Source organism: Phyllobates terribilis, unplaced genomic scaffold (assembly GCF_046119375.1).
Source record: "Phyllobates terribilis strain yellow unplaced genomic scaffold, ASM4611937v1 Scaffold_5__5_contigs__length_657084704, whole genome shotgun sequence".
Taxonomy (NCBI): Eukaryota; Metazoa; Chordata; class Amphibia; order Anura; family Dendrobatidae; genus Phyllobates; species Phyllobates terribilis.
The window spans coordinates 534,569,290-534,641,378 of NW_027362765.1; the positions used below are offsets into that span (position 1 = coordinate 534,569,290).

At 46.2% G+C, this 72,089-nt stretch overlaps 1 protein-coding gene across 1 annotated transcript; it reads right to left on the reverse strand.

Moving 5' to 3' along the window:
• Window positions 1-1,216: 1,216 nt before the first annotated feature.
• Window positions 1,217-53,501, reverse strand: MYOZ1 (myozenin 1). The gene is made up of 6 exons (XM_073685787.1): window positions 53,286-53,501; window positions 24,820-24,922; window positions 18,033-18,223; window positions 4,613-4,880; window positions 3,030-3,213; window positions 1,217-1,890 (listed from the first exon to the last, which is right to left on the reverse strand). The coding sequence occupies exons 2-6, from the start codon at window positions 24,887-24,889 to the stop codon at window positions 1,659-1,661; spliced, it is 945 nt and encodes a 314-aa protein (XP_073541888.1). The 5' UTR covers window positions 24,890-24,922; window positions 53,286-53,501; the 3' UTR covers window positions 1,217-1,658.
• Window positions 53,502-72,089: the final 18,588 nt, after the last annotated feature.

Genomic DNA, 72,089 nt, shown 5'->3' on the forward strand with positions numbered 1-72,089 from the left:
CAGCGGGCAGAAGCAGGGCAGGACAGGACTGCCGGAGCAGTGAGCAAAAGGGTAAGAGCGGAGCAAGGCTGCCGGAGCAGTGAGCAAGGAGTCAGAGCAGGACGGACAGGGCTCTGTTCACACGGAACAGACAGGAAGGGAAAGGCAGAGCCAGATACCCACAGGGTACTTGCAGCGAAGTAGCGAGGGGACCACAAACTCACAAACGGGAGTACAGAGACAACAAGCAGGAGTTAGGTACGAGTTCAGACTCTGCAGAAAAAGGAAAGGAACGGACATAGAGGCAAAACAGGTAAAGGATAGGAGAGAGTTCAGACTGGAACTGAGTGTACGGAAGAGACCGACACTGCAGCGGGATACAGGAGCGGGTCTGGGAATACGGCCCCCAGAGAGGCGGGACGAACAGGCAAGGAGCGTGTTCAGACAGGACAGACAAGATACAGGAACGGATCTAGGTAATCGGCCCCTAGAAGGCGGGAGGAACAGGCTAGGAGCGTGTTCAGACAGGCCTGGAAATACAGCCTCCAGGAAAGGCAGCAGGCAAGAGTACACAGACAGGACTCAGTTCAGACACGGGAACTGATACCGCAAGGCAGGAGACATAGACAGGACTCAGTTCAGACAGGAACAGATACCGCAAGGCAGGGACACAAACAGGACTCTGTTCAGACGGGAACAGATACCGCAAGGCACAGACAGGCAGATCTAGGAATACGGCCCCTAGAAGGCGAAAGAACAGGCAAGAAGCGTGTTCACAAGAACAGACCACAGTTCAGACACAGAACTGGAAAACAGGCAGGAAAACAGGATAGGACCTGGCATGTCAGAGACAAAAAGCCGACTGACAGGACACAATGCTCAGGCGCCATCTTGAGGAAGAAGGTGGTATAAATACCCAAAGATGGACAGCAATAGGCTGAAGGTGCAACAGGGGCGTGTCCGCAGAAGGTACAAGAAACAGGAAGTTCAGCGGGCGTCGCCCTATGCAGCCAAAACAGACAAACAGACAGCAAGGAGGGAAGCCAGAGAGACATTCTGGACTGGAGATCAAGTGCGCGCTCTTGCACAGTGGGAGATGGACCACCATGCAAGGACGCCGCCAGGTATGTTACAATATCCAGTATATAATGCAGGGACATGCCATTGATCCTACACAGCAAGGCCCATTTCTGTGCCCCATGAGGACCCTTAAAGCAAAGACTCCATAATTCTGTAGATACTGTATGTGTTTATTGAGTCACACTAATGGAAAATTGTAAATCAAGAGAATGGATTGTGAATAGATAGGATACATTTTACAGGCTGTCCTTTCTGCCACAGTGCATATAACATTAAGCATTCATTGTTCATTGCCTTCTGTCTTTTTACATTTTCTAAACCCTCTTACTGACTTCTTTAAACTTTTCTTATTTTCCATTAAACAAAACCATCGCAAAAAGCTATAGTTTACATCAACATACATAGGGAAGCCTGGCTGCTTTGAAGAGAGCTCACATTAGGATGTGGCATCGATGTGACCTGTGCCATTGGCTGATAAGCAGTCACTTCTCATTGCACATTTCCTAATGAGGTTTGGTGGCCACTGGGACAGGTCATATCTCTAAATTGTCATACCTACAGGCTACAGATTTTTTTTTTCATTTTGGAAATCCAAAACTTTACAGTTCTTCTGTTTCAGCATCAGCAGGTACATTTATTTCAATGTTGAACTGGGCACCATCACCAGATCCCAACCATCCGATTGGTGTCCTGTTGAAGGATGGTCTGTTGATGACATTAGGGTTGAAGGCAGGTTCAGGCTCTGGTTCCACGGGGCCAGCATCAAATTCAGGCATTTGAAACGTCATCAGTTTTGATGCTTTCTCATACCCTCCGAAGGGCATTGCTGTCCTGCAAAGGGTGATAACCATAATTGGTGAGATGAGACGTAGTAAATTATTTTTTCTTACCTATAATTTTATTCATGATGGTTTTCAGAAGATAAGTATTGGATGCATTCTGCTCTTATTTAAAGGTATAATTATACTCTCAATTCTGCTCTTATTTAAAGGTACAATTATGCTTTTATTAAAGTCTTTAATTTAAAGGAACTTATCAGAAGTTTTAGGTTCACAATATTGATTACTTTGATGATTAAGGTACTTACAGACTATCTCAAACATACCTTCCAATATACTAAATTTAATAAATTAGAAAGTGGATTTGGCATAAGATTCAGCCTCCTTTAGATCCCTCTTCATGGTATTTTGTGTTATAATTGGAAATTCTGTTCAAATGAACAAATAAAATAGATCAATGTGCCTACAAGATTGCGGAAAAAACACTGGCTGAGATACTCAAAGTGCCCTATGGATTTTATTTTGCTTTTTTTTTAAATAAAATCCAGGATATTTACTTTTTAGTACTGTTTTTGAAATGCTGATTGTCTATAATAGTGCTAAGTAATGGCTAGAATATATCCAGGCTCTGCTTATGAAAACTGCACTTGTTCATGTATTATTCTATTAACCCATTTGAAATATTTTTGGGAGATGGGAGGAAACCAGGTATCTGGAGAAAATTAACAAATAAATGGGGAGAACTTACAAACTTTACATAGATGTTAACACTGGTTGGATTTGAACCCAGGATCTTAGTGCTTTGAGGACTCATGTTTTAATGTTTAATTACACATCTTTCGCTATGCCAGTGATTGCATTGATCACAGAATAATACAGGCATTGCAGGACCTTAGGTATCCATGATTACATCCACTAGAAACTAGCTAACTAACTGTCACTATGTAAGTGATCGTAACAATCGATACCTGCAATGCCTGCACATGAGGAAAGAAACATAGAGAATCAGAAAAACTATACAACATTTCTAATTGGAGGTATTTGCTAATATTATTATTACACCTACTACATATTGAGATAGGATTTGGAGATGGGAATACACCTTTAACTTTGATAGTTTCAATGGCTAAGATCCAATGGCTCTTGAGCTGTTCTGGAAAAAAGCAGAAAGGTTGATGGTTAGCTACTTACCTGTTGAACGATTTGTAACCGCAAAGTTCGGCCTTGCTACCAAAATCCAATAGATTAATGCTTAGTTTTGTTGCTTGCTGCGGGTCCACTCCCAAAGCTTTGTCCCAGGGAGAGAGGTAAGTCTTAATGACAGTGATCTGCTTTACACCTTCACCTCCAGGTTGACTAGACTGAGCATCTGAAACTGTGTATTAAGTGAAACAAGACATAAAATTTTTCAGCCAGAAATTTTTGTGTAAGTAAAAAAATATTAATGACACCCTATTTCACAGATATATTCATATATAGGTATAATTGACACATAAAATTAAGTAACTTTGTGAATGCAAGCGTTTCTTATATTGTATTAGATACATCAGCCTATACAGTGAAAAGATATGTTCAAAGTTCGGCTACTGGAAACTAACAGTTTCTCTATAACAGTTAGCTCTTATAGTGAAGTTCTACTGGTGCTCGACCTATTTCATAAGACTGTATAAAACATGGTGTGAAGAATGCATCTCCTATAATACAAATCATCTAAACATGCTCTATGCAGTCAATGAATCTGTAAAGTATACTGGTTAATGATGAGCATATCAATTCAATGCCAAGCAAATTCATTTCAAATTATTAGAAACTTGCTAAACTCAGCAAATTTGAACAATTTACGATTTGCTTCACGTGCAAGGCATCATAAATTGCCACAGGTTCTCTCCATAAGGTATCCTCAATCATGACCCGTTGAAAAGTTGAGAATCACATGGCATACCCAATCAGGAGGGACTGTCATAGCCTGTATGAAAGCAGAAGTAGGGAATGCAGCACCCATTTTAGAGTGAATATAGTTAATGAGAGGATGTCACAACTCATACCTTAGCCATAGAGAAATGGAGAGAAACCAAGAATAAAGCAGAAGAAACTATACAAATAGTGTGTATGACAGTACAGCAATGAAGAAGATTAGTGTCTGAAGATCAGGCTGTTTATTACCACTGGTCACCATCCTTTTATTAATAGCCATATATGTTGTGATCACTTTGATATTATTACATTTATATTATATACAGGCATTCAGGATCTACACAAGGTGACTAATATTATGGCGCTTTTTAATTATTCTCATTGATTTTATACAGTATGTGACATAAAATATTTTGTTAAACTTCCGCTTGATAGAAATATGTCTGATGAAAATGACAATGCTTTATTTGATAAATGACTATTTCTTCTCAGTATGTGTTCTTATATTTCTACTTAGTAATAGCTACATTTATAAGTTCGGCAAAGGAAAATGTTATACCAAACTCCTCGATTCTTGCCTTCATGCCACAAAGCCTGATCTTTTTCATAACGGTATGTATGTATGATAAACTTTTATACTAAATGTCATGCAGATTTATTCTGAGAAATTAGTTAGCTGAGAGGATAATTTAGATGTCCTTATACTTTCCCTTTTTTTCAGAACTGGATTTCTCAGTTCTATTATTAAGTTAAAAGGCTGAGTAGGTTAGATTGAACTTATAAAATGATTTTATTTTTTTCAAAATAAAAAAAAGGTCAAATGTTTTCCCGTAGAGTACATTTACTTTTGAAACAATTACCTTGTCCTCCTGCACCATCAACGCCCACAGTGCCCCCTTGTCCTCCACTGCCACCGATGCCTTGCTGACCTCCTGCAACACATTTGCTCCCTGGTTTTGGTGGAGGAACAGGTGGGTGTTGACCTCCAGGCCCATGTTGTCCTCCAGACAGACTAGACACAAATTGTCCGCTGCCTTGTATTAATCCATAGCCACCTCCTCCAACACCTGCTTGTCCGCCGACACCTAACTGTCCTCCAACAGATGGTATAAACTTCTGGAAGTGGTCCTACAGAAGACAGAAAAATAACCATTGACTGTTCACTCTTTAAACCATGCTTAACACCAATCTGTCATAGATCTATTTTCACCCCAGTACTTATAGAGGTATTAGCTCTTATTGAGTGTCGGTATATCACGTTTTAACAAACTAAGTACAATTATCTCACTTTTATAAATGAAGACCTTTAAGCTCTGCATTACATAATGGTCACTGCAATATGTATTCATTCTGTAATCACCGAAGTTTAATCTCAGATTTAGTTATAGCTATTAGCAGTGTGTCACCCCCTTTCCTCCATTGGTGTTACCGTACCAGGCATTATTTGTACTTTTCCATAAGACTGCAACCTAATGTATTATCGAATTAATTTAATTTCTCATAAAGTGCCACTGCCAACATATTTTGTGACGTTCTGCTGCGGTGTTGTCCTGCTGTACAGATGTTACTGGTAGACTGGTAGTAATGTCGTGTGAGAGTAGATTCTGTTTATTTAACCCTTTCATGACATGTGCCGTACATGTACAGCGCATTGTGTGTCTCTCCCTTTGGCGTGGGCTCCGGCGATGAGCCCGCACCTTTCCAGGGACATGACAGCTGGCTGTCATATGCCTCTAACAGCCGCAGGTGGAATCGCGATCCACCCATGGCAATTAACATGTTAAATGCCGCTGTCAATCTCTGACAGTGGCATTTAACATATCCGTGGCAGAAGGACATCACTAGTCCCACCCATCGGGTCTGCAGGAGACCCCTGCGGTTGTCTTTGTGGTCAGCCTCATAGCAAGTGAGCATTTCTGTATCTGATGATCGCAGCTTCTAGTCTCCCATGGAGACTATCGAAACCAGTGTAAAGTAAAAAAAAATGTTTTTAAAAATCAAAATTTTTTTTTGCAAAATAAAAGTTTAAATCACCCCCTTTTTTCCCCATTCAATATAATACAATAAACAAAAAATCAAATATACACATATTTGGTATCACAGCTTTCAGAATCGCCAGATCTATCAATATATAGAAAGAATTAATCCGATCGGTAAACGGCGTAACAAAAAAAAAAAATATCAAAACGCCAGAATTAAGTTTGTTTGGTTGCCGCAACATTGCAATAAAATGCAATAACGGGTGATCTAAACATCGCATCTACCCCAAAATGGAATTAATAAAAATGCTTGCCGTGCAAAAAATAAGCCCTCACCCAGCCCCAGATCCTCAAAAATGTAGACACTACGGATCTCAGAAAATAGTGACTTTTTTTTTTTAAAACAAACTTTTGATTTTTTTTTTCACCACTTAAATAAAAAAGAACCTATACATGTTTGGTATCTACAAACTCATAATGACCTGGAGAATAATAATGGCAGGTCAGTTTTACCATATAGTGAACGTGGTAAAAAAACAAAACAAAAAAACAATTGTGAAATTGCGCTGTTTTTGCAATTTCACCACGCTTGGATTTTTTCCCCGTTTTCCAGTAGACAATATGGTAAAACCAATGGTGTCGTTCAAAAGTACAACTCATCTCGCAAAAAACAAGCCCTTACACGGCCATATTGAAGGAAAAATAAAAAATTTATGGCTTTGGGAAGAAGAGGAGCAAAAAACGAAAGCGCAAAAATGGAAAAGGGCCTCGGCGCGAAGGGGTTAAAGGTATTATCCTCAAGATACAAATATTTTAAAAAGAGCTCAGTCTCATATCAAAAAGAAAATAATTGATACTTGCCCTGACCGATCCCCTGCAGCCCCCACCCATTGATGCTTACCCAGTCCCTGCTGATCTTAGTTTGCTGGTTTCATCTCGAAATACTTGAAATGTCAGTTAATGCCAGCTCTGCCAATCACTGGCCGAAGGGGTGACACAACTCAGTCAGTAAATGGCAAAGCGGGCATTTCATTAATAATGTAGAGCTGCCTAAAGTCACACCCCAAAGAATCTTGCGAGTGACGCCCCCTTGGTAAAATCCATAAAAATTAGCACTATATAAAAAGACCCATATCTCAGAAACCGTATGACATTAAAAGAAGAATACTCAGGGGAGCAAGAATAAAACATAAGCAAAAACTGAGAAATCCTCTTTAGGCCCCATTAACAAATTTTTTTTATGTATTGGACAACTAATGTATAGATATGTAAGATAGCACTTTTCCTGTGCTCTTTCATACTTTTCCTTACTGTTTCCTTGCTTGTATCTATCTATGCTGTATTTTGTACATTAATGGGGTTTACAAAATGCATTTCAATGTGGTTAGATTATTGCTTTATGTGTAAGTGACCCATAAACTAGTATTTTGTCACAGACAGTGTAAGTGCATGCTCTGCAGAGAAAATCTGTAAACCAGCTCCTTACAACAGCTGTTCCAAAAGCTAAATATAGACAAAAATGTAAGAAGTAAAAACCAGGAGACTCACTGGGATTATATAACCCCATGTGCTTGGAGGCTTAAACAGCAGAACAGACCTTACCCTCGAGATAAGGAAAAGGTTCACTGGACATATAACCTGCACGTAGCAACGGCAATGCTGTGAACATTCTGCTTACACTGAGCGTTCTTTATTCTTTAATATTCTGAATATTAATATAATGTGATATTAGTGTGAAAAAAAAAGAAAGAAAGTGAAATAGAATAGTTGCCAGTATTTCAAATAATTCTTACTGGTGGCATTTTAATGCCAGTATTAAGATGTTAGTGCCATTGGGCAACAAAGCCAGAATGTTTTAATGACGATTATTGACCACATGCATATGGCAGAGCGGAGTAGGAACGCTGTGTGCCATTATATCATGCTCCAGCGGATGCTGTATAAGCGGAATATTCTCCGGTAGAAGCAATTCCTCTATAAATGACATCTGGTAGAGAATGCCACATTTTTTTCCTGTAGGGTTCACAGGGAAAAAACTCTGTATGCTCCATATGAAATCAGACTTATACAGATGTCCAGTCTTTCTATGCACTTCTATGATGCCCTGTTATGGCTTTGTACAAAGCAGATCCAATGTATGATTATGGCCATGTGCGTAAGGCCTGATGCCGGTTTCAGGTATCTGTGTATCATAGTCCGAGTATAAACTGCAATTTACAGACCAGCCGTAGGTTTTCTCACCTTAACTATGAGGTTGCTGAGTTCGAGTCAAGACAGAGACCCACTGCCAGTCCATAAATCGCGGTACATATGACTAACCCAGGGGATGGGGGATGACTCGGTACCCGGGCCTTTAGCCAGGCCTTTAGGGATGTAGCGGTGGTCAGCTCCCGGGCCCGTACCCTGGGCCTCTCCTTTAAAAAGGGTTTAGTGATTTGTTAAGTTTATAAAAGAGTTTGTGACGCCACCTGTGGCTTCTGGTGATGATCACCAGCGCTGCGCAGTCCACTGAGGCCGGTGATAAGGCAGCTGGATGGTATAGCTCCCCACAGGTGGAGCTAGGCCTCAGGGCAGTGTATGAATGGGGAAAGCAGGACGAAGAGACCCCGCCGGGTCAGAGCAAGAACAGGGACAGACAAGATAGTCACTTCAGTACCTTTTACTGATGGAAATTCAGGCACTCCCCAGAGCACTGTAGGGTGAAGGGTGTATGTCCGGATCCTCCCCAATAAGCGGTTTTTGGGCCTCCTGTTTCTTGCCTCTGCGTAGTAAGTTTCTGACCTGCCTGGAGCTAGGCCTAACTTTGTCTCTGTCCTGCGCTGACTGACCTTGTGGTAGGGCCTTCTCTTGGAGTGCACGCTCCCAACTTACAGGGCCTATGTGTCTCCTGGCTCTGGTACGTATCAGCACTTTAGCGATCCTGGGACTTGTAGTTCTCCAGGGATTCCGGTTTATCTTACTGGGTCATGGAGATCCCGGTAGGCTTCGGACCCGGTGTCCGGTAACTGCTTCTTTGGGGTGAGCTAGTTAAGCTCCTCTGCCCCCTATGAACTAACTCTCTCTACTCGCCTTAGGCCTACTCGAGCCCTCAGTAGGCTATTCACACTAACGGCAGCTTGCCGTGCTTCACCGATCTTATGGCGCCAGCACACCTGAAGCTCACTTCCCTGAGCTACACCGAGTCTTGATCTGGAAGCTCCACTGCAGGATAGCAATTGCAGGAGCTGGAACAGGCTTTTGTCCTCTGAGGTAACTCTTCTCAGACTGCACTGGACTCACTGCTAAACCAGACTGAACTAGACTCTGACTTAGACTCTCACTTAGACTAACTGCTGCCTGGCTCCACCTTCCCTTTTATATCTCCCTAACGGGCTCCCTCTGTTGGTCTGAGGTGGAAGGTGGAGATGTGTGAATGGTTATGGGGGCCTCTTGTGGAGGAATCCATCGATACACCCTTCTAGGATTTGTGATACCAAGCACAGCTGGGCGTCACACATACATCGACTGTCATACATGGATGTGTAAAACCGGTGTAAAGCTGAGACTGAGTTGAGACTGATAAGGGACGGTGCATCAGTTCCACATATTAAATTGAGCAGTCAAACATAATTGTTCCCTACATTTAACAAATATTTTAGCTTTTTTCAGATCTCAGAAATTGTTGTTTTTCTGAAAACATGTTATATTTCACGAAAAATAGTGCAATTTAATCTATAACATCTGCCAGCACTACTCATGCCCTCTGTTCTGCAACTGATCTAAGAGTAACATTCCCCATAATCCGAACCTCGCACCTTCATCTCCAAGATTTCTCTCGTGCTGCACCAGTGTTCTGGAATGAACTACCCCAAATGATCCGACTAATATGTAGTCTCCATGATTTTAGGTGTGCGTTAAAAACACATCTCTTTAGACAGGGCTATCACTTCAGCTCACTAATCTAGCTGTTCCCTGTTCCCTCTTTCTATATTTTCCTCAGAATCTGGTCCCTCTTATTCATCTGTCTCCACATACTCCATGCACCCAATAGCCCACGGTAACTGCACTTAGACAGATACTGGCTGATGACCGAATCACGCAGCTTTATAGGAAAACCCTTATTTATTATGATGATGGCTGGACCATACATAACAGCATGTTCTACCTATTGTGTCCCTCCTATCGCCTTATAGATTGTAAGCTTGCAAGCAGGGCCCTCACTCCTCCTGTAACTGTTGAACTGTGTTACTTTGTATTGTTTTTATTGTCTGTACATGTCCCAGCTTAATTGTAAAGTGCTGTGGAATATGTTGGCGCTATAGAAATAAAATTATTATATGTTAAGTAAATGCTTACGAAATAACAATTCTGGTTCAATTCTTCTTAGAACTCTGTATTGTGTTGTTCCTCTCTTATTCCTCTCGAATATTTGTAAATATTAACACTGAACGTTACCATTCTCTTTGTCAAAGGGGTGTGTCACTCTCTTTACAGATTGGATAGTGTCAAAGTGTGTAGGAACACCTCTCCACTAGTAACACCTAGTTGTAATTTAAGAAAAAAAAATGTATAAGAGGAATACCAGAGGAATGGCACACATTCTAAGAAAGGAAGCTATAGAATTGGTATTTCAATACAAGTATTTAATAAGTCAGGTGGAGCTGTCCACTCCATTTTAAATAGATCTATACTGTTGTAAACTGTTTAATTTTTTTAAGCTTGGGATGATTGAGGAGGCCGTATGTGTTTCTATTTCCACCATGCTGTTGAACTGTCTCCTAAAGCATTGCAGAGCCTCTTCTAAATGTTACTGTCTCTCAGCAACAGATGCCAGTAAAGTTAGACAACTTTCAAGTAGGACCTTGTGGTCATGAACCAAAACTTAGTCTCTACGCAATACACATAAGTCAATACCTTTCAAAACAAAATGCCATTGCCTAATATGATTTGTGAGTACTGTCACTATTGCCGCATCTCAGTCTCATCAATTATTGCCAACCATGGCTTTTTCCTCAGACATGGTGTCACGCTCATAGGTGGCGTACATGGCTCGTGGACCCACTGTGCCATGGGGCTGGACTTACCTAGGAGGGGTGTAGTTAAGCGGCTACCTGGTTTTCACTGGAGTTCCTGATGGTGGAGTCAGGTATGAGCTACAGATAGCCATCGGGTAACACTCCTAGGCAGTCCCCGGTACTGCAGCTGCTGACCCCAAAGGTGCAGGTACACTGACACTGACTGTACTTGGAGTCATGGACAAAGCTGGATTCGGAACCTGTTCTGACAGGTGTGGCTACAGGGTTCGGATATCGCCAGTGCGGCTTCTGGGTTCAAGGACTGCCGGTGGGGCTACAGAGTTCAGGTACCACCAGAGCAGCTTCAAGGTTCAGGAACCGCCGGTGTGGCTCCAGGATAATGTACACACTATGCAGGAATACAGGGACAGGATCAGGATAGCAAACTATCTTAACTAGATAGGACGAGGGACCTGGCAACATACAGTTGCACTCCCACAATCTAGGGAAACTACACTGATTGATCAGGCACCTCTCTACTGGGAAAGATGCCTTTTATTGGCTGGGGCATCTTTCAAGGTGATCGTGCTGCCCCTTTAAGAATGGGAGCGTGCACTAAGCGCCTGTGCACAGCAAGCAGGAGACAGGAGACAGAGAGGACATCACATGGCCGGGGCTGTTAGTATGTTGGCATCCTTGCATGGAAGGGGAACCATGCAGGGGAGCCAGCATTGGAGTAACAGTAGCCCCCCTTTATGCCCCCTTTTCTTCAAGCCCGTGACGACTCCCTGTCAAAGAAGTTGAACATGATTCTTCTCCTTTGATTCCCATGACTTCTCTTCGGGGCCCTGTTCTCTCCAGGCCACTGGAAGAAAGGTTCTTCTTGGTTAGGATGTTTTTCATCATCAAGACATCTCCGGCGCAGACTGAAGCGGGTGTGGAAACAGGATCCTTGAGTTGTTGAGTCTCACTCAGCCCCACAAGACCAGCTACAACCTTGCAAGAATCGGACACAAACTGGAGTTTGTTCCTCAAATCAATTCATCTAGAGTGATAGGGATGTCATGACTAGCCAATTCGTCCTTGATCCTTCTGGATAATTTTTCCCAGAAGGCGGCTACCAACGCTTCATCATTCCAACCTAGTTTGAAAGGCAGGATGTGGTACTGGACGGCATATTGGCTTATGGAAAGATCTCCCTGAAGCAGTCTGAGAAGGGAAGATGTAGTAGAAGATACATGGCCAGGCTTATCGAAGGCCACCAGGAAGGCATGCAGATCCAAGGTCACAGGGTCCTTTCTCTCCCACAAGGGGTTGAGCCACGCTGGGGCCTCTCCTGCAAGATGGGACATCAAGAATCCCACTTTAGCCCGATCAGAGGGAAACTAATTGGCAATTAGTTTATAGTGAAAGGTGCAGTGGTTCTGTAATCCATGGCGCTGCTTAGGGTCTCCGTTAAATCGTGGTGGAGCCAATAAACAAAGATTAACTCCAGGAGCATAGGTTGCAGGCAGAGTAGACTCAGCCGCAGCTGCTGAAACTTTGGCTGGAGCAAATGAAGCATCCGTGGTCAGGGCATCCAACCGGGTATGCACAGTTCGCAGATAGGACAAAATTTTTTTTTCCTGATCTCGCTGACAGATTAACGGCTCCGATGCCTGAGGGTTGTCAGGATCAGCGGGGTCAATGGCTTGAGCAAACTGTCATGCTTGCAGGTGGCGCACGTGGTTCTTGGACCTACTGTGTTACATGGCCGGGTTTACCAAGGAGGTGCGTAGCTAAGCGGCTACTTCGTCTTCACTGGAGCTCCTGATGGTGGAGTCAGGTTTGAGCTGCAGGCAGCCACCAGGTACTACCGCTAGGCATTCCCCGATACAGCAGCTGCTGATCCCAAAGGGGCAGATTTGCTGATATGGACTGGACTCGGAGTCACAGACAAAACTGGATTCAGAACCTGTTCAGACAGGTGCGGCTACGGGGTTCGGATATCGCTGATGCAGCTTCTGGCTTCAAGGACCGCCGGTGGGGCTATAGAGTTCAGGTACTGCCGGAGCGGCTTCAGGGTAACGTACACACTATATGGGAATACAGGGACAGGATCAGGATAATTAACTAACTTAACTAGATAAGAGAAGGGACCTTGCAACATACAGTTGCACATACACAATGTAGGTAAACTACAGGGGTTACTTAGGCATCTCCCTACTGGGGAGGATGCCTTTTATACACGATGCCTTCTAGCTATTGGATGGGGGCATCTTTCAAGGTTCACGTGGTGGCCCTTTAAGAACAGGGGAGCGTGCATTAGGCGTGCCTCCGGGAAGCCTATGTGGCATGTACAGAGAACAGGAGACAGAGAGGACACAGCTCAGCAGGGGTGGTGTGTATGGTGGGGGAAGGTTAACCGTGCAGGGGCGCTGGCATTGTTGTAACACATGGGTCTAGGAATTATTTTAAAATGTGGTTTGAAGAGGTCAAAAATAAAGATAAGTCCAACAATATCTTTAGATAGCCAATCCAGTCCTCTGTCACTGAGAAATGAGTGTTTGAATTGAAAATGATATGTAAATGAGGCTGTAGATCTGAAGTCTCTGACACGCCGACTCTATTACCCGCCCAACACTGCCTTCTCCTGTTTGACTGACAGTCCCTATGCTGCATGACTTCAGGCAAAGGAGCCATCAGTCAAGTAGAAGGAGGCTACAGTAGGCAGCAATTGGAGTGTGGAATATTTTTGCGCACGGTGCCCGCGGCATGAATTCAGGTATGTTATATACTATTTGATGCAGAGCCTCATGAACTATTAGTCATCTCTGCACTATGCCACTCTAGGCCTGTTCCTTCATGTGCACAGCACTTTACATGTCTTGATATACCTATTTGTGACAGAGTGTTCTTTCATGTAGGAAAGGGATCCTGTTGAAATAACAATTCTCATTAGCGCCATGCTACTTTACATTTGGCCGTTCACCCATCTTTATTGCTCTAAATATACCAGTGGCAATACACCCCTTTTTTATGGATTTTCTATTTTTTTTAACTGGTTATTTCTATAGCACTAACTCACTTTAGTGGTAGCTTTTTACGTGCACTTGCACTTTATATTGATACTCACCTATGACAACATGCTTCCCTTAATGGGTTTGAGACACATAGTGTATTTTTTGATTTGGTGTATTCTGCTTTATGTGATTTTCAGATTTTGACTTCCATGTGCATTGCTGCTTTTTTAGCTTTTTTAGCTCTGGCCCAGATGTCACCTCTCTGCTGTCCAGAATCCCAGTATGTCTAGCAGCCATATCCTCCTTCTTCTCCTCCCGCTACCTCAAGCTCAATGTGGACAAAACTGAACTTTCCCCCATCTCGCATATCTTTCCCACCTGATCTTTCTATCACAATAAATGACATTACTCTTTCCCCTGTACCGACAATCCACTGCCTCGGAGTAACCCTTGACTCTGCCCTGTCCTTCAAACCCCACATCCAAGCTCTCGCCACCTCCTGTCGCCTCCAGCTCAAAAATATTTCCAGAATCCGTTCTTTCCTCAACCCTCAATCAACTAAACTGCTTGTGCATGCCCTCATCATATCCCGCCTCGACTATTGCAACATCCTCCTCTGTGGCCTACATGCTAACACTCTCGCACCCCTCCAGTCCATCCTCAACTCTGCTGCACGACTCGTTCATCTCTCGCCTCGATACTCCTCTGCTACTCCCCTTTGCAAATCCCTTCATAGGCTCCCATTCCCCCAGTGTATCCAATTCAAACTACTAACACTGACCTACAAAGCCATCCATAACCTCTCTCCTCCGTACATCTCTGAACTAATCTCCTGATATATTCCCTCACGTAACCTCTGTTCCTCCCAAGACCTCCTTCTCTTCTCCACACTTATTCGTTCCTCATGCAATCGCCTCCAAGATTTCTCCCGAATATCCCCCGTCCTATGGAATTCTGTGCCTCAACACATCCGATTATCCACCACACCTGGATCCTTCAGACGGAACCTGAAAACCCATCTCTTCAAACAAGCTTACAGCCTGCCATGACCTTGCTTGCTGCCACCTCAACCAACAACACCGGAGCTACTGCAACCCCTCAACCTACTGTCTCCGCCCCGTTCCTGTAGAATGTAAGCCCGCAAGGGTAGGGTCCTCTTCCCTCTGTACCATTCTATCATTGTTAGTTTGTTTACTGTAAGTGATATCTGTATTTGGTATGTAACCCCTCCTTATGTACAGCACCATGGAATCAATGGCGTTATATAAATTAATAATAATGATAATAATAATAATAATAATAGCGTGCATTCATTATGGTTAGTTGCCTTATACATCCAATTTCCATGCTGCATACACCGTGTTGCTTATTATTTTAATTGTTTTGTTTCTATATTTCTGTGTATATTTTTATCTTTTTGTCTTTGGTGTCTTGATTAATTAATAAAATTTTAGAATTTTCAGTAAATGATTTGATCGTATTTGTCTGAGCAGTAGTTAAGTTTATAGTTTATTCCTTTTTTGCTTGGACTATGCCATTAATGGCATTATATACCATATGAGATGATGGTTTAGGATTGCAATCCGTCTGTATTTTTGGTAATAGTATGCAGCAATAGAGCTGGAGTGACAGAGGCTTGAGATCTACCATAGTCCTTCAGCCTAGTTTGCATATAATTTGAAATGCTGATTTCTCAGTAATGAAGGAATGAACTGTAAAAGGTATTCCTGGACTTGTCTTTGAAAGAGCTACCTGCACATATAAATAGTTTTGGTTTTAAAATCCAGGTCGCAGATTCCCTTTAATACAACAAAGTAACCACAAAAATATTTGGAAAGCAGTGTCTCCTGAATAGGCATCATGGAGCAGGTTGTTCTGGAATTTCTTTCCTGGATATAGTGACAGTCTGTTTAAAAAAGTCTTACTTTGTAGAAATGCTTTCAGGGTCAACAGCCTATGAACTAAGAGCTCTTTGTTCGTAATGAGAGAGTACCGTAATATTTGTAATCGTTCTACTCGTAACGAGTACTTTGTAATAATCGCGCGTTCGTTCCGAATAACGAGTACAATGTAAGTCAATGGGAAATGCGAGTAATTTTCTGCTGGACCCTACAAAAGGTGTCTGCGGGCCCGAGGAAAAGGCTGAAATGGATGGGAAAGTGATGAAACAGAATGGGAAGAGCTTGGAGAATATGTCTGCATGCATTTCTGACTCACATTTGGTTTCTGGGAATAAGTTTGTTGCAGTATTACGCCACTTTTACAGACACACAAGAACAACTACCAAACCTAACCTAAATTGTATTTAACAGGCCAAAAAGGTTAAGAAACAGTTTTTTCCTGCACAATCACTTGTATATAAGGCAAAATAAACCAGAGAAACCAAAAAAATATCCCTTTTAGCCTTTGTTCACACATACTGTTGTGGCTTTTTTTTGCCTTTTAAAATTGGGAGGGCCTTGACTTAAACATTTTGTAGGTTCCTCTATCATACATCATTTTCAGTTTGCTATTCCCCAGCACTTTACAAGCACAGCTAGAACGTACCAGTAGGTATGTTGATCTTTGACCTGAGAAGCCTCATGTGGCTCTGTAACATGCGTTTTGGAGGGACAGCTGTTACTTAGACATTTGGGCGGTCCCTCCATCAGTGACACTCAGATAGTGGAATACATATTCCATATCAGTTTACAATATGCCCATTGTTTCGTTTGGCTTGACCCTCCTCCTCCTCCTCCTCCTCCTTCTCCTCCACCACCATGTGATACTGCAGCCCTAAATTCAAATGTTCAGAGGCCCTGCAGTAGGCAGGAAAGCTGAGTTTTGTGAGAGCCCTCGTGTGGCCCTGTAACATACATTTTGAAGTGCCCTCCTCTAGAAATTAAAGGAGCTAGTGAGCGGCTCCTTTAAACACTGAACTAGTATACACTGCGGGCAGCCCTTAAATGGGCTTTTGTTTTATCAAGAGGCCTAAACACTCTCCCTAGCAGCTCAGCGATCTCTCCCTATGCTTATAGAATGCAGTCTCCGGACGCAATGTGCACAAAATGGCGGCGGCAGGGTTTAAATAGACCCTATTTCACTGGACGGCCAGCCAATCACAGTAATGCCAGAACCAAGATGTCTGCGGCATTACTGTTATTGGTTAAAAAGCCCAGCATGTTTAGTGGCTGCAAAGGAGGCGCCAAAACTACAGGGCGGTACATCCGAATATAGCGAGGCGAGTACACAAATACTCGCAGAATAACGAGTAACCTGAATACAGTATTATCCGTGCGAATAGCGAATAGTAACAAATACACTCGTTCATCACTACTCTTTGTACAATCAATAACATGTCCCTTTAAGGTGCCATGTCAGCAAACTAATTACAGCAAGATAGAACGTGAAGAAGAGTAGCATCTCTGTGGGTTATGTGGATGCTGTGCCCTTACCTTTCATCGACCTCAAACTTTCTCACAGCTGCAAATTTGCAACCTGCCCATCTAGTGACTTCTAAGTTGCCACCTAAGAGTGGTTCCAGGCACAACTGTGCAAACACATTTCTCCTCTGTCTTTGCTATTTCATTTTTCCTGGCTACAAGAACATCACAGCTAGCAGTTCTTTCTCTTTGCCCATGTTGTCAAAGCCACTTTCATCCCTCTTTTTTTTGCACCACCAGTCTACTCCTTACGGCAGTACTATACCATTATCTCCATCACCAAACCATCAGGTTCTGCACAGGACTATGCTGATGCCCAGCTACTCCCAATCAGAAGCCAGAAAACTATGTTTCTGGTAACAAGGTAGACATTAGATAGCTGGTGAGTCCTGATTACTCTGCCAGGTTTATCCATCTTATATCTGAAGAGTATGAGCACCTCAATTATCATCTGAACTTCCATAATGCACTGCTCCTTGGTTTAAGGAAACCATTACAACTTTGAATTTTGTGCAGAATAAATGGTAATATAATTATGAAGCTGTTTAAGAAAAGTAAAGCAAAGAATTTTCAAATATATTCAACATTTTATATAAATGTAAACTTTTGAATTCAGTAAAGTTGTGTGAAGGTGGTTTCCCTTTCAATTTAGTGCATTTGTGCTTTGGAAATAATACAGTTAACAATTCCAAACCCCGTTATCACTGATATTCCATGTATATTTGCTGGATCTACAACTTTACCAGTGCATTTTGCAGCATCTTTTTAATGTATTCCTTATGTCCAAATGGAAATGATCAAATCTGGGACTACGTTAACACCGTGAGATGATAACAAGCCTGTCTGTTTATAGTAACTATAACATATCACTTCATCAACTTACCAATGAGTTGTCAGAGAACACGTCAGGATTGTTCTCATAGATGAATTTTTCCACTCTCTTTTGACGCAGTTTAAACATCTTGGAGCCTTTATTGCTTAATAAAGATAGCTCCTCCAGCATGATATCCCTGGGAACACTGATCTTCTTCCCTAAATTTAGCCTGGAGACCTCCTGTTCCCCTTCTCCTGATGCTAAAACGATAACAGTAATATGTTAAACAGTTTTGACCTCTTAGAAGTTTAAGCTTTTATAAAGTTTTTATACAATTAATGGACTCAGGACCATGTAGAGTTGAGTTGTGCCCTGTGCAGTAATTTCTATTAATGCCATTGCCTTAGGATGTGACATAAATGCTCAAATAGTAGATCATACAGTGACGTAAATAATAGCATCCTCTCAAAAACCTAGGGAATGTCGCAGCATTCTGTGTAGCAACCTTTTTAAATAAGTATCTGAAGATTTGCAGAGGGTGCACGCTCATATTGTCCTCCAGAGACTATTAGGATCCTCTGTTCAAGAGTGACAGATGAAGAGCTGAGTGAAACTGCTTAGATCATGGTCCTGCCCAAAAATGAACTATTAATGGTGGATTTATTTAGTTTAGGAAACAAACCACTATAGGCACCCCTCAGCAGGTCTACAGACAAAGAAATTTAGATGGACCAACAGATAGATGTATGCTTTGTAGATTACCATAATGTCTTGGATACAATTATAGTGGTATCATACAGAACCCTATTTTCATTAAATGTAGATGTCCGAAATTAGCCATCACTCACTGTAATAAGTTCTCAACCAAAATCTGTCATGGGTGAAAGCTGAACGGTGTTACAGATATGCTTGATCCTAGAAAGCCACATGTCTGCAGAATTCTGCATGGGAAGCAGCTATCTGCCAGACAGCAAGCTACATATATAGAGAGAGTTGGTATGAATCAACTTGTTTGTCCTATTACATCGGCCTTGGCGGTGGTCTGTGATGCTGGAAGGGAGAGGAGTTACTGTCTTTTACCTGCCAGTTTCTACAGCACTTATTTTGATTAGCCGGCCTAGCTAATCAAAAGAAGAGCTGCAAACGTAGGTAAGAGGCAGCACCCCCTCTCCCTTCCTGCGGCCACAGACTACTGCCACGGCCAATTTAATGGGATATATAATATATAGTATACAGTGGGTACGGAAAGTATTCAGACCCCTTTAAATTTTTCACTCTTTGTTTCATTGCAGCCATTTGGTAAATTCTAAAAAGTTTATTTTTTTTAAATTAAAGTACACTCTGCACCCCATCTTGACTGAAAAAAACAGAAATGTAGAAATTTTTGCAAATTTATTAAAAAAGAAAAACTGAAATATCACATGGTCATAAGTATTTAGACCCTTTGCTCAGACACTCATATTTAAGTCACATGCTGTCCATTTCCTTGTGATCCTCCTTGAGATGGTTCTGCTCCTTCATTGGAGTCCAGCTGTTTTTAATTAAACTGATAAGACTGGATTTGGAAAGGCACACACCTGTCTATATAAGACCTCACAGCTCACAGTGCATGTCAGACCAAATGAGAATCATGAGCTCAAAGGAACTGCCCAAGGAGCTCAGAGACTTGTGGCAAGGCACAGATTTGGCTAAGTGGTACGCACACGCCGGACTGATTGGCGTGAGCTTGGTTAGTGATCCCACTGGACCATGAACCGAGGAGTGCCTGGAGGGGCGTGACTAAGTATCAACTCGGTCCGACCAAGGTCGCATGGCGGCTCAGTCGACTCTGTGAACCAGGGAGGAACCGAGCAGAGGGACCAGGTGCTACTCCAGGTCAGACCCCGGTCACAACTGTTGACCCACACCGGGGAATGCAGGAACAGGCAGGTTAGGCTGGCATACAGACAGGTGGGTACTGGCAGGCACGGCTGGTATGCAGACAGGTGGGTATTGGCAGGCACGGCTGGTATGCAGACAGGTGGGTACAGGCAGGCACGGCTGGTGTGCAGACAGGTGGGTACTGGCAGGTAGGAATGCAGGCAGGATAGGGACTAGTACAGACTGGGATACAGGAACAGAGCCGCAAGTGCGGTACACAAGCAGAGCAGAGCAAAACCTGCAGGTGAGGTAGACAAGCAGAGCAGAGCAAAACCCGTAGGTGCGGTAGACAAGTAGAGCAGAGCAAGACCCGCAGGTGCGGTAGACAAGCAGAGCAGAGCGAAACTCGCAGGTGCAGTAGACAAGCAGAGCAGAGCAAAACCCGCAGATGTGGTAGACAAGCAGAGCAGAGCGAAACCCGCAGGTGCGGTAGACAAGCAGAGCAGAGGGAAACTCGCAGGTGCAGTAGACAAGCAGAGCAGAGCAAAACCCGCAGGTGCGGTAGACAAGCAGAGCAGAGCAAAACCCGCAGGTGCGGTAGACAAGCAGAGCAGAGCAAAACCAGCAGGTGCGGTAGACAAGCAGAGCAGAGCAAAACCAGCAGGTGCGGTAGACAAGCAGAGCAGAGCAAAACCCGCAGGTGCAGTAGACAAGCAGAGCAAAGCAAAACCCGCAGGTGCGGTAGACAAGCAGAGCAGAGCAAAACCCGCAGGTACGGTAGACAAGCAGAGCAGAGCAAAACACGCAGGTGCGGTAGACAAGCAGAGCAGAGCAAAACCCGCAGGTGCGGTAGATAAGCAGAGCAGAGCAAAACCCGCAGGTGCGGTAGACAAGCAGAGCAGAGCAAAACCCGCAGGTGTGGTAAACAAGCAGAGCAGAGCAAAACCCGCAGGTGCGGTAGACAAGCAAAGCAGAGCAAAACCCACAGGTACGGTAGACAAGCAGAGCAGAGCAAAACCCACAGGTGCGGTAAACAAGCAGAGCAGAGCAAAACCCGCAGGTGCGGTAGACAAGCAGAGCAGAGCAAAACCCGCAGGTGCTGTAAACAAGCAGAGTAGAGCAAATACACACAAGGTACTTACAATAAAGTAGCGAGTGGACACTAAACTCACAAACAGAAGTACAGAGACAACGAGTTGGAGTTAGATGCAGGTTTAGACACTGCAGGAAAAAGGAAGATATGAACATAGAGACAAACAAGTAACGGGCTAGGACACTGTTCAGACAGGAACTGAACCAGGAACAAGATACAGGAACGAGCCTGGGAACTCAGCCCCCAGGGTGGCGGAAACAGACTAGAAGCACAGATACAGGCAACGGGCCTGGGTATACAGCCCAGAGTGTTGGCGGAACAGACTAGAAGTCACAGATACAGGTAACATGCCTGGGTATACAGCCCCCGGAGTGGCGGAAAAAGACAAGATATAGGACAGGACCTGGCAACTCAGTTGCACAGAACACACTGAAAGAAAGTGTTGCTCAGGCACCTCCTACTGGGTGGAGGGGGTTTAAGTATCCAGTGACTCACAGCAATAGGCTGGGGACGCATTAGGACTGTGCACACAGTAACTATAAGAAACAGTCAGTAACCGCGCCGCCGCCCTAAGCAATCAGACAAGAGACATGCACACAGCAGGTACTGGAGCAAAGTGTGCAGCCTGGACTGATAGGTAAGATGGCGGTCTTGCATGGTGGGAGGTGGTAAGCCATGCCAGCACGCCGCCAGGGATGTTACACCAAGGTTACAAAAGAATTTCTGCATTACTCAAGGTTCCTAAGAGCACAGTTGCCTCCATAATCCTTAAATTGAAGAAGTTTTGGACCACCAGAAGTCTTCCTAGACCTGGCCATCCAGCCAAACTGAGCAATCGTGGGAGAAGAGCCTTGTTGAGAGAGGTAAAGAAGAATCCCAAGATCACTTTGGCTGAGCTCCAGAGATGCAGTAGGTAGATGGGAGAAAGGTCCACAAAGTCATCTATTACTGCAGCCCTCCACCAATTGGGCCTTTATGGCAGAGTGGCCCGACGGAAGCCTCTCCTTAGTGCAAGACATATGAAAGCCCGCATAAAGTTTGCTCAAAAACACATGAAGATTCTCTGGTCTGATGAGACAAAGATATAACTTTTTGGTGATAATTCTAAGCGGTATGCGTGGAGAAAACCAGGCACTACTCATCACCTGCCCAATACAATCCCAACAGTGAAACATGGTGGTGGCAGCATCATGCTATGGGGATGTTTTTCAGCTGAAGGGACAGGACAACTGGTTGCAATTGAAGGAAACATGAATGCGGCCAAGTGCAGAGATATCCTGGATGAAAACCTCTTCCAGAGTGCTCTGGACCTCAGACTTGGCCAAAGGTTCACCTTCTAACAAGACAATGACCCTAAGCACACAGCTAAAATAACAAAGGAGTGGCTTCAGAACAACTCTGTCACCATTCTTGACTGGCCCAGCCAGAGCCCTGCCCTAAACCGAATTGAGCATACTCTGGAGAGACCTGAAAATGGCTGTCCACCAACGTTCACCATCCAACCTGACAGAACTGGAGAGGATCTGCAAGGAAGAATGGCAGAGGATCCCCAAATCCAGGTGTGAAAAACTTGTTGCATCATTCCCAAGAAGACTTGACTGTACTAGCTCAAAAGGGTGCTTCTACTCAATACTGAGCAAAGGGTGTGAATACTTATGACCATGTGATGTTTCTGTTTTTCTTTTTTAATAAATTTGCAAAATGATGGTTTGAGGCGTCCCCTCATGTTGAAGAGCATGGGAGAATGACTTGACGTAGCGAGAGCGGGCCCCTGAACTGGGCTGACCTCAGCAGGGGACAATGATGAGAGCTGCCTCCAGCACTCGGCTCCGGTGAAAAGCGCAAACTGTACTGCTGTTTCCCAGGCGCCGATACGTGTGATACTGATGCGGAAAACGGATGCCACATGTATGCCACACACAGACACAAGGACAGAGATATCTCTGGTACTGTTTTTTTCAGTACCAGAAATATCAGGACATGTGAAAGAAGCCTCAAGGAAGAAAAGTCTATAGTAGCTGCTTTTTCACTTTTTCCCATTAAAAACACATGAAGGCTCCACAAAGCTGAAACCAGCAGCGGAAGAAGCTGGCAAAAAAGATAAGTACTGATGTTTTATATTTTAAATAAGTTCTTAGTATATTACAGTTGTCTGCACCTGCAGATTTTGCTGCAGAACGAAAGGAGATTCACTGTATAAGTTTTGTTGCAGATATGGTCTTACCCATTGAATTTAAAGCGAAACGGTCTCCCGATTTCACAATACAAACCACATACATTATTATATAGATCTCTTGGGCCTGATGATACAAGTGTACTTACACGTCGGAATGGCTGTATAATCCTTTATCAAAATCTAACACTAACCTGATTGATTGCTCTTCAGTGTTTCTCCTCCCTGCTGCTCAGTACAGGCTATAGCTGTCGGTCAGGCTGGGTGGGCGGAGGCTGAATACACTTGGATTCATGAGCATTCTCACTCTTTAGCTTTACTAATAAAATGCCCATTTTAATATCATGATTATACAGTCATTCTGACATGGATTTTCAAAGTAAGTACGCCAGCCTAATTAGGTTATTCACAGCAGAAATCACAAGAATAAACTTTTGTCGGAGACATGGAATGTTCCAGGAATCGCACGCGGCTTGCATGTAGCTGGCAGTTACTGACAGCGGCAATTAAGGGGTTGATAGCAGTAATCGGAGCTAGCTTTCATCGCTGCTCTTAGAGACAAATGTTGGCTGTGTAATACAGCTAGCATTTGTGCTTTATGGAGCAGGTGCAGCTCCCGAGGCCCTTCTACACACCCCAACCTGCTTCATGATGGGCATAACCATCATGGGGCGTTAAGAGGTTGAAGCATATATGTCACAAGATTTCACAATATAAGCAGCATATATTATTATCTCTTAGACCTGATGAGACTGGATGTACTTACACCATATCAGAATGGCCAAATAAGTCTAAATGTAATCTCTGCCCACCTAGTATGATTGATAGCTCCTCAGTGTCCCTCCTCCCTGCAGCTCAGTACACACTGTAGTTGACAATGTGGCAGGGTGGGTAGTTGGAGACTAAATACACTTAAATACACTTGGACTCATAAGCTCTCATTCTTTTGCTGGATTCATGAAGTGCTCATTTTAATATCAGGATTATACAGCCATTCTGACATGGATTTACAAAGTAATTACATTACAGCCTCATCAGTTCTATAAGATCAATTTAATAATTTATATGGATTCAATTGCGAAATCTGGTGACCAATCTGCTTTAATTGGGCAAATCTGAAACAGGAATTGATGTACAGCAAAATTAAAAAATCTCCACCGTATTCAGATTTTTGCAATGAAAGTATTTGTAGTGCATGGATAAGATTGCTCAGCTTTCATCCATTTGATGCTATTGTGTTCCCATACCTTAACTCTTAAAAATGCCATTGAAAATTGGCACCAAATCTGGTATGTATGACGAGAGCATTCTAAGATTTTTTTCACTCAACAACATTTTTTTGCATTGAAACAATAAACATGATAACAGACGGAAGGAGGACGTTCCAGTAGTATTTTTCTTTCAGGGTCTGTGTACTATAAGACTGGAGGGCTGGATCATGGCACAATCTTTCTGCCTCAGCCTGTGCGTAAGGGTGAAACATACCTGGCTACAATCGTGCTTCCAGGTTCTGATTCATGCAGCCCCTGGTTTGGAGAGCATGAATAGAGTAACAGGGTCTGCATGAGTCTCTGTATAGAGCACAGCTCTCCCCCTCCACACTAGCCAGAGCCCACCTATCCGCACAGTTTTAGAGAAAATAAATATTTACAAAAAAAGATACAAAAGGAAAGATATGTATTGTTGATTTCAATAAAAAAAAAAAGTAAATCTGTTTTGGATCTACTCACGGGTTATCTCCATGATGACCTTTGTTGCCTTTTTCCTTTTGTTTGGGGCTGGAGTTCCAGACAATGGCATTGCAGCAAAGAGTTTGTTAGGTTTCGGGTTTTTCTGTTAAAAGAGCATAGTCTATTATTAATTACAAAGAAACATGCTCAGTAATGCATTAATAAATCATGCTGTTTTTTCTAGGCATTTAATCTCTTACAAAGTTCAGATAAGTCTTTAAGGCAATCTGTCAGTAGGAACAATCCCCCTAAGCATTTATTTTGGTATGCAGGTCATAGAAAGTAAAATAAAATATATACTGTACTTTTACTTCTGTGATCATGACTTATTGCAGAGCAATACAAATTTTTCTTAATATGTAAATGAGCTGTTAAGAATAGATCTATAGGCCGGACATAGATCTCCCTGAGAATCTGCCTCCAGAGATTATTTTAAATGAAAGGGGGCGTTACCAGTGTGAGACATGTAGCTCAGGAAAGCAGACTGTCAGTCTGTCACACTGGTAATTTAAAATAAGCTGTGTATGCAGACTCTTGGGAATATATGTATGTGACCCAAAAATCTTAAAAGCTCATTTACATATTAAGAAAAATGTGGATTTCTCTGGAATAAGACATCGAATCGCAGATATCAAGGTATCATTTTATTCTACTTCCTATGACCTACATACCTGTATGGACTTCTTAGGAGGGTTGATTCTACTGACAGATTCCCTTTTAAGGGAATGCGACATCAAGGTTTTTGCCACCTGGATGAAACCCTGATTCCAGCGGTGTCACTAATTGGGCTGTTTGCTGTAGTTTTGATGAAAACACTGGAGATTATCACTAGAGGACTAGTAAACTTGCTGTTATGTAGTCCTCCATATTCATGAGCTCTGTATAACTCCACCCCCACCAATGATTGGCAACTTTCTGCCTATGCAAAATGTACAAGGAAAGCTGCCAATCAGTGGTGTGTGCGGGTTATACAGAGCTCAGCATTCAGAGAACTGCTAGATATTCAGCAGATAAAGCAGTGATTTTATGAGAACTGCAGCTAGCAGAATATAATCAAGATCTCTGCCTCTACAATTTGCTGCTCTCAGATTATGTAGTAAAAACTTGGTGAAGAATTCCATTTAAAAAACATATCATAAACTATATTCTTTCGTGTGGTAACATATTTTGTAGTGTTACAAATATATGTTATGGCACTTCTTTAATAAATAATTTAAAGGCGTTGTCCATTATTTTTTTTGCCAGAAGCTGACCTATTTTTTGTTCATCAGCTTTATCTCTATTGAATCTCTGCCCTATTCAAGTGAAATGGAAATGAAACTTGCAAACTTTAATTAGCAAAATAATTTAGCACTGTTTGCCTAGGTATGCCTTAATGTTGGTCATACCCACATTATTCCTGCCTTCCTGTTGAGAACATATGCACACTCTACCAAGTGAATAGTGCATGTATATGGGAAGGATTAAGGGAAATAGCTGGGTAAGGTGTATTGTCAGACTTAGGGCAGGGACAGACAGCCATATTTCTTGTGCGAGGATTGCATCGTAAACCTCGTACTGGTCTTCTGCTCTCCTGAACTGAGCTAGAAAGCTGCATAGAAATACATCACGCTGTCATGGTCAGGTCAGGAGAGGTGCCAGTCAGTCTGTTCAGTGTGATGTGATCACCGCATGAGTTATACGGCAGTCTGTCTCTGCCCTTAGTTTCAGAGTACGAGTTTCAATAATTCCTCATCCTAATTGTTATATATTGCTATATTAGAAATAAGCTTAAATTATAAATAAAAAGCAATCTGAAAAAGTGGAGCTCCAGTGTAAAGAATGGGGAGCAACAGCTGAGACTTATAGTCACAGGAGGTAAATATTTAATAATCACAGAGTCTTAGAAACTTAAAGTTACTGTATGTTCTTATTATCAGTCACTGAAAAGAGCATAAAATCCAAAAAGCGTCACAGAAAAATCTGCTATACTTACCAATACCTGGTCTCAATCACGACGAGGGGTAGGCAGGACAGGCAACGGCCTAGGGTGCTACCTTGGAGGGGGCGCAGTTTTTCTCACTAAACTAGCACTGCATCATAAACTACATTGAATTTACTGTGTTTTACTGTGGTTAATTGTCAGGTGTGAACTTTGAAAAAGGGGGGTGACATGCAGGAAGAGAGGCACGCTGACCAATGAACGCTTCCCTATCAGACTAATGAGAGCGCTCACTGTCTGCCATCTCTGTATTCCTGCACAGCGTGCCCCAGTGAGTGCTCCAAATGTAATATTAGTGTGCCCGACCGAACAGCACATAAAAGACAAGAGTGGAGGATGTGGTGCATGACTTACAATGTGTCTCCTGCTTCCTCCACCATCCCCTTCTTACTCTGGTAAACTCAGGTGTCAGGTGAAAGTAGAGGGCGAAGGAAGATAACAACACAGGACAGCATGGGCCGGCAGGAACAGGAAACTGTTATCAGTCCTGGCTGTCTGTGCAGTGTCCCCCCTTCTCCACAGTAGTTTCAGCAGCCTCATCAGGTGCCCTTTTATCACCTGTCAGGAGCAGGAAACTGTTATCAGTCCTGGCTGTCTGTGCAGTGTTCCCCCTTCTCCACAGTAGTCTCGGCAGCTGCTCTTTTCTTGCCTGGCAGGAGCAGGAAACTGTTATCAGTCCTGGCTGTGTGTGCTCCCTCCTCCACATTATCATCCGCAGCCTCATCAGGTGCTCTTTTATCTATGTGACCGATCTCTTCCAGGGCTATCCTAGAAAGAGGGAGTTAGTGTGGCGCCCCTGAGGGTTCAGTCGCCACAGAGATACTGCACCTCACCCCGAGGTGTGGTGTCTCCCTTCTCTCAGGTAAGGAGTGAGTGCCGCACGGAACCCCAACCACCTACATCCAACACAACACTGCTCCAGGCCAGCAGGAGGGGCAAGACGCAATGTAGTTTTCTGCTGAGCCCTGGCCCTGGCTGGAGTAGGGGGGAACCCAAAGGTAGGGGGAACCAATAGTGGGTGTGGGTGGAGGAAACAGTTACATGGAGCACATATACAGTAAGTATATAATAGGAAGCCATATTAGGTCTAAGTGAGTTCTAGTGAGGGCTGGTCAGAGGAACAGTCCGGGAGCAGAGGCTCAGTCAGAGCTCTGCTCCACAAGTTAGGGCCCTTGATAGAGGCCCCGGAGGGGAGCAGGGAGCAGGCTCCATTCTACTTAAAGGATCCCAGGGGGTACGGCGCGTGCAGGATGGCACCCGTACGCCCCGCTCCTGCCAGGTGATCAGGAGGGATCGGTTGCTACACTTAAAACCCCAGGGGGTCAGGTTGGTCCCGGATCCGACGTACAGGAAGGACTTCAGCATACCCGAGCGGGAATGAGAGTGAGCAGCGTAGGGCAGCGGTGAGAAGGATCGAGTGTGAAAAAGGTCGAGATAGGTACATATGAAAGTGGGGTTCCGCCAGGCATTCCTAAATTTGCTGAGAAAGGACTGAACCCCTGCCCGGTGAACGCAGCGCGACGAGGGAGGCCTTCACCTGCAAAGTGCATTTGTGATTTGTCTAAGAACTGTAAGTAAAACCTTGGACAACTGCATCGAACAGCCTCTGTCTGTTTCTTCATCGGCATCACTGCTCCTCACCGCGCTACAACGCCCAGCACACCATTCCACCATCTATCTATCTACACTGCCCTGAGACCCCGCTCCACCTGTGGGGAGCTGTACCATCTTTAGCTGCCTTGTCACCTGCCTCAGAGGACTGCTGCAGCGCTGGTGACCTTCACCAGACACCACAGGTGGCGTCACAAATTTCTTTTATTAGTAATCTCTACCCCCTTTTTGCACTGACCGCCCTGGGTCATGGACCGGGCCAGCCACCGTGATCTTCCCCAAAAAGCAGCCATCAGGCCCGGCTGCCGAGTACCCCACGGCCCTGGGGGCGAGTCATTAGCTACATATAGGAACTGTGAAGTGCGCAGACTGCCTGCCTAATAATTATAGTAAAAGATTAGCGTGTGTGTTCATCTGTATATGTGTTTATCTACGTATGTATGTGCATCAGTATGTGTGTGTGTGTGTGCACATATTTGTTTTTGGTTCATTATACTGTAAGGCTATGTGCCCACGATGCAGAAATGCTCCGGATTTTTTCCTGAGCATTTCTGCATCTCCCTGGCAGAAAAAACGCATGCGGATTGTACATGCGTCTATCCTGCCAGGGACAAGCGGATGTGAAGCATTCTTCACATTCATTTCCGCATGCAGGTTGACAAGCGCTTTCCAAGCAATTTTAGCATCACTTGGAAAGTGCTTGACAACTTGGTCACACTACATGCAGTACAGACCAAAAGTTTGGACACACCTTCTCATTTAAAGATTTTTCTGTATTTTCATGACTATGAAAATTGTACATTCACACTGAAGGCATCAAAACTATGAATTAACACATGTGGAATTATATACTTAACAAAAAAGTGTGAAACAACTGAAAATATGTCTTATATTCTAGGTTCTTCAAAGTAGCCACCTTTTGCTTTGATGACTGCTTTGCACACTCTTGGCGTTCTCTTGATGAGCTTCAAGAGCTAGTCACTGGAAATGGTTTTCACTTCACAGGTGTGCCCTGTCAGGTTTAATAAGTGGGATTTCTTGCCTTATAAATGGGGTTGGGACCATCAGTTGTGTCGTGCAGAAGTCAGGTGGATACACAGCTGATGGTCCTACTGAATAGACTGTTAGAATTTGTATTATGGCAAGAAAAAAGCAGCTAAGTAAAGAAAAACAAGTGGCCATCATTACTGTAAGAAATGAAGGTCAGTCAGTCCAAAAAATTGGACAAACTTTGAAAGTGTCCCCAAGTGCAGTTGCAAAAACCATCAAGCTCTACAAAGAAACTGGCTTACATGAGGACCGCCCCAGGAAAGGAAGACCAAGAGTCACCTCTGCTTCTGAGGATAACTTTATCCGAGTCAATGTCACACAGAGTTCTAGCAGCAGACACATCTCTACAACAACTGTTAAGAGGAGACTTTGTGCAGCCGGCCTTCATGGTAAAATAGCTGCTAGGAAACCACGGCTAAGGACAGGCAACAAGCAGAAGAGACTTGTTTGAGCTAAAGAACACAAGGAATGGTCATTAGACCAGTGGAAATCTGTGCTTTGGTCTGATGAGTCCAAATTTGAGATCTTTGGTTCCAACCACCATGTCTTTGTGCGACGCAGAAAAGGTGAACGGATGGACTCTACATGCCTGGTTCCCACCGTGAAGCACGGAGGAGGAGGTGTGATGGTGTGGCGGTTCTTTGCTGGTGACACTGTTGGGGATTTATTCAAAATTGAAGGCATACTGAACCAGCATGGCTACCACAGCATCTTGCAGCGGCATGCTATTCCATCCGGTTTGCGTTTAGTTGGACCATCATTTATTTTTCAACAGGACAATGATCCCAAACACACCTCCAGGCTGTGTAAGGGCTATTTGACCAAGAAGGAGAGTGATGGGGTGCTACGCAAGATGACCTGGCCTCCACAGCCTCCACAGTCACCAGACCTGAACCCAATCGAGATGGTTTGGGGTGAGCTGGACCGCAGAGTGAAGGCAAAAGGGCCAACAAGTGCTAAGCATCTCTGGGAACTCCTTCAAGATTGTTGGAAGACCAAACTTGGTCTGTACTGTAAATCCATGCAATCCTCTTGTAGCGTCGGCGTCCCTGCCCTCTGCTAGGCAGGCACGCTGTTCCCCTCACCTCTCTGCTCCGAGCCCGGCGTCCTCCTCCCGCTCTGCTGGCAGCGCGCGCTCCTTCCCGGCCACTGTGCTTAGGGCGCGCGTGCGCGCGCTCCCTCCCTCTTAAAGGGGCCGCGCGCGCCGTCCTATGGAGTCCCCGGCCAATGGCCAGAGGACTTCACCATATATAAGGCACCTCCTCCAAAATGGAGGTGCCCGAGCAATTTTGTTGCACTGTTCACTACTCTGCTTCAGCCCTCAGGTCCCGTTGCCAGTTACCTGCCAGTTACCTGCCTGATTCCTGCCAGAGTCCTGCCAGTTTGCTGTCTGTTTCCTGCCTGATATTCCTGCTACCTGCTTGCTAGCCTGAGGTCCGACGGTCTGCCTTCCTACTCCTGTCAGTCTGTCTATGGACCAGCTTGCCCGCTCACCTGGGAGCGCTCCTCTGCTACCTGCCTGCTAGCCTACCTGGAGGCTCCGCCGTCACGTGCTGTGACCACCTGCTATTCCAGAGACTCTTGCCCGCTCACCTGGGAGCGCTCCTCCGCTACCTGCCTGCTTGCCTACCTGGAGGCTCCGCCGTCACGTGCTGTGACCACCTGCTATTCCAGAGACTCTTGCCCGCTCAACTGGGAGCGCTCCTCCGCTACCTGCCTGTTTGCCTACCTGGAGGCTCTGCCGTCACGTGCTGTGACCACCTGCTATTCCAGAGACTCTCGCTTGCTCACCTGGGAGCACACATCTTCCATCTGCCTGCTAGCCTACCTGGAGGTTCAGCCATCACAGGTCGTACCTACCCTTTACCCAGAGACTGCCCCGGTCACTTGCCGTGACCTCCTGCCCGTTCACCCAGAGACTGTCCCGGTCACCTGCTGTGACTGCCTGCCCGTCTTCCCTGGTCGCCACCTGCTCCGTTACAAGGACCGCCCCCTTGTATAGTAGCTCAGAGGTTCCGCCTACCAGACCCGTTACAGTTTGCTCGGGCTATGGAACCCGGTGGCACCCAAGCTCCCTCGCTCTCGGACCTCTGTCATGAACTGTCCCGTCAGAGGTCCCAACAGGAGTCCATCCTGGGTCACCTGCGGAATGTCAATTCTCGCCTGGACACTCTGACTGCTCCACCAGCAACCACCGCCAGTGCCATGACTCGCAACCTGGCAGCTCCGCTGCCCACCAATACCATGGTATCCTACCCCGGACCCCGGCTTTCTGCACCTCCTCGCTTCGGAGGCGACTCCGCTCAGGCTCGGGGCTTCATAAATCAGTGCACCCTGCACTTTGAACTCCTGTCCCACCAGTTTAACTCCGACCGGGCCAAAATTGCCTTCATCATGTCCCATCTCACTGGGGAGGCCCTGGCCTGGCTAAATCCTCTATGGGAGAGAGGAGACCCCCTGGTTTCCGATTTGCCTGCCTTTCTCACGGCTTTCCGGAAAGTCTTCGACGAACCCGGACGGAAGACCTCATCCGCATCATCTCTGCTACGCCTCCACCAGGGAAATCTCACCGTGGGCCAATTTGCCATACGGTTCCGTACCCTTGCCTCGGAGCTGGCTTGGGATAACGACGCTCTGGTATCTGTCTTCTGGGAGGGTCTGTCCGGCCGTATTAAAGATGAACTCGCCGGTCGGGACATTCCAACCACTCTCGATGACTTAATAACCCTTGCCACCCGGATTGACCTACGGTTCCAGGAGCGTGCCAAAGAGGTCACCCGTGAGAGGAGGTTTCCACGTCTAGCTCCTACTTTTCAGAAACCCGTCACTCCCTCCGTTTCTCCCCTGGTACACTCTCCTGAGCCTATGCAGGTCGACCAGACCAAGATGGTCAAAACCCGTCAGGACTTACGCCGTGCCGAAGGGAGCTGCTTCTACTGTGGCAGTAAGGAGCACCGGATCCGTACCTGCCTGGAGAGGTCGGGAAACGCCTGTGTCTAGGTTCGCTCAGAGAGGTCCACCTAGACAAGAATAAATCCTCTCCATCCCTGCTACTGTCAGTCTCTATTATCTGCGGGGAGAATCGTTATTTCGAACTAGCCCAACTTGACTCTGGAGCGGCCGGGAATCTTATTTCACAGTCCCTGGTAGAAAAATACCGCATTCCCACCAAACCTCTGGCTGTACCATTATCTGTCGCTGCTGTGGATGGGGGCCTCTTACCACGTCCCATCCAACTCATCACCGAATCCATAACTCTGCAGGTGGGAATGCTGCATTCTGAGAGCATCTCTTTTCATGTTCTACCTGGACTCTCTCACGCCCTCTTACTAGGTCTACCTTGGCTCCAGAGACATGCACCCGTGCTTGACTGGCAGACCGGAGAAGTCCTTCGCTGGGGACAGGACTGTCATAAGACTTGTTTGGTTCCTGTTCATCCCGTCCGTCGTTCTTCTACCCCAACTAATCTACCTGGACTTCCGATTCCCTATTGGTCATTTGCTGATGTCTTTAATAAAAAGGAGGCAGAGACATTACCCCCTCATAGACCATACGACTGTCCTATCGACCTGTTACCCGGTACTACTCCTCCCCGTGGGCGTATTTACCCATTGTCCGCTGCTGAGACCCGGTCGATGTCCGAATATATTGAGGAGAATTTGGCCAGGGGATTCATCCGGAAATCTACCTCCCCGGCGGGAGCAGGCTTCTTCTTCGTAAAAAAGAAGGACGGCTCTCTCCGTCCCTGTATAGACTATAGAGGCCTTAACCAGATCACGGTGAAGAATAAGTACCCCCTTCCGCTCATTCCAGAATTATTTGATCGCCTGAGGGGGGCTAGAGTCTTCACCAAACTGGACCTCCGTGGGGCGTACAACCTGGTCCGTATCCGTCAAGGGGATGAATGGAAGACTGCATTCAACACCCGGGACGGCCACTATGAATATCTGGTAATGCCCTTTGGTCTCTGTAACGCTCCTGCCGTCTTTCAAGAGTTGGTCAATGACATCTTCCGGGACCTTCTCTACTCCTGCGTTGTGGTGTACCTGGACGACATCTTGGTCTTCTCTCCGGATCTCCAGACTCACCGGAGGGACGTTCGTCAGGTCCTGCTCAGGCTCAGGCAGAATCACCTCTTCGCTAAATATGAGAAGTGCCTCTTTGAGCAGACCTCGCTTCCGTTTTTGGGCTACATTATTTCTCAGACCGGCCTACGAATGGATCCAGAGAAACTGTCTGCCATCGAGAAATGGCCCCGACCGGAGGGGTTGAAGGCCATTCAGCGGTTCCTGGGCTTCGCCAACTACTACCGCCTCTTCATACCACACTTCTCTTCCCGGACTGCCCCAATTTCCGCGCTCACCCGTAAGGGTACTAATCCCAAGGAGTGGCCGTCCGAAGCAGAGGAGGCCTTTCTTTCCTTAAAACAGGCCTTCTCTTCCGCCCCGGTGCTGCATAGTCCGGACGGCAACAAGCAGTTCTTCCTGGAGGTTGACGCCTCCTCCTCTGGAGCCGGAGCTGTACTTACTCAAAAATCATCTTCCGGGAGGATGGTAACTTGCGGCTTTTTCTCCAAACTCTTCTCCTCTTCTGAGCGCAATTATTCCATAGGAGACCGAGAGTTATTGGCCATCAAGCTGGCATTGGAGGAGTGGCGTTACCTACTCGAGGGGGCTCTTCATCCGGTAATAATTTACACTGACCACAAGAACTTGGCTTATCTCCAGCATGCCCAGAGACTTAACCCGCGCCAAGCCCGGTGGTCCTTGTTTTTTGCTCGCTTTGATTTTGTTCTACATTTTCGCCCGGCTGACAAGAACATCAAAGCGGACGCCTTGTCCCGATCCTTTCTGGTATCCGACCTCGAGGAGGAACCTAAACATATCATCGATCCCGCCAGAGTAATGCAGGTGGCTCCCGTGAGTCTAAATCGTCTCCCTCCCGGTAAGACGTTCGTATCGGTACCTGATCGGGAGAAGATCCTACACTGGGGTCATTCATCTAAACTAGCTGGCCACGCCGGTCAGAAAAAGACCCTCCAGCTTATTACCCGGCACTACTGGTGGCCTAACCTGCACAAGGATGTAATAGACTTTGTTTCTGCCTGTGTGTCCTGCGCCCGCAACAAAGTTCCGAGACACCTGCCAGCCGGTCGCCTCCTTCCTCTGCCAGTACCTGCTGCCCCCTGGCAGCATATAGCGATGGACTTCATAACCGATCTTCCCGTTTCTGCCGGTTGTACGGTCATTTGGGTGGTAGCTGACCGCTTTTCCAAGATGGCTCACTTCATTCCCCTGCCAGGCCTCCCGTCTGCACCCGAGCTGGCTAAAGACTTTATCCGCCACATCTTCCGTCTTCATGGCCTGCCCCGTCACATCGTGTCGGATCGTGGGGTACAGTTCACTTCTCGTTTCTGGAGAGCCACTTGTAAATTGCTAGACGTCACCCTGGACTTCTCCTCCGCTTACCACCCACAGTCTAATGGTCAAGTGGAGCGGATCAATCAGATCCTGACCAGTTACCTCCGGCACTTCGTTAATGCCCACCATTCTGACTGGGTGGATCTCCTGCCATGGGCCGAATTCTCGTACAACAATCACGAGAGCGAATCCTCCTCCAAATCCCCGTTTTTTGTAGTCTTCGGTCAGCATCCTCGGATCCCGTTTCCCGTCTCCACCTCGGTGGACAATCCGGCTGCGGAATCTCTTGTTAACAAATTTTCCTCCATATGGGAGAGTACCCGGTCTGCACTCCTTCTGTCATCCGAGCGTATGAAAAGACATGCTGACAAAAAACGTCTGGCTCCTCCTCAATTCCGTCCAGGGGATAAGGTCTGGCTCTCGTCCAAGTATGTCCGGCTCAAGATTCCTTCCTATAAGTTAGGGCCTCGGTTCATCGGTCCTCTGGAGGTCATCAGTCAGATCAACCCGGTGGCCTATAAATTGAAACTCCCGGCCAACTTGCGGATCCCTAACTCCTTCCATGCATCTCTCCTCAAACCCGTGGTACTTAACTCTTTTTCCAAGTCTACAGGTACGCCTCCTGCTCCGGTTTCCGCTGAAAACGAATTTGAGGTAGAGAACATTCTGGCCACCAAAAGGGTAAGAGGGAAGACCTTTTTTCTAGTAGACTGGAAGGGGTTTGGTCCTGAAGAGAGAACGTGGGAGCCCCGGGAGAACATCCATGCCCCTCTCATCCTTGCTAAATTTCTGTCTGGCCTAAAAAAGGGGGGGCCTAAAGGGGGGGGTGCTGTAGCGTCGGCGTCCCTGCCCTCTGCTAGGCAGGGACGCTGTTCCCCTCACCTCTCTGCTCCGAGCCCGGCGTCCTCCTCCCGCTCTGCTGGCAGCGCGTGCTCCTTCCCGGCCACTGTGCTTAGGGCGCGCGCGCGCTCCCTCCCTCTTAAAGGGGCCGCGCGCGCCGTCCTAAGGAGTCCCCGGCCAATGGCCGGAGGACTTCACCATATATAAGGCACCTCCTCCAAAATGGAGGTGCCCGAGCAATGTTGTTGCACTGTTCACTACTCTGCTTCAGCCCTCAGGTCCCGTTGCCAGTTACCTGCCAGTTACCTGCCTGATTCCTGCCAGAGTCCTGCCAGTTTGCTGTCTGTTTCCTGCCTGATATTCCTGCTACCTGCTTGCTAGCCTGAGGTCCGACGGTCTGCCTTCCTACTCCTGTCAGTCTGTCTATGGACCAGCTTGCCCGCTCACCTGGGAGCGCTCCTCTGCTACCTGCCTGCTAGCCTACCTGGAGGCTCCGCCGTCACGTGCTGTGACCACCTGCTATTCCAGAGACTCTTGCCCGCTCACCTGGGAGCGCTCCTCCGCTACCTGCCTGCTTGCCTACCTGGAGGCTCCGCCGTCACGTGCTGTGACCACCTGCTATTCCAGAGACTCTTGCCCGCTCACCTGGGAGCGCTCCTCCGCTACCTGCCTGTTTGCCTACCTGGAGGCTCTGCCGTCACGTGCTGTGACCACCTGCTATTCCAGAGACTCTCGCTTGCTCACCTGGGAGCACACATCTTCCATCTGCCTGCTAGCCTACCTGGAGGTTCAGCCATCACAGGTCGTACCTACCCTTTACCCAGAGACTGCCCCGGTCACTTGCCGTGACCTCCTGCCCGTTCACCCAGAGACTGTCCCGGTCACCTGCTGTGACTGCCTGCCCGTCTTCCCTGGTCGCCACCCGCTCCGTTACAAGGACCGCCCCCTTGTATAGTAGCTCAGAGGTTCCGCCTACCAGAGCCGTTACACCTCTCCTCCACACCCGGGTACCATCCGCACATTGAAACGCAGACATTGCCTGCGCTCCGCAGTGTCTCTGAGGGATGGCATGCTGGACGGCAGCGTTCTGCTACCATCCAGCCTGCCATCTCAATGCTGCCCCAGCATGGGAGAATTCTCCTGCTCAAGCGGTGAAGTCATTTGCCGGCACCGCATGCGCAGGAGAATTCTCCCACGCTGTCAGTGACGTGCATGAGGTGAGCTGAGTTCATTGGACATGAACTTGGCTCATCTGGATGCCGTCACAGCCAGACACTGAGGAGCTTCACTGAGGAGCTTCTCAGTGTCTGCGGCATGGCAAGCTGGATGGCAGCATTCTGCTGCGCTCCAGCCTGTCATGTCAATGTAGCAGAGCTGAAGCTGTCCTAGGAACCATGGAAAGGTAAGGATGAGGTTGGTTTATTATTTTACTTTTATTGCAAAAGACATTGGCTTCAGCTGGAATGGGCGTGACGGTAAGTAGAGTTTAATTTAGAACATTAAAGAATTGTGTCTTTATTTCAATTAAAGGACTTTATTTTGGGTGTTTGTGCTTTTTTAACTTTCACTATGGGGTTAGTAATCGGGGCGTCTTATAGACGCCTCTCCATTACTAACCTGGGCTTGATGTCAGCAGGCATTATAAGCTGACATCAACCCCAGCCCTATTACCCCACTGCACCGCTACAGGGCAGTGGGAACAGCGAGGCTAAGTGCCAGAATTGGCGCATCCTATGGATGCGCCATTTCTGGGGCGGCTGACGGCTGGTGTTTCTAGCCTGGGAGGGGGCCAATATTCATGGCACCCTTCCTGGGCTATTAATATCAGCCCCCAGCTGTCTGCCTAGCCTTTGCTAGCTATTAAAATAGGGAGGACCCCACGCCATTTTTTCTTTGGGTTCTCCATTTTAATAGCTGGTAAAGGCTAGGTATTCAGCTGGGGCCTGATATTAGTAGCCTGGAAAGCTCAGTGGGTATTACCCCCTTTCCAGGCTTCAAACATCTGCCTCAGCCATTTGCTTAACCTCTGCTAGAGACTAAAATTACGGGGAACCCCACGCCAATTTTTTTTTAAATAAATCCTTTATTTTATCACTAAATGACAAGTACAGTAACCAACACTGTCACTGTACTTATTATATATGTGACTGACATGTTTCTAGCTATCTAATCTATGTGTGATGCTCTATTCTTTCTGTTCTAAATTGTCGGTACCGGTGTATGCCGCTGCTGAATTGCCGGCTTTTCATGTTTCACTGTGAGCACTGTTCCCATCGATTTGGGCAACCACTGTAATGCCACAACCACCATGGCTGTGGCATTACAGTGAGTAGCAGACAATCCCTCCATGATTGGTGCTCTAAATAGCGCCAGACATGCAGGACGGGGACCCGAGCTCCCACCCGAGCATCTTGAGAGTACTCGGCGAGTTCCGAGCATCTCGAGTACTGAGATGCTCGGGCGAGTACCGAGCAGTGGCGAGCATGCTCGCTCATCACTAATTAACAGTATTACTGTGAAAAAATCCAGTTACGCTTTTGGTGCATGAACAGTTATCGAACATAACCTCGAACAGCCGAATTTTTTGCAAATCGTTCGAGTTTGTCGAACGACTCGAACACCGCCCAAAACAGCTCGAATTTGAGACTGGCGAACAGTTCGAGTCGAACACCGCTTATCTCTAGTAGTAAGTATCCGGAATGCCCCCTCAATGTCTGTTTTGGCCATTAGGGTGCCCCTTCCCAACTCTTGACCCGCCTGATTGCCTTGTCAAAGAAGGTACAGTATATACTACTGTACTTGGTTCCTCGTCGATGTTGTCGTTTACTGACCTGCCCCTTGGATATGACAAATGGTAGATTAGTCCGAATGTATTGGGTTCCATTTTTGGCACGACTCCTGACTCGCCCCCTGGGCCGTGGGGCACTCGGATCCGGGCAATAGGGAAACGGTGGGAGTAGTAGTGGCAACCCGGTTCCGTGGCTCAGGGTGGTCAGGCCAGTGGTAGTCCGTTATGCGCTGATGATTATGTCCGACTACGCCACCCGTGGATTGCGGTTATTAGGAACCGCCGCTGCATGCAGACCGCTGGGACTCATGAGGTGTGCAGCTAGGGTAGTGTGACTCCCCACGGGAAGAGAGCGGCCCCAGGGCAGTATAATGGATGGTGGGAGTGATGGTGGTGAGAGTCCCAGTACCGGTAGTGCTGGAGGCGCGAAGGAGCACACAGACAACAGGTTGCAGTCCAGGGTCTTTACTGAAACAGGTAAACTGACCCATAAACAGTCCCGGCTAAGAGGGGACCAGGATGTCTGAGAGCAATGGGGAAATTGGCCCTGGTCAGGGTGAGGGTGTAGGCCTACCGTGCTTTCTGTGCTCCTTCTGGCTATCTCCTCCTTATAGGGTAACAGCCCACGTTTCCGAGCTTTCCGTGTACTCTCGCCTGTATGGCCTGCGACGTGGGTTCCTTTCTGCTCCCGGCCTGGTACGGCTTTACTGGTCCCTTCTGTTGTGGCAGAGCCTCCAGGTTTCTTAGGCCAAGGAACATACAGTCCCCTGCAGACTCGTTATCTGCTGTGGGATGTGGAATCCTCCCAGCCTCAGACACCAAAGCCTGGTAAATTAAGTCCTTTATCTACCAAGACAGGCTCACTTCACCTCTTGTCTCTGGCTTGTGGCTCTCCTCCTGCCACACTTCCTCTTAGGTGCAATACAACTTTCTGTCCCTGCTCTGCTCTGGGACACGTCTCAGTGCTGAGACAGGTCATCCAGTTCTCTCTATCCCTGCCCCCAGCACCAGCTTTTATAGGGGCAGCCTGCTCCCCCTACTGGCCTGAGACAGGAGGTACTGCATGCTAATGTTCCCCTGACTAGAGAACCTCCCCCTTGCTCTCAGACACAGCTTTATTACACTTGTGGCATCCAGGCCAGGGTGACACACTCCCAACGGGGATACCACTACGTCTTGTAAGGAAAGTGCTCTGAATGGAACAGCCATTCTACGTAAAGATATTTTGTTTTTTTAATTTTCTTGTCACGACGTCTGGGTGTTGGTAGGCTGATTTTAGATTTTTACTCCAGCCTTTCTTGATTTTAGAAGGGCATGACATGCCTATATCTGTGTCTCCTCCTCCTTTTACTCCTCCACCTCTTTTCTTTTCGCATGACTATATGTACTTGTCACTTTTCCATGTGTTAGTTGTGTCTTATGAGCAGTTTGTCAGCTTTTGGACACCTTTGAAGGTGTTTTCTATGTGTTTCTATGTGTTTTTGTTTGCCTGCCATTGGTTTTAACGGTGTTTCGACGGTGTTCGACGAACCATTCGGCGAACATGCCGGTGTTCAACGAACCGAACCTGAACACTATGGGGGTGGCTCAACACTACTCAGAAGGGAAGAAGCGCTATATTGGAGTTCAAATTTTGCTGGATTGGTTTGAGGGTGCCATATCACATTGGCAGAGCTCCTGAGTTGCCAAAATAGCAGACTCCCCCTTAAGTGACCCCATTTTACAAACTACACCTCTCAATGAATTCATCTAAGGGTGCAGTGATCATATTGACACCACAGGTGTGTCCCAGAATTTTATACCATTGAGCAGTGATGAAAAAATAATTAAATTTTTACCACAAATATTTTGTTTTAGCCCCAGATTTTACATTTTCACATGGGGAAATTGGTAAAAAAAATGGCACCAAAATGTGTCACACAATTTCTGCTGAACGTGGCAATACCCTACATGTGGCTGTACAGTACTGCTTAGCCACACGGTGAGACTCGGAGGGACAGTGCCCTATTTGCCTGCTGGAGCACAAATTTTTCTAGAATAGTTTGCGGACTCTATATACAGAGCCCCTAAGTGATAGAAGAGCAGAATCCCCCCTCAAGTGACCCCATTTTGGAAATCATACCCCTGTCAAACATGTGGATGCTAAATGCGGTTTAGACACACTGTGGTGCTCAGAAGGGAGGGGGGATTTGGCTTTGGGATTGCAGAATTTGCTGAATTTCTTTTGGGGGGGGTGAGGAGCCATTGCGCTTTTGCATAGCCTTTGTACTACTAGTAACGTGGAAGCCCCCTATATTTCAATTAACAGATGATGGACCTGAGTGGGGGCTTTTTATGTGAAGCTTTTATTGGGAACATTTTACATAACATTTTGAATCATGTCTATCTTGCGCTCTACGCTGAGTACTTACTTTGGGATTTCCATCTAAATCTCCGAATGACGTGATTCAGATGAACCCCCAATCCATTCACTATAATGAGGCAGCAGAGTTACTCTGGACTCCGTCTGGCCTCTGTTCAGCGTTGTCCTTCTTTTCAGAGGTGCACAAAACTGTGGCTGACCACGCTTTTATCTATGCCTAAAAAGATGGACACCACCGGATCATAGCTGAGATGGCGTCCACAGTGCCTCCATCTGCCTCATTACAGGGAATTTTCCACCAGGGGTTCTGTCTGAATCACGCATTTAAGAGGTTTACACGGAAACCACGGTGAACGCACTCTGCGCAGAGTGCAGGATGAATGTGAGCCGAGCCATACTGCGATCTTAGGGAGGCAGAATGAATAAATCAACAGCAGGTGAATAATTGGTTTTATTTATTTTTTACGCTCTTCCTCGTGCGGTATAATTAATTAGGCGACTTCATTCTTCGGGTCGGTGCGATTACAGCGATACAAGATTTATAGTGGGTTTTTATGATTGACAGCTGTCACACACTAAAAAACGCTTTTTTTGAGAGCTCTAATTTTTCCATATTTCGGCTGACAGTCATGTGACTGCTTGTTTTTTGCTGGACAAGTTGACATTTTTATTGGTACCATTTTCGGGCTAATTACAGTTTTTGATCGCTTTCTATTCTAATTTTTGGGGAAGCAGAATGAACAAAAAACAGAAATTCAGGAATTTTTTTTTGTCGTTACTTGTGTGGTAAAATTGAGTCAGAGAGTGACAGTGGCTTTTAAAATGTTAACAGCCGTGGGTGAATCAGGATATCACCCGTGGTTGTTAGAGGCATATGACAGTTGATTAAATCAGCTGTCAAGTGCCGGGAAAGATACAGGCTCAGCACCGAAGCCCGCATCAAAGGCAGGGAGACGACCTTGGATGTACCTATACATCCAAGGTCTTGAAAGGGTTAAGGCTAAATATTCTCTGTTTAGCGTATACAGCAAAATGCATATGTTAAACAATTGCCTCCTATGGATTCAATACAGTATATATATATTTAGGTACCTCTTTTACAAGATACTGTTGTATGGAAGAGTGCAGCTTACTACATTATTCCATACTGTTATTTGTTGTATATTATCAGATGCCAAATAGACATAAATATATTAAAGGGGAATGTCTACCCCTGGTGAAATCTTTGGCAAGTACGTCAGCTTGCTGAATCGTAACGGTTTGTAATGCACACACTGTTAGGATTCGGCTCTTCCACTTCCAGCAGTCATCACATGACCGCAAATATGTTGTCATGCTAGATATAGGAAGAACCCAGCGTACGACGATGGGAAAAGGGGGGAAGCCCAGCAACTAGGGAAAAGGGGAGTGGAAACTCCTAAGCAGATCTAATGACACCCTGACTCCACTATCGTCCCTAAATAGGTTCCACATCTATCGCTGGGTCCTAGAAAGGGAGGGATGATGAAAGGATAAAGAAGGTATCTGCCAGGCCAAGCGCAGCAACCTTCTACACCTGGATCCCGAACAACTGTCTGTCAAACCTGACACACCCGTGACAGTACCCCCATTCTACGAGTGGCCTACGGACACTCAGGACCAGGTTTCTCTTGATGAGAGGCATGGAATGAATGAACCAACCTGGGGGCATTCACCTCCAATGTTGAAATCCACATGCTTTCCTCTGGAGCATAACCCCTCCAGTGCACCAAGTACTGAAGGGAACGACGTTGAAGACGAGAATCCACAATATTCGAAATTTGGAATTCCAAATTGCCATCAACCATGATTGGGGGCGGCGGTAGGGGAGAGGACTCAAGAGGTACCACATACTTCTTGAGCTGAGACCTGTGAAACACATTGTGGATCCTAAGAGCCTGAGGTAACTCAAGACAAAACGCTGCTGGGTTAATGACGGCGGTTATTTTATAGGGACCAGTAAGTGTATTTAAAGATCCAGCAAGGGTATGTTAATTAGCAGCAGAAGGTGGAGATCACCACTGGGTCCTAGAGAGAGAGGGATGATGAAAGGATCAAGAAGGTGTCTGCAAGGCCAAGCGCAGCGACCTTCTACAGCCGGATCCAGAACGACTGTCTGTCAAACCTGACACACCCGTGACATATGTGCTTTGCATGCTTTCTATTACATCCCAACTAGAGTCTCGGCCGTATCAGTGTTCTATTCATAGACGTGGTTAACTTTTGGTCACATAATGACTGAAGGAAAGGACAAATCTGAATCCTAACGATGCTTGCTGAATATTTCACAAGGGTTAGAGATGCTCAAAAATATTTGTAGGACCACAGTCATGATCATGTATATAGTCCGTGGCTGCCAGACCAAATCACTGCGATACTCCCTCTATCTGTCAGAATCTCAGATTAGTTGGCCTGATGACAACAACGATGTTGTGACTGGTCTCTACATCATGATATAGTTGTTATAAGGGGAAAGGGAGGGAGGACGGGGGGCGCCATTGCTCGATCTGCCTAGGGCAACAAAATACCTTGCCCCGGCCCTGGTCCCAATACTAATGTACTGCAGGATGCAGAAGGCCCCCATGAAAGAAAGAAGAGTGAAGAGTTAATTGAGCAGAACTTAAAGGTACCCATGCAATTAGCTCAGAGGAACGTGTATTCAAGAAGATAAACAATGGAAGCAATGGATGAACTGTAACAATATGGATGAATAAAAAAGAACATTTATCGGGAATATTCTGTGAATAAACCTGGAAACAAAAGAGAAGACATTTTTATAATAGCCATGTGTTATAATCATCAGATGTTGAAAATATACAGTGTATGTATGGCTGCTCTCAGGGACACACAAGCAAGTTGAAGATGAAATGATCTCTAAAATTAAAGATGACATATTTCATTTGTATTTTAGGAAAAATATATATATATTTTCATCTTTTACATTTTAAAAATTACAAAAAGGAAAATGGGCCAATGCAAAAGTTTGGGCACCCTCCATGGTTAGTACCTAGTAGCGTCCCCTTTTGAAAGTATTACATTTTGTAAATGCTTTTTGTAACCAGACAAGAGTCTTTCAATACTTGTTTGAGGGATTTTCATCCATTCTTCCTTGGAAAATTCTTCCAGTCCTGTGAGATTGCTGGGTCATCTTGCATGCACTGCTGTTTTGAGGTCTAGCCACAGATTTTGTGAGGGCCATTGTAAAACCTTCGGCTTGCGGCTTTCAAGGTAGTCTATTATGGATTTTGAAGTGTGTTTAGGATCATTATCCATTTGTAGAAGCCATCCTCTTTTCAACATCAACTGTTTTACAGATGGTGTTATGTTTACATCAATAATTTGTTGAAATCTCATTGAACCCATTCTTCCCTCTGCCTGTGAAATGTTCCTCGTGCCATTGGCTGCAACACAGTCGCAAAGCATGATTGATCCACCTCCATGCTTAATGGTTGGCGATATGTTCTTTTCCTTAAATTCTGTGACTTTTTTTCTCCACACATACCTTTGATCATTGTGGACAAAGAGTTCTATTTTAACCTCATTGGTCCACAGGACTTATTTCAAAAATGCATCAGACTTGTTTAGATGTTCTTTTGCATACTTCTGAAGCTGAATTTTATGGTGAGGTTTTTTTCTAATGATTTATCTATTAAGTCTTTGAATAGTTGAACAATGTACCACCTATTTTTTGGCACAAGGTTAGAGCAGGCTGGGTTTTTATAAAGCTGGGAAATTTCCTTGAGCTTCAAAATCTATTCATAATGTTCCCCATGTCTGCGTGTCCACTAGCTGGGCTCAGTCTCTCAGCCCTTATCCACATCAGGGCCACCATCAGGGCATTACAGCCATTACTGCTGTATGTGGCCTGGGGAGAAGAGGGGGCCCGGCCCAGTCAGGGCCCCCCTCTTGTGCTTCTGCTCACCGGGCCCCAGGGTGTAAAATGTCGCTTTTCGCCGGGGCACTGCTTTCGGTGGCTCACACCTTGGCTCTGGGAGCTTTCCTGAAGCTCCGCAGCTGTCAAAGTTCCTGAATGACTGCTCAGCTCCAGCTCCCTCCACCTTTTCCGGACTTCTGGTCATCGCATACGCACCGTCATGTACATACTCCACTAGCTGTTGCCAGGACAGCAGAAGCGGAGCTGCCCCCCCCCCCCCCCTGCAGAAGATCGTAAGTGAGGTAAGTATGAAAACATTTTTTTTTTCTTTATGAAATGAATTGAATGGGTGAGGGGGGAAATTACAAATAATGAAGTGAGAGGGGGAGGGGGCAGGGGACTGCAAATCATGGAGTGGGAGGGGGAGGGAGACAGGGGACTGCAAATGATGGAAGGAGGGGAGCAGGGGGGCTGCAAATGATGAAGTGAAGGGGACTGCAAATGATGATATGAGAGGGGAAGGGAGGCAGGGGACTGCAAATGATGAAGCGAGGGGGACAGGGGACTGCAAATGATGGTGAGGGCAGACTGCAAATGATGAAGTGAGGGAAATGGGGGGCTGCAAATGATGGAGCTATGGAAGGGGAGGACTGCAAATGATGAAGTGAGGGGGACGGAGGACAGGGGACTGCAAATGATGGTGAGGGGGGAACTGCAAAAGATTAAGCGAGGGGGATGGGGAACTGCAAATGATGGAGTGAGAGGGGACTGCAAATGATGCAAATGATGACGTGAGAGGGGGGACTGCAAATGATGAAGTGATGGGGACAGGGGACTGCAAATGATGGTGAGGGGGGCTGCAAATGATGAAGTGAGGGGGATGGGGGTCTGCAAATGATAGTGAGAGGGGGGACAGCAAATGATGAAGTGAGAGGGACGAGGACGGCAAATGATGAAGTGATGGGGACGGGGACTGCAAATGATGAAGTGAGGTTGGGGAGCAGCAAGTGAATTGAAGGTGGGGGGGGCAAATGAACTGAAGGTGGGGGGTGAGGAGAGCAAATGATGACTTGGAAGGGGGCTGGGGTTGGACAAATAATGCTGAATTTTTAGGGTGGGGGATTAAATGATGATGTATTGAGACTGGAGGATGGGCGACAGTAAATGTTGATAAATTGAGGGTGGGGAGAGCAAATGATAATGAATTGAGGATGAAGCAGCAAATAATGATAAATTGAGGGTGGAGGAGAGTAAATGATGTATTGAATAAGGGGGAGAGCAGTTGATAATGAATAGAGGGTGGAGGTGGGAGACAGGACATGACATGACAATGAATTGAGGTGGAGGGGGGGGCATGTAAATCTAATGAATCGAGGAAGCAGGAGGTACAGAGTGGGGGTCGTTGAGGATGAGGTGACTGGTAATGAATTGGTGGAAAGAGTACAGGTGCTAATTAATGTATATATTTATTAGGTGGGTACAGAGGCTATTTATAGTTAGTGGGGGTGCAGTAGTGGATTCAAATTTACATTTGGAATGGTGGGTTATATAATAACTAATTATATATTAATGGTGGGTGCACGTCTGTATTCAGCTGTTTAGTGTAGAAGTTGGGGAATGTGTTCTAGATAACGGTGTGTTATTTTATGCAGAGACGAGTCCTGGCTGGAAGAAGTGATGGTGGTCTGCGCTGGATGAAAAGCAAAGATGAAATTTTTAAAATTAGAGACGTCATCGGTGAGTCAGTGTATTACCTGTACACTGACACTATACACTATTTACTTTTACAGAGCTCCTGTGTATAATGTCACTGATGATCCTTGTATTACCTGACACTATATACAGAGCTCCTGTGTATAATATCACCAGTGATCACTGTATTACCTGTACACTGACACTATATTCAGAGCTCCAGGGTGTATTGTCACTGATGATCCCTTTATTACCTGAACACTATACACTATTTACACAGCTCCCATGTATAATGTCAGTGGTGTTCACTGCATTACCTGTACACTGACACTATATACAGAGCTCCTGTGTATAATGTCACTGGTGATCCCTTTATTACTTGTACAATATATACAGAGCTCCTGTGTACAATGTCACCGGTGATCAATGTATTACCTGTACACTAACACTATATACAGAGCTCCGGTATATAATGGCACTTTGTATGTGGTATTATTCAGTCAAAATGTGGTGGTAATATGTGGTCTGGTCATGGTATGATGGTATTTGTCCCTTGTATATGATATTATTGGTCATTTTAAAAAAATGTATGTGACACATTCCCTTAAAGAAAAAAAAAGAAAAATATCTCTAAAAAGATTGTTGGATATTTTAAGAAATGTTTAACAGGTTAGAGTAGAGTAGGGCTCTGCCAGAAGAGTCTACCTTGTCGTGGTGGCAGCTTAAAAAATCTTTTGCTCAAAATAAAAGCTGCTGGCTATGTATGTGATCTGGTGTTCAATGGGAACTGTTAATTTGTGATTGGTAAGGATGTTGTGCAAAAGTGGAGTTTTTACAAGAGTGGGCGGTGGGACTGTGGAAGGTTCGAGGAGTGGAGGCAGTGCCTGAGCGGAGTCTCCAGGGGGCCTGAAAATTGCATCAGTATGGGGCCCTGAAATTCCCGGTGGCAGCCGTGATCCACAAGCATTTCACTTTAGAAACGGTAAGGTTTTAAATATTAGAGTTAGGACTGTTCGAAATAGGGTGGCTTTTGCATTATTTTAATCAAAATTATGTTAACTAAGTACCCTATATTATTTTCATGCTCTATTGCTGTTTATTTATTTATTGCAGGGTATTTGCACATTATGTTTCTGTCTTTGGCTATTTCTGTTAAGTGTGAACATGCTCTTACAGGCTGCATGCACACCAATTTATATTCCAGTTCATTTCCTTAGATTTTTTTTAAATCTGGGAAATTTGCATCACCTGGCCTTTCCTAACGATGATAGTGATCAAGCCATAATCTTAACAGGCTAATTAAGGTCTGAAACCTTGGTTAAAATTATCTGAGCACACAAATCTCCAAGGGTGCCTAAACTTTTGCATCGGCCCATTTTCCTTTTTGTAATTTTTAATATGAAAAAATGACTATATATGTATATTTTTTGCCTAGAATAGAAAGGAAATGTGTCATCTTTAGCTTTAGGCCTTTTAGAGATCATTTCATGTTCGACTTGCTTAACTGTTCACAATAACAGTAATTTTGACCACGGGTGCCCAAACTTTTATATGTCACTGTAAATCTTTTAATGTTTGTAATAAACCTCCATGTATATTTGCACATATGAATATGAATAATTATATCTTGCATATTTCAGCTTTCTGGGCTACTTTTCACATGTATACAAGAACACAGCTGAGATGAATTTTCACATAGCCTTAAACCTATGTACTGTATATATCTGTTTAAATCCCTTCTATTTCTCTGCTTACATGTCCGGAGGGAAGTTGTACTCAGTCATTGTCAGCCTTTACTTTATGACTATATATACAGAGATACTGCAATTGTCAATTACTAAGTAGGACCACCCACTTTATTCTTAAGCATAGAAAGAGGATGGATTTAAATAAATGAAATGCAAGATAAACTATATAATTATATACTTTCCTGTAACATACTGCTCACAGATAGGACTGCAAATTGACCATGACAAGTTTTCTTTAAAGGGAAAATGTCAGTCAATTCATGCGGTCCAAACCACTGGCAGCATAAATCAGAACCTGCCAGCATGATTGCTGCCTGGTATGTTTTTTCTAGAGGCATTTCAGAGAAAAACTAGTTTAAAGATCTGACCGGGGACCGTAGGAAGAGAGGAGACTATTTTCTTCTCTCCCTATAGGCTCCGGCCAAACCTTTAACTGAGTTTTCTCTGAAACCCCAGATCGTTTCAGAATTGAACATACCTGGCTGCAGTCGTTCTGCCATGCTGTGATTCATGCTGCCCAAACCACAAATCCGCTGACAGCTTGCCTTAAAATAAGAATCATTTTGATATTTTTATTTTTTGAAAGAGGACCCTTAATCGTCAGACTAACAAATACTTTTGTAATTTGGCAAAATTATAGATTACTTTTTCGCTAATGCCAGTGGTCTGTAACTTTTATCTCCCCAATAGTTTGTACTCCTGCTGGACTACAAACTGAAACCACTGGTTTTAGCCAAATGTGTTCACACAGTAGATTCCGTGATTCAATAGGTTTAATAGTATACTATTGGTCCTATTCATCAAAGCAATTACGCTAGAATTCTGGAGTAAATTGCTTTGAAAAGTCGCAACATTTTTGCGCAACACAGAGTTGCACAAAAAAGTGTGACGTTTGGTATTTTTGTGCCAGTGTGACCTCGCTCCGCCAGGGGCATGACACCACAGCTCATCTAATTTGTGAAGAGCTGTGGCGTCAAGGGCTTAATCCAGTCCCTTGTTAGACACGTGTGCCTCTTAATGAATCAGGAGCATCTGAATCTAATACACCTCCTCATTAAAACTGGCATTGCTTAAAAATCATCTTTATAGGCACTATAGGACATACAGTATGTTGCCGAGCAGTGCTGCCACCAGGACATTGCTGCCCTTACTGGTGTATGGGGCCCAGAGGCAGATCCTCTCAGTTCAGTTAAAATCTATTGACAAGCTGGAAGCCGCACGGCAATAGTTAAAAGCCACCAGGCAGTCAAAGGCCGGCAGCTGACGTTGGCGTGCACGTCGCCAGCGTATGACGTCACTGTCATGCGCCGGGGCATCCGCGCCTCAAATAGATGAGTGAAACAACATCGCTGGACCGTGACCAGGTAAGGAGAAACTTTTTTTTGAATTGAAAGCGGCAAGCCACAATATGGGGCAGGATGGAGATTCCAGGATCATGAGGCAGGATGGAGATGACAGGATGGAGGTAGCAGGATGGGGGGCAGGAGGGAGATGGCAGGATGATGGTGCAGGATGAAGATGGCAGGATCATGGGCCAGGATATAGAAGGCAGGATTATGGGGCAGGATGGAGATAGCAGGATCATGGGGCAGAATGGAGACAGCAGGATGGAGATGGCAGGTTCATGGGGCAGGATGGAGATGGGAGAACGATGGAGCAGGATGGAGATGGCAAGATGGAGATGGCAGTTTCATGGGGCAAGATGGAGATGGCAGGATGTAGATGGCAGGATGCTGGGGCAGGATGGAGATGGCAGGATCATGGCGCAGGATGGAGATGGCAGGATGGGGGGCAGGAGGGAGATGGCAGGATGATGGGGCAGGATAAAGATGGCAAGATCATGAGGCAGGATGGAGATGGCAGGATGATGGAGCAGGATGGAGATAGCAGGATCATAGGGCAGAATGGAGATAGCAGGATGGAGATGGCAGGTTCATGGGGAAGGATGGAGATGGCAGAAAGATGGGGCAGGATGGAGATGGCAGGATGATGGGACAGGATGGAGATGGCAAGATGGAGATGGCAGTTTCATGAGGCAGGATGGAGATGGCAGGATGTAGATGGCAGGATGCTGGGCAGGATGGAGATGGCAGGTTCAAGGGGCAGGATGGAGATGGCAGGATGGAGATGGCAGGATGATGGGGCAGGATGGAGATGGTAGGATCATGGGGCAATATGGAGATGGCAGGATCATGGGGCAGGATGGAGATGGCAGTATGATGGAGCAGGATGGAGATTGCAGGATGATGGGGCAGGATGGATATGGCAGGTTCATGGGGAAGGATGGAGATGGCAGGATGGAAATTATGATGGGGCAGGATGGAGATAGTAGTTCTGATGCTGTATGAATATAATGATGGTTGTTTTAATGCTGCATTCATGTACTGACTGTGCTCTGACTGTGCCACTGAAAGTGGTTGTGATCTTGTACACATGTAGCAATCTGTAACGTGTTTCATGGCTATGTTAAAACTTAAAAAGTGTCAAAACATAGAGATTTGAGATTATGATGAGGATTTGGCAAATTACTGCTCCAAAAAAACTCGGTTTGGTTCTGGTGATGTATTAACTCACTGATGGTGGTTCTGGTGATGTATTCATGTCACTACCCCTTTAAAAAAATGTGCAGCCCTTGGGATTGGTTCAGTACGGCAATGTGGCCCTTGGACCAAAAATGTTGTGCTCCACTGCTATGGGGCCATATGTCAGAACTGAAGCACACTATATTACAGAGGTATTATATGGAATCTGATGGGGTAATATACGAAAAAAAGTTCTGTGTATCTTCATATGAAAAAAGTGGCATATACAGGGCCCATGGAATTCTATGCTTCATATCATTTGGAATATGTGCATTGTTTTAATTTGAGTATTTGAATTAGGCCTAAGACTATCAAGGATTTTCCTGTAAGTGACCCCTTAACAGAATCTCTAAACTTATTCTGAAGAGATGTACTGTTATGTACTGTTATCAAAATAAATAGTGTTTATGATACTAACAAAGCTTAAAAGTACAAATTACTTTCTTTACCCATCAGTCAGAAAAACTTCAATTGATTCAGTTGTTGTCCCTTGAACTAGCAGTTCAATCTGTGGTTACCCATATACATTGGATAAAGATCGCACATAGGATGATTTGTGGTACCTCCATCAACATGCCAGACTAAACTGACCAATCAGTGGACATTATTTAACAGAAACATGCATGAGAACTACGTGAAGAACAAATGTTTTTTTCAAAGATTTGCTACCAAATACCAAATGACACAAACTATTCCATTAAGATCTGCATATGAAAGCTGCAAAAAATAAACTAAGTTAAAACTAACACTTTTTTACTCTTTTAGAACATGCAATATCAATCTACATTAAATGCTTCCCATGATATATTAGACTAAAATCAATATTTAAAAAGCATTTTTGCACTAATTAAAAAGCTAAATATCTATCCCCTGAAGCAATACCTGGTGCACCTTGAATGGAGTCCCTGTAGACTAAATACACTTGGTAAAATTTTTCATTTTACATTTTAATCTATATTATACAAACCTTTTACAGATCTTAAAACAGTCGGAGAAATGTATCAAGTGCTTTGTGCCACTTAGAATAAAAGGTCGCCCATTTTGGCAAACATCATTATTAAGCAAAACTATACAACTTTCTCCCTTTTACTTTTCAAAAGTGCCAGGTAGAGGTTGAGACAGCCCACATTCTGACAAATTTACTATAATGATAGGCAGGTGGATATCATGGCACACAGAGAACTAAAGTTGTACATTCATTAAAGAGATGGCACCTTAATAAATTTGGCTCATCTTACTTCACCATACATCAGTTTTATGACATATAAAACACCTGTCTAAGAAAGTCTTCCCAGTGACTTTAAGAGAGACAAACATACAGGGTATTTTAGATCAGCTCACGACTATATATACGTCATGCCTGGCACACACCTAGTTTAAAATGTCACGAGAAACCTCAGCTGGGCTTGTCATGATGTTTCACATGTTTTATTACTACAGTAAAAAACATGATGGTTTCATATGAAAGAATCTAAACAGCCGATATCACAAAGGTAAATTCTAAGACATTTGGAAAGTAACATGGTGTGGAGTAAATGGAAAAAAGAAAATTTGTATCAATTTGATATAATTGTATCAAATCTATGACAGTACAAAATATACCCAAATGGGTAATAGGAGAAGACTTGTTCAAATAAAACACTGATTCTTTAAATGCCATACATGTTTAAGTATGTTATATTAACTCTGTGACAAGAAAGTGTCAAGGACTGCTTGACCAATACCTAACACTAACTACCCTGCCAAGACCTCAAGGGAAGCCAGTAATATTATCCTGCCTAAATGTGAGCAGTATGGCCATAAAAAGACTCATGCTAACTGTTACATTGTTACTAGTCTAGTGTCAGGCCAATTTGCCTATGGAAAAAGCAAAATAATTAACAAATCCAATATTAGCTAGGCTTTAAAGGATAATCACCATTAACTATAGGCACAAGCGAACAAGAACACAGAAAAAAAAATATTTTTGGAAATGGGACTGATTTTTAGTTCATTATATAAGACTTGTTATCCTTATCTTGACCTTGGATGATATAACTTCTTACAAATGTAACTTTTCAAAGTTAACCAAATACATGCTAATTTTCCAGACAACTCAGTGTGCAAATCGAAAAGTTCTTGTGTTGTAAATATCTGAACATTTTTGGCATCGACTCCAAGCTGTGAAGGTACAAGAAGTTTCCAAAGGTCTAAGGTACAGAGGAGGGAGCCAGCCTAGTAAAAATCTCTGAAGGGTTCAACTTCTTACGTTACCCATAGAGTATTTGGCTGCAGTCTATATTCATCTAATTCTCGGGAGGTTAGCCCTGCTGTCTCAGCAGTATTCCCTTGCAGACATCTTCAATTACAGTACAAACATTTCATGACTTATAAATAAATGTAATTATTGCATTACTATGTTATATTAAAGCAAAATGAATTACTATTTCTAATATTTTATAGAATTTCTTTCCTATGCCCAAATAGCGGACATTATTTTAACAGTCATAATAATCCATACCTTGTAGAAGAAATTGATAGGCCAATGTAGTGGTCTCCTTTTATAGCTGATGTGATCTGAATGTCCTTCTCTTGCTTATTTTCTTGGTTTCTTGAGGTTCTGTATGGGAAAGAGGAGCAGCAGTAAGAAGGACGTGTGTACTGGGGTGTCTGCACAGCACAAAGTGCTGATGCAAAGTGCAGTATATTTGACTCTTGGATGTTGCTTGCAGTGGCATCCTGGAGTTTATTAATAGTAAAAGAAGTAAGGGGGATCTCAGATGGCAAGAGCACAGAAGAGGGAAGGAAAAAAGGTGTGTCTCAGCAGTCCTGAAGTCCATTAAATCTTAGTTTATAATGTGACGTAAATCAGCATTTAATATTTTATTCTCTGGGAGATAAAGCAAATGGTTTAAGAATAAGAAGTGAGCAAAGAAGAATATATGATGTCTGTGTACATATTTACTGGATTTAAATTACGCCAATAGTTCTGGGCGACTAAGTGACTTAAAAGCAATGTCCCAAGATCACAACTTATCACCTATCCACGGGAAAGGTGGTAAGTGTTTGAGCACAGGGAAACACCAATCATGACAATTTGAGTCCTGATTTCCCAGTTTGACTGCAGTGACGTTCAAGCTTGTGTACTGCCTCTCTTTTCAACATGAATGGAACTTATGAAGATAACTGAGTGTTGTTTGCAGATATCTACGTCAATTCCAGAGCAGCAGTGCAGATGTTTAAACCTTGCTCCATTCAAACTGAGTCCCTCATGGACATATAAAGAAGAAATTGGACATAGACATTTGGTAACACCACACTTCCTTAAAGAAGTTGCCTCATTATTAGCCCCTATATCACCTTTTAGAGCATACACTGTGTTCCAAATTATTATGCAAATGATATTTTCTCAGATTTTCCCAAATTACCTATATGAATTGCAGTCATTGTAATTTTCCAGTCAAATAACTATTAGAGTACAATTGAAAGGTTTTTGTACAAACTGCCTATGATAACAGTATATTTTAAAAAAAATAAAAAACTCAAACTGCACTCAAAATGCATGTTCCAAATTATTATGCACAGCAGAGTTTTCAACCTTTTCATTTTAATAAAGAACAAAAAAATGGTCATTTTTGAAATTATAAGCATTAGCAGGTTATTACAAACTGAAATCAAACAGTTTTCAACTCAAAACTTTATTCTAGGTGATGTTACATTTGCACATAGGACCGCTTGTTCGAAAGGAGCTTCTGAACTCTCTCGTCCATTGAATTTGTCAGGTTTTGGATGGTTTCTGCTTTAATTGTTTTGCATGAGGACAGAATACCCTCCCAGAGCTGTTGCTTAGATGTGAACTGCCTCCCGCCATCATAGACACTCCTTTTGATGATGCTCCAGAGGTTCTCAATGGGGTTGAGGTCAGGGGAGCATGGGTGCCACACCATAAGTTTGTCCCCTTTTATGCCCATAGCAGCCAGAGATGCAAATGTGTTATGTGCAGCATGTGACGGTGCAAATGTAACATCACCTAGAATAAAGTTTTGAGTTGAAAACTGTTTGATTTCAGTTTGTAATAACCTGCTAATGCTTATAATTTCAAAAATGACCATTTTTTTGTTCTTTATTAAAATGAAAAGGTTGAAAACTCTGATGTGCATAATAATTTGGAACATGCATTTTGAGTGCAGTTTGAGTTTTTTATTTTTTTTTAAATATACTGCTATCATAGGCAGTTTGTACAAAAACCTTTCAATTGTACTCTAATAGTTATTTGACTGGAAAATTACAATGACTGCAATTCATATAGGTAATTTGGGAAAATCTGAGAAAATATTATTTGCATAATAATTTGGAACACAGTGTATATACACCTTAAAGACAGGTGTTTAATTTATTGTATTACTCTCTCATTACAGCTAAATAAACCAATTTTAATAAATGCACCAATTTCCAGTTTATTTTTAGCTTAAAGGGGTTGTCCAGTCAAAAGTGGTAAGTCTGTGGTCACTCTGTGTGACTGCAGACTTATGAATCCCCCCAGCGCAGGCACTGTGCACTGCAGGGATTTGCCGGTTTCAGATCCGGGACCAGAGGGTATGTATGAGCTATATATACCCCCAGCCAGTGGGCTATGCCTCACTCTCCATACACTTGTATTGAGCAAGGCCGTGCCTTGTAATCGAACACCCCCACTGGCCGTCTGTGTCACTAGACGGGGCGTGGCCTCGTTCAATACAAGTGTATGGACTGAGCGGGCGCCGACTGGCCAGGGGTATGTATAAGATATAAGTCTGAAACCGGCGAATCCCCGCAGTGCACAGTGCCTGCGCTGGGGGATTCATAAGTCTGCAGTCACACTGGACAACCCCTTTAAGGCAATTGGCTACTACAGGTTGATATAAAATAGTACTGACAGAATACATAGTGGGCCATAAACTAGGTTTATGCAGTATATATATATATATATATATATATATATATATATATATATATATATACACATATACACAGTACAGACCAAAAGTTTGGACAAACCTCATTTAAAGATTTCTCTGTATTTTCATGACTATGAAAATTGTACATTCACACTGAAGGCATCAAAACTATGAATTAACACATGTGGAATTATATACTTAACAAAAAGTGTGAAACAACTGAAAATATGTCTTATATTCTAGGTTCTTCAAAGTAGCCACCTTTTGCTTTAATGACTGCTTTGCACACTCTTGGCATTCTCTTGATGAGCTTCAAGAGGTAGTCACCGGAAATGGTCTTCCAACAATCTTGAAGGAGTTCCCAGGAATGCTAAGCACTTGTTGGCCCTTTTGCGTTCACTCTGCGGTCCAGCTCACCCCAAACCATCTCGATTGGGTTCAGGTCTGGTGACTGTGGAGGCCAGGTCATCTTGTGTAGCACCCCATCACTCTCCTCCTTGGTCAAATAGCCCTTACACAGCCTGGAGGTGTTTGGGGTCATTGTGCTGTTGAAAAATAAATGATGGTCCAACTAAATGCAAACCGGATGGAATAGCATGCCGCTGCAAGATGCTGTGGTAGCCATGCTGGTTCAGTATGCCTTCAATTTTGAATAAATCCCCAACAGTGTCACCAGCAAAGCACCCCCACACCATCACACCTCCTCCTCCATGCTTCACGGTGGGAACCAAGCATGTAGAGTCCATCCGTTCACCTTTTCTGCGTCGCACAAAGACACGGTGGTTGGAACCAAAGATCTCAAATTTGGACTCATCAGACCAAAGCACAGATTTCCACTGGTCTAATGTTTATTCCTTGTGTTCTTTAGCCCAAACAAGTCTCTTCTGCTTGTTGCCTGTCCTTAGCAGTGGTTTCCTAGCAGCTATTTTACCATGAAGGCCTGCTGCACAAAGTCTCCTCTTAACAGTTGTTGAAGAGATGTGTCTGCTGCTAGAACTCTGTGTGGCATTGACCTGGTCTCTAATCTGAGCTGCTGTTAACCTGCGATTTCTGAGGCTGGTGACTCGGATAAACTTATCCTCAGAAGCAGAGGTGACTCTTGGTCTTCCTTTCCTGGGGTGGTCCTCATGTGAGCCAGTTTCTTTGTAGCGCTTGATGGTTTTTGCAACTGCACTTGGGGACACATTCAAAGTTTGCCCAATTTTTCGCACTGACTGACCTTCATTTCTTAAAGTAATGATGGCCACTCGTTTTTCTCTACTTAGCTGCTTTTTTCTTGCCATATTACAAATTCTAACAGTCTATTCAGTAGGACTATCAGCTGTGTATCCACCAGACTTCTGCACAACACAACTGATGGTCCCAACCCCATTTATAAGGCAAGAAATCCCACTTATTAAACCTGACAGGGCACACCTGTGAAGTGAAAACCATTTCCGGTGACTACCTTTTGAAGCTCATCAAGAGAATGCCAAGTGTGTGCAAAGCAGTCATCAAAGCAAAAGGTGGCTACTTTGAAGAACCTAGAATATAAGACATTTTTTCAGTTGTTTCACACTTTTTTGTTAAGTATATAATTCCACATGTGTTAATTCATAGTTTTGACGCCTTCAGTGTGAATGTACAATTTTCATAGTCATGAAAATACAGAAAAATTTTTAAATGAGAAGGTGTGTCCAAACTTTTGGTCTGTACTGTATTCGTGATATCTACTGCATGTATCAGTTTGTAAAAGACTATAGTGATATCATTTTTTCTGTCTAAAATCGGCCAGTACTTATCATCTATATTAACTTACACTTTTGCATACCTCATGTGAACATGTGAAGGAATTGAACTTTGCACTGCCACCTTATTTACATTTTGGAGGTTATTATATAACTTAAAGAGGACACAGGAAAAGATTGTTGTGTGGCTCCTGCTTCAGTCTGATGATCCCTTGTTTTTTATTACATTTTTAGTATATTTTTATGTATAATTGTATAACTAATAAAGATTGTATATTTTTACTACTATATTTCATTGTTAGGAGGGCCAATTATCATATGGTCATTAATAGGTATTTATATTCAAGATAAGTTATTGGTAGAGATAAGCAAAGGATCAAGTTCAAATTGAATTTCCTGAAAATTGCCACGTGATATCAAACACTCTGTGATTCTATTAGCGAGGATTGGCAAAAAAATAAAAAACCTGCTGCCAGCTCAGTGCTGAAGAGTTAATAAGTATGCTAATGGTGTCAGGCATGGCCGCACAGGCTTCTCCATAGTGTGTTGCAGCAATTACTCTGAGCTAATGCACATATCGGGGTGGTAACAAGGTGGAGTGCACGGAGCAGTGGACATTTCACACACAGAGGCACTTGTCACTGATGATTATGTTTTGGACAAAACCTGTGAAGGAGGTCAAGTTATTGGAATATAAAGTTGCTGGTATTGGCGATACATAGCACAAATGACCTGCATCATAAAGATACTCCTTTGTTAAATCAGCTTTTCCTGAGGTCAGCTCTGGAGCAGGTAATGCCGCACATGCTGTTGGTGTGGGAGGCCCTACAGTGCCTGAAACAGGGGCGGACGTACCACCAGTGCAGTCGGTGCAGCTGCACCAGGGTCCGGCGGTGCAGAGGGGCCCTTGCTGGGCGGCTAGTGATGAGGGCAATCTGGCCTGATTCTCGGAGCCCCAGGCTCCAGGGGGCCCATGGCCGGATTGTCCTCATCATGTGTGGCGGGCAGGGAGAGATCCCTGCAGCTCCACCGATGACAGGCGGAAAATGGCAAAACAGAGCTGAGGGATCCGTCCTCACCTCTGCTTCTTGCCTGGCGCTTCCTCCCTGATACAGGCCCGCACTTCTTAATTACGTCATCATGCAGCGCGGACCTGTGTCATAGACAAAGTTACCTGAGACAAGGAGGATGGTGCTGCAGGGGAGCAGGCTGAGAGGTAAGTTGTGTATTTTTTTTATACTGAAACACTGTGAGAGGAACAGGAGAATGAAGGGAGGTGGGGGAGAGCAATGATGGGGCTGGGGAGAGCAATGGTGGCGATGGGGAGAGCAATTATGGGGCTGGAGAGCAATGATGGGGCTGGGGAGAGCAATGATGAGGAGAGCAATGGTGGCAATGGGGAAAGCAATGATGAGGCTGGGGAGAGCAATGACAGGGATGGGGAGAGCAATGATGGGGATGGGGAGAGCAATGATGGGGCTGGGGAGAGCAATGATGGGGCTGGGGAGAGCAATGATGGGGCGAGCAATGATGGGGCTGGGGAGAGCAATGATGGGGCTGGGGAAAGCAATGATGGGGCTGGGGTGAGAATTGATGGGGCTGGGGTGAGAATTGAAGGGGCTGGGGTGAGCAATGATGGGGATGGGGAGAGAAATGATGTGGCTAAGGTGAACAATGACGGGGCTGGGATGAGCAAAGATGGGGCTGGGGAGAGCAAAGATGGGGCTGGGGAGAGAAATGATGGGGCTGAGGTGAGCAGTGATGGGGCTGGGGTGAGCAATGATGGGGCTGAGGAGAGCAATAATGAGGTTGGGGTGAGCAATGATGGGGATGGGGAGAGCAATTACGGGGCTGGAGAGAGCAATGATGGGGCTGGGAAGAGCAATGATGGGGCTGGAGAGAGCAATGATGGGGCTGGGAAGAGCAATGATGGGGCTGGGAAGAGCAATGATGGGGCTGGAGAGAGCAATGATAGGGCTGGAGAGAGCAATGATGGGGATGGGAAGAGCAATGATGGGGCTGGAGAGAGCAATGATGGGGATGGGGAGAGCAATGATGGGGATGGGGAGAGCAATGATGGGGAGAGCAATGGTGGCAATGGGGAAAGCAATGATGGGGCTGGGGAGAGCAATGATGGGGCTGGGGAAAGCAAGGATGGGGCTGGAGAAAGCAATGATGGGGCTGGGGAGAGCAATGATGGGGAGAGCAATGGTGGTGATGGGGAAAGCAATGATGGGGCTGGAGAGAGCAATGATGGGGATGGGGAGAGCAATGATGGGGAGAGCAATGGTGGTGATGGGGAAAGCAATGATGGGGCTGGAGAGAGCAATGATGGGGCTGGGGAAAGCAAGGATGGGGCTGGAGAAAGCAATGATGGGGCTGGAGAAAGCAATGATGGGGCTGGGGAGAGCAATGATGGGGAGAGCAATGGTGGTGATGGGGAAAGCAATGATGGGGCTGGAGAGAGCAATGATGGGGATGGGGAGAGCAATAATGGGAATGGGGAGAGCAATAATGGGGCTGGGGAGAGCAATGATAGGACTGGAGAGAGCAATGATTGGGATGGGGAGAGCAATGATGGGGCTGGGGTGAGCAATGATGGGGCTGGGGTGAGCAATGACGGGGCTGGGGAGAGCAATGGTGGCAATGTGGAGAGCAGTGATGGGGCTGGGGAGAGCAGTGATGGGGCTGGGGAGAGAAATGACGGGGCTGGGGAGAGCAATGACGGGGCTGGGGTGAGCAATGATGGGGATGGGGAGACAAAAGATGGGACTGAGGTGACCAATGACGGGGCTGGGGTGAGCAATGATGGGGCTGGGGAGAGGAATGATGAAGTTGGGGAGAGCAATGATTGGGATGGGGAGAGCAATGATGGGGCTGGAGAGAGCAATGATGGGGCTGGGGAGAGTAATGATGGGGCTGGGGAGATCAATGATGGAATGACGGGGCTGGGGTGAGCAATGATGAGGCTGGGGAGAGCAATAATGGTGCTGGGGAGAGCAATAACAAGGCTGGGGTGAGCAATGATGGGGCTAGGGAGAGCAATGATGAGGTTGGGGTGAGCAATGATGGGGTTGGGGAGAGCAATGATGAGGCTAGAGAGAGCAATGATGGGGCTGGGGAGAAATATGATGGGGCCTGGGAGATCAATGATGGGGGTGATGGGGCTGGGGTGAGCAATGACAGGGCTGGGGTGAGCAATGATGGGATTGGAGAGAGCAGTGATGGGGCAGGAGAAAGCAATGGTGGGGCTGGGGAGAGCAATGATGGGGCTGGGGAGAGCAATGATGGGGCTGGGGAGAGCAAAGCTATGATAGGGCTGGAGAGATCAATGATGGGACCGGAGAGAGCAATGACGGGGCTGGGGAGAGCAATGGTGGAGATGGGGAGAGCAATGATGGGGCTGGGGAGAGCAATAATGGGGATGGAGAGAGCAATGATGGGGCTGGGGTGAGCAATGATGGGGCTGGGGTGAGCAATGATGGGGCTGGGGAGAGAAATGATGGGGCTGGGTTGAGCAATGATGGGGCTGGGTTGAGCAATGATGGGGCTGGGGAGAGCAATAATGAGGTTGGGGTGAGCAATGATGGAGATGGGGAGAGCAATGATGGGGTTGGGGAGAGCAATGATGGGGCTGGAGAGAGCAATGATGGGGCTGGGGAGAGCAATGATGGGGCTGGGGAGAGCAATGATGGGGTTGAAAAGAGCAATGATGGGGCTGGGGAGAGCAATGATGGGGCCGGGGAGAGCAATGACACGGTGACCGGGCTGGGGTAAGCAATGATGGGGCTGGGGAGAGCAATGATGGTGCTGGTGAGAGCAATGACGGGGCTGGGGTGAGCAATGAGGGGGCTAGGGAGAGCAATGATGAGGTTGGGGTGAGCAATGATGGGGATGGGGAGAGCAATGATGCGGCTGGAGAGAGCAATGATGGGGATGGGGAGAGCAATGATGGGGCTGGAGAGAGCAATGATGGGGCTGGAGAGAGCAATGATGGGGCTGGGGAGAGCAATGATGGGGCTGGGGAGAGCAATGATGGGGCCTGGGAGATCAATGACGGAGTGATGGGGCTGGGGTGAGCAATGATGGTGCTGGGGAGAGCAATGCCAGGGCTGGGGTGAGCAATGATGGGGTTGGGAAGAGCAATGATGGGGCTGGAGAGAGCAGTGATGGGGCTGGAGAAAGCAATGGTGGGGCTGGGGAGAGAAATGATGGGGCTGTGGAGAGCAATGGTGGGGCTGGGGTGAGCAATGATGGGGAGAGCAATGATGGGGAGAGCAATGATGGGGCTGGGGAGAACAATAATGGGGCTGGGAAGAGCAATGGTGGGGATAAGGAGAGCAATGACGAGGATGGTGGGATGGGAAGAGCAATGATGAGAATGGGGAGAGCAATAATGGGGATGGGGAGAGCAATGATGGGGATGGGGAGAGCAATAATGGAGATGCTGGGGCTGGGGAGAGCAATGATGAGGATGGGGAGAGCAATGATGAGGATGGTGGGGAAGGGGAGAGCAATGACGGGGGTGCTGGGAGAGAGCAATGATGGGGGTGCTTGGAGAGAGCAATGATGGGGGTGCTGGGAGAGAGCAATGATGGGGGTGCTAGGAGAGAGCAATGATGGGGGTGCTGGTAGATAGCATTGATGGGGATTTCTCTTTGCTTGCACTATAAAGCCTTGTATATTTTCCATGAATGAGGGAAGTGGAGGAGAGCAATGATGGGGCTGGGGAGAGCAATGGTGGCAATGGGGAGTGCAATGGTGGGGCTGGAGAGAGCAATGATGTTGTTGGGGAGAGCAATGATGGGGAGAGCAATGGTGGCGATGGGGAAAGCAATGATGGGGCTGGGGAGAGCAATGATGGGGATGGGGAGAGCAATGAGCAATGATGTGGCTGGGGAGAGCAATAATGGGGATGGGGAGTGCAATGGTGGGGCTGGGTTAGCAATGATGGAGCTGGGGTGAGCAATGATGGGGCTGGGAAGAGCAATGGTGGTGATGGGGAGAGCAATGATGGGGCTGGGAATAGCAATGATGGGGCTGGGAAGAGAAATGACGGGGCTGGGGTGAGCAATGACGGGGCTGGGGTGAGCAATGATGGGGCTGGGGAGAGCAATGATGAGGTTGGGGTGAACAATGATGGGGATGGGGAGAGCAATGATGGGGCCGGGGAGATCAATGACAGGGTGACGGTGCTGGGTTGAGGAATGATGGGGCTGGGGAGAGCAATGATGGTGCTGGGGAGAGCAATGATGGGGATGGGGTGAGCAATGATGGGGATGGGGTGAGCAATGATGGGGCTGGAGAGAGCAAAGATGGGGCTGGGGAGAGCAATGATGGAGCTGGGGAGAGCTATGATGGGGCTAGAGATATCAATGATGGGACTGGAGAGATCAATGATGGGACTGGAGAGAGCAATGATGGGGCTGGGGAGAGCAATGATGGGGCTGGGGAGAGCAATGATGGGGCTGGGGAGAGCAATGATGGGGAGAGCAATGATGGGGAGAGCAATGATGGGGAGAGCAATGATGGGGCTGGGGAGAGCAATGGTGGGCATGGGGAGAGCAATGGTGGGCATGGGGAGAGCAATGGTGGGCATGGGGAGAGCAATGATGGGGATGGTGGGGATGGGGAGAGCAATGATGGGGCTGGGGAGAGCAATGATGGAGATGGTGGGGATTGGGAGAGAAATGATGGGGCTAGGGATAGCATTGATGGGGCTGGGGAGAGCAATGATGAGGATGGTGGGGATGGAGAGAGCAATGATGAGGATGGGGAGATCAATGATGAGGATGGTGGGGATGGGGAGAGCAATTACGGGGGTGCTGGGATAGAGCAATGATGGGGGTGCTGGTGGAAAGCATTGATGGGGGTTTCACTTTGCTTGTACTGTAAAGCCTTGTATATTTTCCGTGTGCACATAGCCTTACAGTTAATTGGGGAGAGTCACAGACACTGAATAATTTATATTATTGGCCGGTGGAGATTACAGTTAATGGGGGGCACAGTGCTGCTTATCTCTTAATACTTTGATTACTAAGTGCCTAATCGTATATTAATGGGGGGGTACATATCTGTAGTCAGGGGCGCAGTGCGGGTGAAACGCATGTGTATATATATAATATATGTGACCTTGTTATTTTTAGGGCTGCACTGATCATCATGACAAGACAAGTCGTGGCTGGGAGATGTCGACATGAAGGTCTGACCAGATGGAGAAGAAGCAACAGAAACCGACTCTGATCAGATGAGACATCAGCGGTAAGTGCCTGGATGTAAATATTATTCTATATCTGCATTGTGTGACTTGGAGTGATAATGTTATCTGTAAAATCCCTTAGGCTGCATTCATACATTTGCGTGAAATGTCTGTGTGCTGCCAGATTTTTTTATCGGATGGTCCACGGACTCGTACAGTTTTATAGATCCATTCACACATCCATGAAAATCACGGATCTGACAATGAGATCCGTGAGGGTCAGAGAATGTCCTGTTCTGATCCGATTTTGAGTATCAGAATAGGACATGCTCAATGCGTCTGTAAAGCAGGCGGCACACTGACACTGCACACGGATACAGGAATGTAGTCTTATTATGTATCGCACAGTCCCTTAGTATATAGTGTACTCACTTACTAGAGTATCTATAGTGCCATCCTTAGTTATATAGTTTCATCTTTTATTATGTATAACACATTCCCTTAAAACCTACCATCCTCTCTAGTTATATATGGTGAAGGCTCTTATTATATAGCTTCCTCTACTGCTATGACGAAGGCCTGGATGCCGAAACACGTGTAGGGACCTGGCGCTGGCACAGCTGGAGGGAATGGCCACAGGTATGACCTATTCTAATTTGGCTGCTTAGTGCTTAATCCTATTTGCAATTTATTTGGATTATAGTGCATAAACCACATAGTGAATAGCACTTTTTATATATACTTATATCCCTTTTGTTTTCATGAGCTTAGCTGTGATGCATGTAATATATGTACATTCCATCTCCATCTGCTGTTTCTGATGCAACAGCATTGCTCTCTAGTTACTTGGCTTTTGTGCTTTTGGTTTAATTTCATGATTTATAGCCATGGTTTAAAAACTTTCCTAGATTGCCTTTATTCAAAATGTTTATACATTTATTCTGGCACATATGTTGTTAGGCATAAATTGGTATTATTTTATTGTGGCGCCCCTGAGGGTTCAGTCGCCACAGAGGTACTGCACCTCACCCAGAGGTGTAGTGTCTCCTTCTCTCAGGTAAGAAGGGAGTGGTACCGGAACCCCAAACACCTGCATCCAACATTACACTGTTCCAGGCCGGCTGGAAGGGCAAGATGCAATGTATGTTTTCTGCTGAGCCCTGACCCTGGCTGGAGTTTGGGGAACCCAAAGGTAGGGGGAACTAGTAGTGGGTGTGGGTGGAGGAAATAGTTAGGGGGAGCACTTTGGTAGGAGTATAAATAGGGAAGCCATTTTAGGGTGGCTGGAGAACACTTCAGAACAGTAGTGAGAGGACAGTTCAGAAGCACAGTCCGGGAGCAGAGTCTCAGTAGGAGCTCTGCTCCACAAGTAGGGCCCAGTCCTAGAGGCCCAGGTGGGGAGCAGAGGAGTAGGCTTCGTTCTAAGAAGGGATCCTAGGGGGTACGGCGAGTGCAGGAAGGCACCCGTATGCCCCGCATCTGTCAAAAGACAGAGGGATCGTAGGCCGCAAGAAGGGGACCGGCCCCTGGTCCAGCCGTGTTACTCCAGGTCACGGCTGGGAAAACCGGAGGCTTCTGGCTTATATAGTCAGTTGCTGAAGCCTCATTCTAATCCCTGTAAGGGTCAAGCAGGTCTGTGAACTCCGACGGACAGGAGGGACTTCAGATCACCCGAGCGGGATTGAGAGTGAGAAGCGCAGGGCAGGAGGGAGAAAGACCCAGTGAGAAGACGGTCTAGTTAGGAACATGAGAAAGTGGGGTTCTGCCAGGTACTCCTGATCTACCTGAGGAAGTGCTGAACCCCTGCCTGGTGAATGCAGCGCGACGTGGGAGGCTGACACCTGTACAGTGCACCAGTAGAACTGTCACAAGAACTGTGAGTAAAAGCTCGGATGACTGCACCGCACTTCCTCCATCCATTCTGTAATCTGCGCCATCGTTCCCTCTCTGCACTACAACGCCCAGCGCAACCACGATCTTCCTACACTGCCCTGGAGCTTGCTCTACCTGTGGAAAGCCACACCATCCCTGCTGCCGTAACACCAGCTCCAGAGGACTGCTCCGCAGCGGCGGCACCCCTTGGCCGCATTCCACAGGTGGCGTCACGAACAATCCCAAAAACCCCATATAAAAGTACCCCCCTTTTGCACTGACCGCCCTGGGTCACGGACCGGGCCAGCCACCGTGATATCCCCCAGCAACCAGAGGCCCGGCTGCCCAGTACCCCATGGCCCTGGGGGCGCGTCATGTCTTGGCGTCACAAACAGGATACGTGACCAGCCCGTTATCGGCGGGTGAAGTGTCCCTAGAGAACTGTGTTAAGTTACTGAATGTGGCGCCTGCCCCAGAAGAACGGGCACCATTATGTACGTGCTCAAAGACAAGAAAATGGAACTTCCCATCGTGGGCCGGGTCCCGGAATGGCGCCAAAAGCCAACCCTGCCCCTTGCAACAGTGACTGTCCGCGTAGATGTGTCCGTCAAGGCAGGGAGGCAGTCACAGGGAGTGACCGACAGCAGATTGCCATGGGACCGCCCCCGAAAGAAGAGAGGAGGAGGAGAAAAGGAATGGAGACAGGATGTGGTCTTAACCAGTCTAGACAGACCGCACCCGGCAGCCAGAATGGACGGACGCCAGGACCAAGCCTCCGCCTCTGGCCTGCTAGAGTGGCAAGCGACACCCCTCACCCTGGAGGGAGAGGCCGGTAAAATATCCCAGGAGGATGCGGAGTTCCTCCAGAGTGAGATTCTGGGACTAAGCCGACAGGTGGAACAGGCCCAGCAGGCCGCGGTCGTGAAGTGGAGGAGCGAGCTGCTAGAAAAGTTGGCAGCACGGCGGAAAGCAGCACCGGATGTCAGCAGCGGCACCCCAGCCCCGGCGGAGCCCGCTGAGTACCAGGAGGCCGGATGCAGCACAGGAGCAGGTAGGAAAGAATCCCCTGACCCTGGCGCTGCAAGCGCCGACCTGCTCCTGAGCCTCTTTCATCAGCACTCCCCGTATACCGCCATGCCCTCTCTGAAGCAGCTGCTCAACCCGGAACCTCCACCCCCGGCCGCTGACCCTGAGGATCCTCCACTTAGTGCCCCCCCGGAACCTTCACTCCCGGGCATGGAAACTGGGAGCCTTCTACTTGGTTCCTTCCCAGCACCTCCACCTCCGGCACCCGAGTGGGTGTATGGCGCGCCGGTCTTCGATTGGTCCGCCCGGATCGAGGACCAGCAGCCGAGCATGCTACTCCCGACACCAGCGCCCCTGGTTGCCTATTTCAGCAGAGAGGAGTTTTGCTGGGACAACCAGGGGGGACCTGATGGGGTTCCCGCTGGAGACCCAGGCCGAAGCCCTGCAGAGGAAGGAGTTCTACAGGCGGGAGCTCCGGCAGCTGGAGAAGGAGCAGCGCGCTCGGCGGGCGCGCTGTGAACGCCTGGAGGCCCGGGACAAGGCCGCCAAGGCTCAAGTTCGCCAGGCGGAGTCAGCCCACCCCAGCCCCCGCGACGAAGGAGTCGTGGTAAAGTTTGACCTGAAGGCTGGGTGGGGCTTTATAAGAGATCCCAACTTTGCAAGGGACATCTTCGTTAACCGGCGGGATGTTGAGCCCGAGCTGGAAGAGGGCCATCCCGACCGGAATTTATACCCTGGTGATAGAGTCACCTACACACTTCACCATGGGGAACGCGGGTGGTGCAACCTGCAAGTGTATCGCGTCATCGAGGACACCCCCCGCAGAACATACCGTATGACCCGGCTGGGTCAGGAAAGAATCAGAAATACCCCAGGCAGGGTCCCCACTATTAGTCCAGCAAGTGGGACTGAACATAATATATATAGTCACCCGTAAGGGTACAGTGTGAAGTTGAAAATAATGTTTTTGAGTGTGTGTTTCTATCATTACCCGTCCGGGTATACAGGCTGGGGACTGTGAACAGCCAGACAATGATGATGTAAACATTTCAGCACTTCTTAAAGTGCACCCTATTGGTTTTATATTAGTAACCATGACCACAGAACAAAAACCCGTTTGGTGTGGCGGAAGCCGTGGTCCAACTCCAGGATCACCCATGCCCTGAAGCCACGCCCAGGGCCTACGTTGAGGGCTTGCGGACGGGTCCCTCATGCTGCTACTTGTTGCACCTGTTCGAAGTAAAATGGACAACCGGTTACAGTATGAACTGTAACCCATTACAAGAGACGTATGAAAAGTGTTTTATAAAGTTTTGATAAATATAGCCTGCAACGTTAAAGTGATGTGCCTCCCATAAAGGGAAGAAATGTTGTGTTTTTATAATCTTATATGCAAATGCATTCTTAAAAATTTTGCATGTCAATAATATCCCTGTTTTACTCTGTTCCAGCCCGCGGACGTGCTGTGTTTTACCAGGGGGGAGTGTGGCGCCCCTGAGGGTACAGTCGTCACAGAGGTACTGCACCTCACCTAGAGGTGTGGTGTCTCCTTCTTTCAGGTAAGAAGGGAGTGCTGCCGGAACCCCAAACACCTTCATCCAACACTACACTGTTCCAGGCCGGCTGGAAGGGCAAGACGCAATGTATGTTTTCTGCTGAGCCCTGACCCTGTCTGGAGTGGAAGGAACCCAAAGGTAGGGGGAACCAGTAGTGGGTGTGGGTGGAGGAAGTAGTTAGGGGGAGCACTTTGGTAGGAGTATAAATAGGGAAGCCATTTTAGGGTGGCTGGAGAACAGTTCAGAACAGTAGTGAGAGGACAGTTCAGAAGAACAGTCAGTGAGCAGAGTCTCAGTAGGAGCTCTGCTCCACAAGTAGGGCCCAGTCCTAGAGGCCCAGGTGGGGAGCAGAGGAGTAGGCTTCGTTCTAAGATGGGATCCTAGGGGGTACGGCGAGTGCAGGAAGGCACTCGTACGCCCCGCATCTGTCAGAAGACAGAGGGATCGTAGGCCGCAAGAAGGGGACCGGCCCCTGGTCCAGCCGTGTTACTCCAGGTTTCGGCTGGGAAAACCGGAGGCTTCTGGCTTATATAGTCAGTTGCTGAAGCCTCATTCTAATCCCCATAAGGGTCAAGCAGGTCTGTGAACTCCGACGGACAGGAGGGACTTCAGAGCCCCCGAGCGGGATTGAGAGTGGGAAGCGCAGGACAGGAGGGAGAAAGACCCAGCGAGAAGACGGTCTAGTTAGGAACACGAGAAAGTGGGGTTCTGCCGGGTACTCCTGATCTACCTGAGGAAGTGCTGAACCCCTGCCTGGTGAACGCAGCGCGACGTGGGAGGCTGACACCTGTACAGTGCACCAGTGGAACTGTCACAAGAACTGTGAGTAAAAAAGAGAATGCCAAGAGTGTGCAAAGCAGTCATCAAAGCAAAATGTGGCTACTTTGAAGAACCTAGAATATAAGACATATTTTCAGTTGTTTCACACTTTTTTGTTAAGTATATAATTCCACATGTGTTAATTCATAGTTTTGATGCCTTCAGTGTGAATGTACAATTTTCATAGTCATGAAAATACAGAAAAATCTTTAAATGAGAATGTGTGTCCAAACTTTTGGTCTGTACTGTACATCTGTAGCTTTGTCGCCATAAAAGGTGGGGGGCCCAGACACATTTCTTGCACAGGGGCCCCAAGCAGTCAGTGTCCGCCCCTGGTCTGAAAGGTCTGGTCGTGGTGGTGGCAAGTCTTACGTGGGGAGTTCTTATGTGTGTGAGATCATTTGCAAGTTGCTGGCAGATGATACTTCTGCACTCTGCAGGCTCTGCAAGTGGAAAATAATCCATTGACGTCCCAACTAGGAACTTCGGCTCTCTATCAGCACATGAAACAACATCACCTGCTCATCTTGCAAAAGTCAAATCGGACAGCAATCAGAGCAAGCCTCAAATTGTCCTCCTCCGCCTTCTCACCGCACTCATCTTTCTGTCAGTCAAGTCACACCCTTAAGTAGTATTTGTTTGGTGTCATCATTAACACCATCATCATTGTAATCTTCATTTACTGTGTGTCATACTACATGTGGCCCCTTCCTCCTTCTACGTTGCAATGGAAAATATCCATCCCCACATGTGTGTGGATGAAAAACTGTACGCTCCCAGTCATTCACTGGTTTTCCAAATAAACTTGCAACTTGTCAAGTCAATAGTGGTGCAATCAGTGCCTTCATTTCTGATTTAAATAATATCAGATTCTGCTGCCTTTCAAGAAATGATGGCATGCCCTCAGCCTCACTGGAAGATACAAAGCCAAAGAGGCATATCTAGGGGAGGCAGGTGGGGCATCTGCGTCTTATCCGGAGTCTGCATTTTGCCGCCCCCGGACTGGGAGATGGTTATTCTCTGAGCTGGCTGTCAAGCTGACAGCCCGCTCAGAGAAGGTGCAGAGCGCCGGCTCCCAGTGAACAATTGTACTCACGTGGTGTACAATTGAAGCACTGACCGCCAGGTCAGAGTGACATCAGCAGCGTGATCAGGTCATTTGATCACGCTGCCAATATCACTTGCCGGTGTGGATTTAGTGTGGATAGATTTACTGGGGGGGGGGAGATTTAGTGTGGGGGGGGGATTTACTCTGTGGGGGGAGATTTACTGTATGGGAGATATACGCTGTAGGTGATTTAGTTTGGGGGAGATTTACTCTGTTGGAGATTTAATCTGTGGGGGGAGATTTAGTGAGGGGGAGATTTACTCTGTGGGGGAAGATTTAGTGTGGGGGAGGGGGAGATTTAGTATAACGGGGGTGCGGAAGATTTAGTGTAAGGGGAAGGAAGATTAGAAGATACAAGTTTAGGGAGCAAATAAGGGACAGGTGCAGACACAATATGGGGAACAGGAGAAATTTTAAGACGGTATGAGGAGCAAGGTGGTAGATGGGGGCATGTATGAAGAAACAGTATGGGGGAATGGGTGCTGACAGAGTATAGTGAGTAGGGGAGATGGGTATAGACACAGTATAGTGAGTGGGGGGTGAGGGTGAACACAGTATAACTAGTGAGGGGGAATTGTATGAGGGATATGGGTGCAAACACTGTATGGTGAGTGGGGCGATTGGTGCAGACACAGAATGGGGAGGATGGGTGCAAACAGTATGGGGAGCGAAAGGCGAATGTATGCGGACACAGTATGGTGAGCAAGTGAGTGGATGGGTGCAGACACAGTATGGTGAGTGGGGGGATGGGTGCGGACAACATATGAGCAGTGAGGGGAAAAATGTATTTGGACACAGGATGTGGAGCGAGGGTGATGGGATTTGTGCAGACACAGTATGGGGAGCGAGGGTGATGGAATGTGTGCAGACACAGTATGGGGAGTCGGGGGGATGTGTGAGGAGACAGTATGAAGAGTGAGGGGGTAAAGATATCAGGATACAATTAGCAGGGGGATGGTTAGCAGGGAGATGTGAGAGGAGACAGTGTGAGGAGGGAAGGGGAAACGTGTGAGGAGACAGTATGGGGGAGAAAAGTGTGAGTGAGCACAGAATAAAGACTGAATAGTGTGTGGGGGAGTTGCATGGAGGAAAAGTTTAAGGGCAAAGCCAGAAGGGAACAGTAAGCCAGGGAGGAGGAGTGTGATGAGGAGGCGCAGCATAAAGACTGGGCCCTATAGGGGGGACACAGTGTGAGAGGACAGTGTGAAGAGGGGGCCCAGTATGGAAAGGAGAGGGCAGTGTGGAAGGCAAGTAGCATAAGAAGGACACTGTGGAGGCCATATTTTGTGCAGGGAATATAATTAGGGGCAATTATTTATTCAGGGGTTCAGCATAGGGCAGATATTTGTATTCAGAAGCATTATAATGATACTGCTATTTTTAAGGGCATTGTGTAAATATATGCTGCACAAGACCCGAGAAGATGGAAGTCTGCAGAGATGAGCTGTGGATGAGATAAGTCATCATTGCCTCTGGACAAGATGAAGAAGAAAAGAAATAGAACGACTGCAATCAGAGACAACTTCACCTATAATGTACCTGGATGTAAATGTTTTTTGTGATACTAATTCTCGTATTTTTAGATATGTTAGGAGCATTAACCCCTTTACAACCCATGACTTATTAATACGCGTCTGTGCCCTGGGACTTAAGAGCCTGACCCGTATTAGTATGTCATGGCGATCGCGCGCACACAGGCTGTGCGGGCGCGATCGCCGCCGGGTGTCAGCTGATTGTCACCGCTCCCGGCACATTAACCCCCGCAATGCTGCGATCTAAGTCGATCGCAGCGTTGCGGTGGCAAGGGGAGGTGATCGCAATACTCACCTCCTCTTCCGGCCTCCAGGTCTGTCTGCCGCGGCTTCCCGGGTGTTGCCATGACGACCCGATGTCATCATGACAACATCCGGGTCACCAGGCAGCAGGAACATTGTTTGGTCATGCGCAGTGCACGACCAAACAATCTTCTCACTGTGCAGCGCTGACTGCCTGCATGGCGCCGGGATGGTGCTCCATCCCTATGCTATGCAGGCGATCAGAATAAAAAAAGGTGAAAGTCCCAGAGTGGGACAAAGTAAAAA

Excerpts from the sequence above, each read along its gene's own strand:
- MYOZ1 (XM_073685787.1), bottom strand. The coding sequence starts at position 24,889 with ATGCCATTGTCTGGAACTCCAGCCCCAAACAAAAGGAAAAAGGCAACA. Across the intron at positions 18,224-24,819 it reads GGTCATCATGGAGATAACCC|CATCAGGAGAAGGGGAACAG; the intron begins GTGAGTAGATCC and ends TTATCGTTTTAG. Across the intron at positions 1,891-3,029 it reads GGTTACAAATCGTTCAACAG|GACAGCAATGCCCTTCGGAG; the intron begins GTAAGTAGCTAA and ends CACCCTTTGCAG.